The sequence below is a fragment of the Bufo bufo genome, chromosome 2 (assembly GCF_905171765.1).
Source record: "Bufo bufo chromosome 2, aBufBuf1.1, whole genome shotgun sequence".
Taxonomy (NCBI): domain Eukaryota; kingdom Metazoa; phylum Chordata; class Amphibia; order Anura; family Bufonidae; genus Bufo; species Bufo bufo.
Genome location: NC_053390.1, coordinates 359,439,119 through 359,511,207, shown reverse-complemented (window position 1 = coordinate 359,511,207; position 72,089 = coordinate 359,439,119). Strand labels below are relative to the sequence as shown.

Below are 72,089 nucleotides of genomic sequence, written 5' to 3'. Positions count from 1 at the left end.
TGGTCTGGACGGGATGGGCAATGGAAGTAGAGATCTGGAAGGTTGAGTATGTGTCACCTTAGCTCGTGCACAAGTGCTAAAGGCTGACACATAGTCCTCAACACTTACGCAACCTCGGCCACCAAAATCTACGAGAAATTAGGTCAGCAATGGATCTGCTCCCAGGGTTTCCCGTAAGAACCGTACAGTGATGTTCCTAAAACACCTTGTGACGCAATTCAGATGGAACAATTTCCCAGAAGGACAAGAATCCGGTGTGTCTCCCTGAGCCTCTAACACTTTCACCTCTAGGTCAGGGTATAGAGCGGATATCACCACCCCTTCCGACAGTATCGGACTTGGACTTTCAAAATCAGCACCTCCAGGAAAACTACGTGACAAGGCATCTGCCTTAATGTTCTTAACCCCAGGATGATAAGTGACATCAAAATTAAGGTTATTCACTTTAGAAAAAAGACGACTGAGGGGAGATCTAATTACTACACATCTCACATGGTTAGCACTCCTTTTTTCTGAGATTTCTGAGTTTGGTTATCTAATCTAAGCAAACACCTTCAATTGCTTTTCAATGGCTTTTGTCTCAAGATAATGAAATGAGTTAAGAAATTTGAGTTAACAGCGGGAGTGCTAACCATGGTACATCTGTATGTATAAATATATCAGGGGTCAGTACAGAGATCTATCCCATCATCTATTTATCCCCAGGACTGTGACTGTGACAAGGGGACATCCTCTGCGTCTGGAGGAAAGAAGGTTTGTACACAAACATAGAAGAGGATTCTTTACGGTAAGAGCAGTGAGATTATGGAACTCTCTACCTGAGGAGGTGGTGATGGTGAATACAATAAAGGAATTCAAGAGGGGCCTGGATGTATTTCTGGAGTGTAATAATATTATAGGCTATAGCTACTAGAGAGGGGTCGTTGATCCAGGGAGTTATTCTGATTGCCTGATTGGAGTCGAGAAGGAATTTTTTATTCCCCTAAATTGGGGAAAATTGGCTTCTACCTCACAGTTTTTTTTTTTGCCTTCCTCCGGATCAACTTGCAGGATGACAGGCCGAACTGGATGCACAAATATCTTTTTTCGGCCTTATATACAGTCGTGGCCAAAAGTTTTGAGAATGACACAAATATTAGTTTTCACAAAGTTTGCTGCTAAACTGCTTTTAGATCTTTGTTTCAGTTGTTTCTGTGATGTAGTGAAATATAATTACACGCACTTCATACGTTTCAAAGGCTTTTATCGACAATTACATTACATTTATGCAAAGAGTCAGTATTTGCAGTGTTGGCCCTTCTTTTTCAGGACCTCTGCATTTCGACTGGGCATGCTCTCAATCAACTTCTGGGCCAATTCCTGATAGCAACCCATTCTTTCATAATCACTTCTTGGAGTTTGTCAGAATTAGTGGGTTTTTGTTTGTCCACCCGCCTCTTGAGGATTGACCACAAGTTCTCAATGGGATTAAGATCTGGGGAGTTTCCAGGCCATGGACCCAAAATGTCAAAGTTTTGGTCCCCGCGCCACTTAGTTATCACTTTTGCCTTATGGCACGGTGCTCCATCGTGCTGGAAAATGCATTGTTCTTCACCAAACTGTTGTTGGATTGTTGGAAGAAGTTGCTGTTGGAGGGTGTTTTGGTACCATTCTTTATTCATGGCTGTGTTTTTGGGCAAAATTGTGAGTGAGCCCACTCCCTTGGAGGAGAAGCAACCCCAAACATGAATGGTCTGAGGATGCTTTATTGTTGGCATGACACAGGACTGATGGTAGCGCTCACCTTTTCTTCTCCGGACAAGCCTTTTTCCAGATGCCCCAAACAATCGGAAAGTGGCTTCATCGGAGAATATGACTTTGCCCCAGTCCTCAGCAGTCCATTCACCATACTTTCTGCAGAAGATCAATCTGTCCCTGATGTTTTTTTTGGAGAGAAGTGGCTTCTTTGCTGCCCTTCTTGACACCAGGCCATCTTCCAAAAGTCTTCGCCTCACTGTGCGTGCAGATGCGCTCACACCTGCCTGCTGCCATTCCTGAGCAAGCTCTGCACTGGTGGCACTCCGATCCCGCAGCTGAATCCTCTTTAGGAGACGATCCTGGCGCTTGCTGGACTTTCTTGGACGCCCTGAAGCCTTCTTAACAAGAATTGAACCTCTTTCCTTAAAGTTCTTGATGATCCTATAAATTGTTGATTGAGGTGCAATCTTAGTAGCCACAATATCCTTGCCTGTGAAGCCATTTTTATGCAACGCAATGATAGCTCCACTCGTTTCTTTGCAGGTCACCATGGTTAACAATGGAAGAACAATGATTTCAAGCATCTCCCTCCTTTTAACATGTCAAGTCTGCCATTTTAACCCAATCAGCCTGACATAATGATCTCCAGCCTTGTGCTCGTCAACATTCTCACCTGAGTTAACAAGACGATTACTGAAATGATCTCAGCAGGTCCTTTAATGACAGCAATGAAATGCAGTGGAAAGGTTTTTTGGGGATTAAGTTAATTTTCATGGCAAAGAAGGACTATGCAATTCATCTGATCACTGTTCATAACATTCTGGAGTATATGCAAATTGCTATTATAAAAACTTAAAGGGGTTATCCCACTTTGCGTTTTTATACTTACCTGCTGCCACCGCGCGTTCACTTCCTGGATTCTGGCTGGGGGCGGGCTTCATCTTGATTGAAGTCTTCTCCCGGCCGGGCCGCGCACTGGACTGAACGCGCACGCCGCTGCGCATGCGCCATGTGACTTATTTCTGGCCAGTATAGTACAGAGCCGGCGTGCGCGTTCGCAGCTCTGTACTATTCTGGCCGGGAAGAAGTCACCGTCGCGCATGCGCGGCAGCGTGCGCGTTCAGGACAGCGAGTGGCCCGGCCGGGAGAAAAGAAGGAGTCTTCTGGGCAAGCGCGACCATCGGGATTTTGCAGAAGAGCGGTGGTCGTAACCAGGGGAGACCGAGTCACAACAATAAGGTAAGTGGGGATGAATTTTATCCTAATCGGTGGGAATTTGTTAATAAAGTATATTTACAAAAATGATCACTGTCAAATCATTAACAGATTTAACAGTAATCATTATGATGGGATAACCCCTTTAAGCAGCAACTTTTCCAATTTCCAATATTTATGTCATTCTCAAAACTTTTGGCCACGACTGTACTATGTATGTTACAATGAAATTGAATTTGGTGAAAAACAAAGACCATCTGGCTTGCCTCGGGTTCAGTCGTTTAGCCGATTTCAGGTAAGCCAGATTTTTGTGATCTATGAACACTGTGATCGGATGAATCGCCCCTTCTAACCAATCACGCCACTCCTCTAAAGCCAACTTAATGGCCAGCAACTCTCTGTTATCCACATTGTAATTTCTCTCTGTGGCTGAGAGTTTTTTAGAGAAAAATGCACATGGGCGCCATTTATCAGGTGACAGGCCCTGTGATAAAACTGCTCCTACCCCCACCTCGGATGTATCAACCTCCACAATGAAAGGCTGTGACACATCCAGCTGCACCAATATAAGGGCAGAAGCGAAACACTCCTTAACTGCAGAAAAGGCTCGCAATGCCAAATCGGACCACACTGAGACATCCGTCTCTTTCTTAGTCATGTCAGTTAATGCTCTCACCACTGTCGAATAGTTCTTACATTATTACAATACATTTTCGGTAATAGTTGGTGAACCCCAAAAACCAGATTTTCGGGTCAATCCCAGTCAAATACAGCACTGATTTTTTCTGGATCCATTCGAAAACCCGAAGATGACAACAGGTAGCCCAAGAACTGCACCTCCTGTACAGCAAAAACACACTTCTCCAATTTTGCATACAATTTATTATGTCTTAGGATCTGTAACACCTGTCTAACGTGATCCTGATGAGTCTTTATGTTTGGAGAATAAATTAGTATGTCATCCAAATACATGTCAACAAACCTAACCACCAGGTGTTGAAAAATGTAATTCACAAAATGCTGGAAAACCGCAGGAGCATTGGTCAACCCAAATGGCATGACCAGGTTCTCAAAGTGCCCCTTTGGGGTATTAAAAGCCGTCTTCCATTCATCCCCTTCCTTGATATGCCCCCCTTGATATGCCCCCCTTAAGTCTGACTTGGAGAATACCTTGGCACCAACAATCTGGTTGAACAAATCAGGAATCAAAGCAAAGGGGGTAAGGTTCACGGACACTAATATGATTGAGCTCACGGAAATCCAGACATGGCCCAAGGGTTCCGTCCTTTTTGTAACAAAGAAAAACCCTGCTGCCACAGGAGATTTGGAAGGTCTTATGTGTCCTTTAGCCAAACTCTCAGTAATATACTCTCTCGTGTTGTTTCGGGTCCAGAAAGGTTATACAACCTAGATTTTGGCAATTTAGCTCCGGGAATAAGGTTGATAGGACAATCATATTTCCGATGCGGAGGTAAATCCTGGCATCCACTTTCAGAAAATACGTTGGAAAAATCTAATAAAAGAGGGTAATGTTTTAGTAGTCAAAGCAGAAAAAGACATATTCAGACAATAATCACCCCAATCCAGAATCTGTCTAGTTTGCCAATCTATGGTTGGATTATGCTTGCTTAACCACGGTAAACCCAGAACCAACGGAGCAGGGAGACCTTCCATCACAAAACACGAGATGAACTCCTGATGAAAGACACCCACTCTTAATCGGATGTCATGCACCATCAGAGACAAACCCTTCTGAGAAAAAGGTGCAGAATCAATGGCAAAAACGGAAATGTTTTTCTCTAATGCACTCGGTGACAACCCGTGCATACGGACGAACTGACCATCAATCAGATTCACCCCTGCCCCACTGACGATAAACCCCTCAATCCCCACAGTCTTGGACTCTAGCACCAACTTGGCAGTCAGGAGAAATCGGGTACTACCAGTCAAAGACAAATGCACGTTCTCTGACTCCCCTCTGGCTCTTACCCCTTCAAGAGTCAGATGGGAATTAGAAGTCCCCTTTCCTTTTTGACGCTGAATGCATGGACATTTCTTTGTTAAAATATCCCTTTTGTCCGCAGAAAAAACACACACCCTTCCTATGACTAATACTCATGAAAGCAGATCCAGGAGTAGCTCCCCCTAATTGCATGGGTTCGTCCCCCGACCTAAACTCAGGAGTATCTTCAACCAAATTGGCTGCAGGGGTGACATGCTCCCCTCGCGTCACAGCAAATGGTGATGATTTTGCTACGATTCATGCATTGCATTGCAAGGTGAAATCTGCAGCATAAATCGACATGCTCAAATTTTAAAATCCACACTAAAGGTCAATTTACACAGCATATTTCGTTTCACAGCACGTGGGTGAGATTTTTTAAAAGGTCATCTACTTTGTTCTGTAAAAGTACTGTAAAACTCTGATATTCCACACACAAGTGCAGCATTTATGCCATGTGTCGCTGCACCCTTACAATTTTTTTCCTGGCTTTAGCTAAATAAATAGTGGTAGGTTGTGGTGGCTCACTAGCAAGTAGTTAAGGTATGGTGCTGCAAGCTCATATAGAGGGAATCACCCCACCCTCTCATGAAGGCAAATCCGAATAATTGTATCAAACTCTAGGATTCCTATGAAACTTTCAAGATTCCTCCCATTTATTATTTATTGTTTTATATTCTTATATTGATATTTTAATCTTGAAAATTTGTTTAATAATATTTTATTATAAAAAGTCATTTTATAAGTGTTGGCAATCAGATATCAAGTTTATATTTCACATAATGATATATCACACCAATTGGGACATCTGGGCCAAAAAACGCATGTGTCCCCAAAAAAACGCATAAAAAACGCATGGAAACTGCAAGAGGGAAAAAAAAAAAAATTTCTTTTTTTTTTTTTAAAATCAAGGCTGTATAGAATTATCCCTTGATTATGTGGGAGGATTCCCTTGCAAACTGGGAGTAGCATGAACAACAGGTGTCCGAGATTTGGGAAGCAATCAAAGGAATGGATAAAAATGGAGGCAGAGCAGGCAGACACTTGACCACTGAGGAAGGGAGAGTGAATCTACCCGTAACGCGTATGGTGAAACAAGTGATGTACCTGCATTGAAAAGCCTCCGATAATACTGTATGGCCATACAGAAGAAAATCTCTACAGTAAAGGATTAACTATTCTTATCGTCGAAAGCTGCACCAAAGGAAATTGCGGAACAGAGTGGCAACTCCCGCGATCTTTGGAACTCCCGCGAAATTTAAACCAGCTTGCTGTATGGAGCGACTGAATAAGCCGGCAAATATTTAAAGCTCCATTGAAGCAATAGGGAGACAGCAGACGCTAGACGGTAAGCCAAATATCGATTTAAAGTTTTCTTCAATCCAAAGCTCATATCGACCATAAAAGGATATGCTATAAGAGACTTTTCACATTATCAGGATTCCTGTGGACACTTTATGAACATGTTGCGCTCCCAGTGAATACACCTACAACATTTTCAGTGACATTCAGTTTCCCAAATTGGGATAGAGCGCTAGAAGATAATACCCCCTCTTTCCCAAATAACAGCATATACTTGAAGTTTCTTGGTGTGATATATATTATTGAATTTATCGACACTATTGAGTCATATGAATATAGTGTTGATCATATCTACCACAATATATGTGATTGTAATGTTGTATATTATTGCTACATTGTTCTTATAAATTTTATTACTTGTATTTTATGGGGATATAATAAATATTTTCTGCACATGTCAATTTGGTTGCCAAGTGTATGAGTGCTCGCTCATTACTCTATTACTACATTTAGCTAAATAAAACTTTAGTAATAAATGCATGTGTGCATCCAGTCTAAGGCCTTTTTCACACGACCGTATGGCTTTTCCAGTGTTTTGCGGTCCGCAAAAAATACGGATGACATCCGTGTGCATTCCATTTTTAACGAAATGGAACATCTGGCTCCTAATAGAACAGTACTATCCTTATCCGTTATGCGGACAATAATAGGACATGTTCTATCTTGGAACGGAAATATGGAAACGGAATGCATACAGAGTACATTCAGGGTTTTTTTACGGACCCATTGAAATGAATGGTTACGTATGCGGACCGTATACGGAACGCAAAAAAAAATGGAACGAGGCCTAATAGTCTATATCATTGGGGGTTTTTTGTAGAGAGAAAGAGGGATATACTTTTTGCTCTTATATTTTGATAGTGTTTTTTGTCTTTATCCTGTAATGAAATTCTCTCAATGCGATCGATGAATTTGAAATGTTAAACTTTGCCAGTGAAATTTTTTCATGCACATTTCTGTAATCACTTTATGAGATGATACAAAAATATCTTACTAAAATCATGAGAGGTCTTGTCTTTATCCTCTGCAGCATATTTTTGGGGATTCTGCGTTTTCATTTTCAGTCTATTTTCTTACTATTAGCTGTCATAGCCTCCAAACAACCGCCTTTTCTCTGCCAGCAAGAATGTTATCTGTCACACTCAGGGTTAAGTGTGTGTGTTGAGATAGAACAAGTCACTAAAAGTTAAACTCCTGAGTGTTTTTTTTTTTTTAAAAACATGTTTTATGTTATTTGCGCTTGCTGTGAATTAACCCTTTAACTTTTGAAGCTTTTTTGTGGCTCCTGCAGGATTCAATACATCTGAGTATATTTAGAGGAAATAAAATAAATGCATGAACCACTGGTATATTTACAGTATACTATTGAGTATTAATAGATCCAATTTACAATTTTCTTTTTTCTGTAGTCCAAAGAGAGTGGTGAACAGAAACAACAATGACATCTAAGAACAGTAATAATGTGTATATTGTAGGGATCGACCGATTATCGGTTTGGCCGATATTGAGGATTTTGAACGTTATCGGTATCGGCATCTATTTTGCCGATATACCGATAACGTATGGGGAACACAGAACGCGCTGCTCTCAGCGCGTTCTGTGTTCCCTCCGCAGCACAGGGGAGAAGAAAGCAGTGTCTCCTCCCCCTGTGCTGCTGCTGCCGCTGCCGCCAATGACAGAAGACAAGAGGAGGGGAGGGGCTGTGGCCGCTGCGCCACCAATGAAGATAAGCCTTTCATTCATTCATATACAGGAGGCGGGAGCTGGCTGCAGAATCACATAGCCGGCTCCCGGCCTCTATGAGCGATAGCTGCGATCCGCGGTAGTTAACTCCTCAGGTGCCGCGGATCGCAGCTACCGCTCAAAGAGGTCGGGAGCTGGCTATGTGATTCTGCAGCCAGCTCCTGCCTCCTGTATATGAATGATTGAGAGACTTATCTTCATTGGTGGCGCAGTGCGCCCCCAAGCCCCCCAGTATTAATCATTGGTGGCGCAGTGCGCCCCCACCCCAATCCCGGCCAATAGTAAAAACATTGGTGGCGCAGTGCGCCCCCCCCCCCCCCCCCCCCACCCAGTATTACTCATTGGTGGCAGTGGCCACAGGATCCCCTCTCCCCTGCTCCTCCGATCGGAGCCCCAGCTGTGTAAGCCTGGGGCTCCGATCGGTTACCATGGCAGCCAGGACGCTATTGAAGCCCTGGCTGCCATGGTAAGCTCCATGCTGCTGTGTGCACAAAGCACAGAGCAGCAGGGACAGTGTGAGATCCTATTCACCCTGATAGAGATCTATCAGGGGGAATAGGACAAGGGTTCTAGTCCCTAAGGGGGCTAAAAGTTAGTAAAAAAAAAATATTAAGTATAAATGAAAAAGACTTATAAAAAAAAAATACACATTAACAATAAACAAAAAAATACACATTAACAATAAACATATTAATTTTCAGCAGATTTGTGTAGGAATTTTTTTTTTTTCTCAAAAATGAAAATTCCCAGAATATCGGTATAAATTTTCGTCTATCGGCCTGAAAGTTCACAAATTATCGGTATCGGCCCTAAAAAATCAATATCGGTCGATCCCTAGTATATTGTAAGCATTAATTTTGTAGAAAGTTGGAAAAAATGTAGGAGAAATGTAATGGGAGACTATAACAGAACACAGAAAAACAAGTTGGGTTTTTATAAAAATGAGAATAAACCTATAGCAGTTGTATGTGGTAAAGCTACTCATAATGTGAAGTACTTCTTAGTCACCATTTTCCTAAATAATCGCATAAGTGTCTGAGGCAGATTATAGAATAGAATGTCTGCTTTGATGGCTAAACTTTGTAAACTGTGCAGTGATCTATGGTGCTAGGAAATCTCACTAATAATCATTTCAATAGCTGTTTGATTATCCCTAGCCATATTCAAGTAGCCATGCAGTATGACTTTCAAATGGGATGACTCCAGGGATACTCACCAAAAACAACACAAAAATGAAAAAGGGAAGACATCCGAATGCCAGGATGTGTAGATTGTTATTCTTCAGAGGTTTTTTTCACATGCGTGAAAAATGCATACAATCTGGACAGAAAAAAACCCCGCATACACACTGAGTGCAATCGCAGACTGAGGGCAGGTGATACAACCAATGAACTTATGTGATTTTATATGCAATTTGTGATTTCTATTTTGTAAGTATATTAAAACAAGCGTGAATTATACCAGTCTGGCGGTGCTTCACTAAGTCAAGTTTTCTTGAATAACATCTAGGAAAAAAGAGAACCCTTGACTGTGGGAAAAGCCCGTACCTTGGATCCAGTGATCGACTATATTGAAGGAACTTTCTCTGCATACCTTTTTCATCACCATCTTTCCTATGGATGGCTAGGAGCTGCGCGGTCTCTTCTATGAAATTCAAAACTGATTGAACTTGAGTGCAAAACCATCAGGTTTTACCTGAACAGATCCTGAAACAATCTGTATCGCTCGTGTGGAACAAGGCCTAAGTACCAGTATGGGGACAAACAAATTTTTTTCAAAGCCACTGAATACCTCACATTCCAAGATGCTACTAGCTGAGGAAGGCTACTAAGATATCGGTAACAATCCTGAAGCTTTTATACATCAGTTCCGTTCATCTGAATGCCCCCCCCCCCCCCCCCCCCCAAGCCACGTTCAGCAGAATAGAACCGATTTTCAGTTGCAGAAATTGTCTGCAACAAAATCTACCATGTAAATGTAAAGTGGGTGAGAAGAAAAACTATATATTATAGTACAAAAATACAAAAGTACAAGTAGGCGAAGTGGGAGGTCTCCCAGGGGCATAGTCCAACATTCAAAGCAATTAGGTTAGACTTCAGATAAGGCACATTTATGGCCTAATCTGAAGACTGGGGCCAACTATGGCCTTGATATCCTCACCCAGGGCAAGGTGAAACCAATTATTTGTAGTTCATCCGTATGACTAACCAATTTCATTATTAAATGTACTGTGGAATTTCGCTCTGGTAGACAGGATTAGCGGACGCAGTATAGAGGCAACAACAAGTTATTTGGATCAAACAGTTAAGTGTTTTATTCACACTTTAGGCAAGTGACAAAACAAGCATTCATAATCAAACAAAAAGTCTCCTTGCGGTGTTGGTGTTAATTCACACCATGCAGCAATTCTGCCTCAAAGAGTCCTTGACCATAGCAGCACCAACCGGTTTTCACGCCAAACACAGATAGCAAGCCTTCATCCAGACACAAGGCTCCCAGATCCCAACACAGAGACCTCGCTTCTGAGCCCAGCTGCTTATTTAAGGACAGCCAGGTGCTGCCAAAACCCGGACTGGCACTTAAAATCCGGTCCAGTATTTGACCACACCTGAGTGTAAATCAGCCCAGCAGCACATGCTGGGAGAAAAATACCTGTTTTCCCAGACAAAACCTCTCACTGTGTCACATACCCCCTTCCTTTGTTCAACCCTGAGGGGGTGAACACACGCTAGACAGTGTACCCGGGACAGGGCATCCGTGTTTCCCTGTAACCGGCCTGCCCTGTGTTCCACCGAAAATGGAAAGTTCTGTAGGGAGAGAAACCATCGGGTGACCCGGGCATTTCTCTCCTTGGCCTGACTCATCCACTTGAGAGGGGAGTGGTCAGTCACCAGGCAGAATTTTCTCCCCAATAAATAATAGCGGAGAGATTCTAATTCCCACTTGATAGGCACTCTCTCTCTACTATACTATACCGGGTCTCGGCTGGGGTGAGCTTACGGCTGAGGTAGACAACGGGATGCTCCTCCCCGTTGACTTCCTGAGACAGTGCAGCATCAGGGCCTACTTCGGATGCATCGGTCTGTACTATAAACTCCCTTTTGGAGTCGGGCGACACCAAAACCGGGGATCCGCACAGGGCCGACTTCAAAGCGGAGAAACCCTCTTCCGCCCGATCATCCCAGAGAACCATCATTGACTTGTGTCCTTTCAAGAGACCTGTCAAGGGCGTGGCTAGAGTAGCAAGGTGGGAACAAACCTCATGTAATAGCCCACCATTCCCAGGAATGACTTTATTTGCCTAGTGGTGACAGGTCGGGGCCAATTCCGTATTGCCTCTATTTTGTTCACTTGGGGTTTGATGACTCCACGCCCAATGACATACCCCAGGTACTTAGTCTCTTCTAACCCTATCGCACATTTTTTGGGGTTAGCGGTTAGGCCAGCTTTATGAAGGGAGTCCACTACAGCCTGCACTTTGGGAAGGTTTCTTTCCCAGTCGGTACTGTGGATGACAATATCGTCCAGGTAAGCCGAAGCGTACCGACTATGTGGACGAAGCACGATGTCCATTAGTCGCTGAAAAGTGGCGCGGGCGCCATGCAGACCAAAGAGTACAGTCGTGGCCAAAAGTTTTGAGAATGACATAAATATTCGTTTTCACAAAGTTTGCTGCTAAACTGCTTTTAGATCTTTGTTTCAGTTGTTTCTGTGATGTAGTGAAATATAATTACACGCACTTCATACGTTTCAAAGGCTTTTATCGACAATTACATGACATTTATGCAAAGAGTCAGTATTTGCAGTGTTGGCCCTTCTTTTTCAGGACCTCTGCAATTCGACTGGGCATGCTCTCAATCAACTTCTGGGCCGATTCCTGACTGATAGCAACCCATTCTTTCATAATCACTTCTTGGAGTTTGTCAGAATTAGTGGGTTTTTGTTTGTCCACCCGCCTCTTGAGGATTGACCACAAGTTCTCAATGGGATTAAGATCTGGGGAGTTTCCAGGCCATGGACCCAAAATGTCAACGTTTTGGTCCCCGAGCCACTTAGTTAAAACTTTTGCTTTATGGCACGGTGCTCCATCGTGCTGGAAAATGCATTGTTCTTCACCAAACTGTTGTTGGATTGTTGGAAGAAGTTGCTGTTGGAGGGTGTTTTGGTACCATTTGTTCTGTCCCCACATGAAGGCGATTGAAGGTGTAACTGATAATGACTTTGTGACTGGCCTACCTTCGTATCCAAGCAGTGGAGCAGACCGGACCGGCAGATGCTCAGGTTAGATGGATCCAGACGTAGACATGAGGATGCAATCAAACGGGGGTTTATTTGATCCAGAGCAGTGACATACAGTGGTGTAATACAGGAATACAGTAGATGCTGTGGTGTGGATGTCTTTTCTGAGGCTAACTGCTGAGGCAACTGCTGGTCAAAAACTGATGCCTTCACAAGCCGAGGTGTGTGTCTCCAGTCACAAAGGAATGCAGCACTGAAAAAGGCTACAGGAAGTGACCAGGCCCAAGGCTGCTAAAACCACGCCCAGACATAAAACTTTATAGACAACGAACGAAGCGTGCAGCATACAAATTCCGGCCAGCAGATGGCAGCAGAGAACAATAGATTTAAACAACATAGGTAAAACAAGAAATAATAATACAGTGCAGAAATTCAATATGAAAGGAACAGCACACTCCCCGTCTGAAATTCACTTTGGGGATTTCACTATGACGAATGTCCATAAAATATAAACAACCTGTAAAAAGAACATGTTAGAATGCAAACATAGATTAGTCCTGTTTTCCAACTTGGAATGGAGAAGATCTGCGAAACTAGATACAGTCCTGTTCACCCATCAGGGACGTTCTCGATGGGTCTCATCCAACTGGAGAAACGTTCAAAGCGCTGACAACTGAAGCTGGCGGTTTGCTTTGTTCCAGTGACTAATGCACTAACTTCAGCGCGGATTTCTGGATCATTATCCGGATCCTGAATGCTGAAAACTTCCTGTACACATTCGTCCGCCTCTCCGAGCAGAAACTCTGGACGAAAGACGAATCCAACGGGATTTTGGTTGTTGGGTTCTGTCACCTTCAGATAGGCAACCGCTGCGATGGCCTCCGTGGAGGCATCCGAGAACACGTGGAGTTCTTTCTTTATGCTAGAGGAAAGTGAGGTTTTAATATAGCATCTCGGGATGTGGATCTCATCCAAGGCACACAAAGATCGCTTCCAGGCTTCCCATTTTTGCTCTTTCTCGGAGGGAAGTGGGGTATCCCAATCCTTGACTGTTTCAGAAAACTGTCTCAGTAGAGATTTACCTTGTATGGTGATGGGCGCTACAAATCCCAGCGGATCAAATAGGCTGTTTACCACTGATAGGACGCCTCGCTTTGTGAATGGCTTGTCTGCACAACTTATCTGAAAACCGAAGGAGTCAGCCGAGAGATCCCATCTGAGGCCCAAGCTCCTCTGCACAGGTGGACTGTCCAGTCCCAAGTTAATGTCCTTGAATCCTGGTGCATGATCGCCTGATTCGAAGGCCCTCATAACGGCCAGGCTGTTTGAAGCAATTTTGTGTAGTCTAAGTTTAGCTTGGTACAACATACTTTGAGTCCTTTTGAGCAGATCGATAGCCGCTTCTTCAGTGGGTAGTGATTTGAGTCCATCGTCTACGTAGAAGTCCTTTTCTACAAAGTCTCTGGCGTCTTTACCGTACTCGGATTCTCCCTCTAATGCAGTGCGCCGAAGGCCGTAAGTTGCCACGGCAGGTGAAGGGCTGTTTCCAAATACGTGTACCCTCATACGATATTCTGCCATCTCTGCGTTGGTGTCGTTATTCTTGTACCACAGAAACCTGAGGAAATTCCGGTGGTCCTCCCTGACTACGAAACAGTGGAACATCTGTTCAATGTCGGCGGTGATGGCAACGAGCTCTTTTCTGAACCTCATCAGCACTCTAACTAGGTTATTCGTCAGATTAGGACCTGTGAGAAGGACATCATTAAGAGATACACCTTGATGTTTGGCACTTGAGTCGAAAACGACCCTAATTTGATTAGGTTTCCGTGGGTGATACACTCCAAATGAAGGCAAGTACCAGCACTCGTCATTCTTCTTTAAGGATGGAGCTGGTTCTGCATGGTTGTTGCGGAATATTTTGTCGATAAAGGCAACGATGTGTTCTCTCATCTCAGGCTTACTGTTCATGGTACGCTGAAGAGAGTTAAATCTAGACAGAGCTTGTTCCCTATTGTTCGGGAGTCTCACCCTGGTAGCTCGGAAGGGTAATGGAGAAACCCAGTGATTGGTTTCGTCTTTAAGGAACTCATTGTCCATTATCTTGATAAATTCTCTGTCCTCTACTGACAAAGCTACTTTATCATCGTCCTCGCTTGTGTGAAAGACTAATCTTCCCAAGTTGTCAGCAAAGGGAGGAATGTCGTCAGGTGGTTGTATGAGGTCTGGAGGCTTCTCTTTCACCTCATAGTGATGAGGGCAAGGCTTAATGCAAGTCGTGCGTCCATCTCCACGCACATACGTTTTGAATGAGCGGATTTTTGGTTGATCCAAGCATACATTTCCTATGACTACCCATCCCAAGTCCAGTCTCTGGGCATATGGTGCATAGTCGGGACCATTACACTGTTGACGCACCTTGTGTACCCTTAGATTGTCTCTGCCAAGCAGGAGTAGAATCTCGGCGTTGTTGTCCATAGGTGGGATAACGTTGGCTAGGTGCCTTAGGTGTGGATGGTGAAATGCAGCTTCCGGGGTAGGAATTTCATCCCTATGGTTGGGTATTTGATCGCATTCGATCAGCGTCGGTAGAGGTATTTCTGTATTTCCACTGACGGAACAAGCGATGAATCCTTGTGCCCTCCTGCCGCTAGTCTCTATGCGACCCGAGCAGGTGTTTAAGATGTAGGGTTCTGACGGTCCCTTTATTCCAAAGGCTTCAAAGAATTTAGGTCCTGCTAGGGAGCGGTTGCTTTGGTCGTCAATGATGGCATACATTTTTACTGCCTTTTCTGGTAGCCCCTCCGGGTAGACCTTGATTAGGCATATGCGGGCACAACATTTCTCACTCTGGCCCTCCCCACATACGTCCGAGCATGAGCAGGAAACAGCAGTGGCTGTGTTAGCGTGGTTCTGGGGCTCCCCGCCATGACTTGGAGCAGGACTGGTGGTGACAGCAGCAGGTGAATCCCTTGTGAGTGGAGTTGGGTGCATAGCTGAGGCATGTCTTTCACTATGACACTCCTCACACTTGATAATGGATTTACAGTCCTTAGCCATGTGCTCCAATGAAGCGCAGCACTTGAAACATACCCCAAGCTCGGTCAGGACTTTCCTGCGCTCCTGTATTGTTTTGGATCTAAATCCTCTGCATTTGTTCAGTGAGTGTGGTTTTTTATGAATGGGACATTCACGATTGAAGGCCTTGTCTCCTGATGAGGTAGTGTACTGTCTACCAGTGGGTACTGCAGATGATGGTAGGTTAGTCTTTCTAACATTCACGCTGCTCTTAAAGTCTCTGTGTTTATGTACAATACTTTCATACCTTGATGATGGTGTCACTGAGGCTGTAGTATTGAACTCCAGGAAGTCGAGGCTGGGGTCATTCCTCATCTGGGACTGTTCATCGATGAATCTACAGAAATGAATAAATGGGGGAAAGGTGACGTCATGCACTCTTTTGTACCTTGAGACTGATGCCGCCCACTTCTCTTGCAGGCTGTATGGTAACTTCACGACAATTGGGTTCACCCCATGGGCTGTATCCAGGTAGCACAGCCCGGACAGACGAGGGTCTCTTTTGGCAAGCTCCAGTTCCATGAGCAAATCACTTAAATCCTGAAGCTTATGGACATCCTTGAGACTGATCTTGGGGACGTTCTGCAGTCTCCTGAATAGTGCCTTCTCTATTGCTTCTGCGCTGCCAAAGGTGCGTTCGAGTCTCTGCCAGGCTGCAGCGAGACCTGCTTCTGCTTGTCCCACATAGACAGTTCTAAGGCTCTTGATGCGATTTGTGGAGCCTGGGCCCAGCCAGTTGATCAAGAGGTCGAGCTCCTGCTCTGCAGTTAGGTTGAGGTTGGCGATGGCGGCTATGAAGGTTGCCTTCCAGGCTCTATAGCTCTCCGCACGGTCATCAAATTTTGAGAGACTGGTGTTAATTAGCTCTCTGCTCACCATAAACCTGGCAAACTCAGACATATCTGATTTCTCACTGCTTGTTGCCATGACAACTTGTGATGCCCCTGGGGCGTATAGGCTGCGTGGCGTGAAAGGGTGAGATGCTTCCGGGTAGAATGATGTTGCTGCAGGGTTGAGCTGTGGTCTAGCCTCTGTAGATTCTGATGACTGCTGCTTGAGCTGTGGAGGTAGGCCAGGAAACACCTGGTAGCCATCTTGCTGTAATAACTGTCCTTGAGAGGGTGCGTCTGGGCGACTGTTATTGGATTGCTCAGGTGCTGTGGGTGTCACTGGCACTGCAGGTAGAGCTGACTTGGAGGTTTCAGTGTTGTTGGCTTGGACAGTACTGCACACTGGGGGTGGTGCAGGTAACTGTTTCAGTACGTAGTCGCTGGTGCGATCAGCTGGATCGTCTATCTCCTCTGGTGGTAAGCAGACTGAATCAGGGCCTTGGCTCAATGCTTGCTCAAGTAGTCTTACTCTTGCTAATGCGATTTCCTCTTCCCTCTCTGATTCAAGGATCTTTATTCGAGCTTCTGCTTCTGCCCTCTTGGCTTTTGCCTCCGCTTCTGCTTCTGCCCTCTTGGCTTTTGCCTCCGCTTCTGCCCTCTTGGCTTCTGCCCTCTTGGCTTCTGCCTCCGCTTCTGCCCTCTTGGCTTCTGCCTCCGCTTCTGCCCTCTTGGCTTCTGCCTCCGCTTCTGCCCTCTTGGCTTCTGCTTCAGCCCTCGCAAGGACTTCTTTTTCGGTGAAGGAACGCCTCACTTTGGATTGCTCTGCATTTATGCGGGCCTCTAGTAATCTGTCGCTCAGGGTGGAGCTTCTAGAGCATGATGATCTGTAGGACCGCGAGGAATGTTTGGATGAATGCGATCTGTGTGATCTAGTTTCTTGCAAATGAGAGATACGGAGTTCCACTTTATCTTTAGCATCCAGCACCATGGCGTCTCTTTGTCTGTCTATTGATTCTGCCTTGCACAATTCTGACGGGGCTTCTTCAATATTAGAGTCTTTTAGAAAGGTTATATACCTTGTGGACAGTCTCTTGTATCTTTCATGGGCTGCGTTCAGCCGCCCGACGGCAACTTGTAAACTGGTGGCATCGCCTGAGGAGGACTTAAATCCTGATATGAGGGAGGAAACTCGTTCCCATAGCTCTTCCAGGTTGTCACATAGCTCATCTTTCCTGGTGTGATAATTTTCTGTGATCTTTATAGTTGGTTTGAGAGAGCGCGTTGGTCGCGTGACTTGGTCTGCTGGAAGTGTGGTTTCTACCTCGAGCTCTTCATAATGATCAGTATCAGGTAGCATTTGTTTTGTTTCATCACTGGGGAACTGTACGAGGTCCTTTTCGGCCATTTTTTTTTAAGGTGCGCTGTCTCTTTAAGAAAATGAACTTTTGAATTGGGGGCTGAAAATTGCTGTGCGGCTCAGATGAGGCACCCCGATGAGTTTCCCAAGGTGTTTTAAGTGGATAGCAGGGTTTTGGTTTGAGGGAGGCCCCGCGTGTGTGAACAGTCCTTATATCGTGCGAGCAAGGGTTAATATAGGATGTAGAAAGTGGCTTGGCGAGTAGTGGAGGACTTCCAGGCGAGAGTATATCTACTGCGGACACGCCGTGCTTCCCCTTGGGCTTATGGGACGTGCACTGTTGCCGGGCAGATTTGCTGGGAGTGGGCCTGTTGCAGGGGAGGTTCCTGAGTGTGGCCCTGGGCTCTGAGGGAACCTGTAGCCGGGCATTGGACATTCAGACGGGTATTGACTGGGGTATAAGGCTTTAAGGCAGTTTTTGACTGTTCTGTCCCCACATGAAGGCGATTGAAGGTGTAACTGATAATGACTTTGTGACTGGCCTACCTTCGTATCCAAGCAGTGGAGCAGACCGGACCGGCAGATGCTCAGGTTAGATGGATCCAGACGTAGACATGAGGATGCAATCAAACGGGGGTTTATTTGATCCAGAGCAGTGACATACAGTGGTGTAATACAGGAATACAGTAGATGCTGTGGTGTGGATGTCTTTTCTGAGGCTAACTGCTGAGGCAACTGCTGGTCAAAAACTGATGCCTTCACAAGCCGAGGTGTGTGTCTCCAGTCACAAAGGAATGCAGCACTGAAAAAGGCTACAGGAAGTGACCAGGCCCAAGGCTGCTAAAACCACGCCCAGACATAAAACTTTATAGACAACGAACGAAGCGTGCAGCATACAAATTCCGGCCAGCAGATGGCAGCAGAGAACAATAGATTTAAACAACATAGGTAAAACAAGAAATAATAATACAGTGCAGAAATTCAATATGAAAGGAACAGCACACCATTCTTTATTCATGGCTGTGTTTTTGGGCAAAATTGTGAGTGAGCCCACTCCCTTGGATGAGAAGCAACCCCACACATGAATGGTTTTAGGATGCTTTACTGTTGGCATGACACAGGACTGATGGTAGCGCTCACCTTTTCTTCTCCGGACAAGCCTTTTTCCAGATGCCCCAAACAATCGGAAAGAGGCTTCATCGGAGAATATGACTTTGCCCCAGTCCTCAGCAGTCCATTCACCATACTTTCTGCAGAAGATCAATCTGTCCCTGATGTTTTTTTTGGAGAGAAGTGGCTTCTTTGCTGCCCTTCTTGACACCAGGCCATCTTCCAAAAGTCTTTGCCTCACTGTGCGTGCAGATGCGCTCACACCTGCCTGCTGCCATTCCTGAGCAAGCTCTGCACTGGTGGCACTCCGATCCCGTAGCTGAATCCTCTTTAGGAGACGATCCTGGCGCTTGCTGGACTTTCTTGGACGCCCTGAAGCCTTCTTAACAAGAATTGAACCTCTTTCCTTGAAGTTCTTGATGATCCTATAAATTGTTGATTGAGGTGCAATCTTAGTAGCCACAATATCCTTGCCTGTGAAGCCATTTTTATGCAACGCAATGATAGCTGCACTCGTTTCTTTGCAGGTCACCATGGTTAACAATGGAAGAACAATGATTTCAAGCATCTCCCTCCTTTTAACATGTCAAGTCTGCCATTTTAACCCAATCAGCCTGACATAATGATCTCCAGCCTTGTGCTCGTCAACATTCTCACCTGAGTTAACAAGACGATTACTGAAATGATCTCAGCAGGTCCTTTAATGACAGCAATGAAATGCAGTGGAAAGGTTTTTTGGGGATTAAGTTAATTTTCATGGCAAAGAAGGACTATGCAATTCATCTGATCACTCTTCATAACATTCTGGAGTATATGCAAATTGCTATTATAAAAACTTAAGCAGCAACTTTTCCAATTTCCAATATTTATGTCATTCTCAAAACTTTTGGCCACGACTGTAAGACCTTATATTGATACAGCCCCTGAGGCATGATGAAGGCAGTTTTCTCTTTGGCAGCCTCCGTTAAGGGCACCTGCCAGTACCCAGTACCCTGTACCCTTTTGTGAGGTCCAAAACAGAAAAATACCGGGCTTGTCCTAACCTCTCGATGAGCTCATCCACCTGTGGCATGGGATACGCATCGAATTTGGAAACCTTGTTAAGTTTTCGAAAGTCGTTACAAAACCTCAAAGTCCCGTCCGGCTTGGGTATCAATACTATAGGACGGGCCCACTCACTTTTTGACTCCTCAGTTATGTCTAGCTGCAACATTAGCTGCACCTCCTCCGATATGGCTTGACTCGGTATGGTTTTAATCAGACTTTTGCCTGAGGCTCAGTGACAATGTCATGCTGGATTATGGAAGTGCGTCCAGGGAGGTCCAAGAACAAATCCGTGTTCCGACTAACGAACTCCCTGGCCTCAGAGAGGCCGGTACCTCTTCTCCTACTCTTCTGTACAGGTTTCCCTATGCTTCCACGGTTTGAGTAAATTCACATGGTAAACCTGCTCTGGCTTTCGCCGCCCTGGCTGGTGTACCTTGTAGTTTACATCTCCAATTTTCTCGAGTACCTCGTAGGGCCCCTGCCACCTAACCATGAACTTACTGTCCACGGTTGGCACCAGAACCAAAACCCGATCACCCGGGTTAAAGATCCGGACCCGAGCCTGCCGATTATAGACCAGACTCTGAGCTCGCTGAGCTGCCTCCATATGCTCCCTAACAAAAGGCAACACTGTCTCTATCCGATCTTGCATCTGGGTAACATACTCAATGACACTTTTATGTGAAGTGGGTTGTTGTTCCCATGCCTCTTTGGCCACGTACAAGAAACCACGAGGGTGTCTGCCATATAGCAGTTCGAAGGGCGAGAATCCAGAGGCCTGGGGTACCTCTCGCACTGTGAACATGAGATAGGGCAGAAGGAGGTCCCAGTCCTTCCCATCTTTAGCCACCACCCTTTTCAACATATTTTTTAATGTTTGGTTAAACCTTTCTACCATACTGTCCGTTTGCGGATGGTAAACGGACGTCCGTAGCTGTTGGTCGGTCAGAACCTCTTTAGGTAGTCCTACTCGGAAAAACATCTCCATTAATTCCTTAGCTATGAGTTTGGCCGAGGTATGTAGCAGTGGCACGGCCTCCGGGTACCGAGTGGCGTAGTCTAGAATGACTAAGATGTGTTGATGCCCTCTGGCGGACTTCGGTACTGGGCATATGAGGTCCATAGCTATTAGGTCAAACAGTACTTCAATAATCGGGAGAGGTACTAGGAGACTACGGAAATGTGGCTAGTTATCTGGCAAGTCGGGCAAGACTTACAAAACTCTTCCACTTTTTTGAATATGCTGGGCCAGTGAAACTGCTGTAGAATACGATTCTTAGTTTTCTGCAGCCCCAGGTGACCCTTGAGAACGTGTTGGTGGGCTAGATCTAACACAAGCTTGCGATAAGCCTTGGGGACCACCAACTGTTCAGTAGGCTCACTCCGTCTACTATTAACACATTTTCCCAGGCGCGGGATAGGGTTGGGTCCCGACGTTGGGGCGGTACCAAAATTACCCCCGGAGACATTGACGTCTGCCAATTCAGGACCCGGCGGCACGGTTCTCCACGTCTCCCACCATCACACTTAGAGGGGTTGTCTCCCCCTCTTCCACCGAAGTGGCGGTCACCCCTACCGCTGGCCCTTCGGTCTCAGGTTCCCAGGGTTCTGGTCTCCCCCCTGAGCTGGGCCACTCTGCTAGGGTTACCCCTGTCTCATGGGTATCAGTCACTCTCATAGCAGGCCACAGTGCCAGGAAGTCTCTCCCTATTATGAGTTCATAATGTACATTTGTGGCGACAGCCACCTCGTGAGTCCATCTACCGGCCACCATAGTTAGAGACACCAGCGCGGTGGGGTAGTCTTTTAAGTCTCCGTGGATGCACATCACCCCGACTTTCCAGCCAGTATACTCAGGGGACAGGACCAGGGTAGCCCTTACTAGGGTCACCAGACTCCCTGAGTCCAGCAGAGCCTTCGCCGGAGTGTCTCCCACTTCCACCTGGCACAAATGATATAGAGACTCTGGGGTACCTGTTGCACACAGCCTCCTGACATATAGCGACTGACGGTAGCCATAGTTAATGTCCATGGGCTCAACCCGATGGGGACAGTCAGCCCTTACATGGCCGGGCTCCTGACACCGCCAGCAAACTATCGGAGCCAGGTCTGCCATGGGTACATCCCGGGCGGGTTTTATTGGCTCAAATCTGGGTGGAGATTTCCAGGGTTTTCCAGGAGACAACTGACCGGTCCAGTGCTGGAGAGGGTATGGCAAAGCCCTCCAGAACATATCGGCTAACATACGATCCAGCATAGCAGTGGAACTCAGCATGTCAGGCTGTAGCCATTTTTGCAAGAGGGGAAGTAAGTTATAATACTGGGGTCTTGCAGGCTCAGCCGTGTTGAACCTCCACTGATGCACCCGCTGGGCCCGGACCATCACATTCACCCCCAGTCTTGCCAGAATCTCATCCTTGACTTTCTGGTAATCGGCCGCTTGATCGTCCGGCAAGTCTAAATAAGCCCGCTGGGAATCGGATACCAGGAACGGAGCGACGACCTCAGCCCACTGGTCACGTGGTAGCTTTTCCCTGATGGCCACTTTCTTGTACATCACCAGGTAGGTTTCCACCTACCCACCCCCATGCTTCACAGTAGGTATGGTGTTCTTTGGATGCAACTCAGCATTCTTTCTCCTCCTGTCATGCCCTGCTCGGACGGTGTGCGGAGGTCTGTCAGATTGGCAGCACGTGTCTAACCATTTGTTTTGCTTTGTTTTGGAATCATGCTGGATCCGCCTTCCTTCAGGTGCTCTGGGTGGGGTCATTGGCTTAAATTGCCTTCTCTCCCAGAGGGCCGCGTGGGTTATAGAATTCAGTCTGGCCTTGGATTCAAGGAAGGAAGGATTGTCTGTTCCAGCTCAGATAAGTTTGGTTTCTGTTTTTGTTATTTGCGGTCTAGGCTGTTTGTGTGTCTTCTGCCCCTTCTCCCCTTTCACCATCTCAGGGATTCTAGGGTGTTTGCAGTCCAGGCACGAGGACACATTATTCCTACCATCTAGGTCTGAATGTGGGCTTAGCAGCGTAGGGACAGAAGTCAGGGATATGCTAGGAGGTGACCATTCCCCAGCATCTCGCCTAGACACTTGTTTATTTGGTTGTCTGTATATCTGAGATACTGTCCGCCGTGACACCTCCAAACACGAAGAGTTGAGTTTTTACCAAAAAGTTCTACTTTGGTTTCATCTGACCATATGACATTCTCCCAATTCTCTTCTGGATCATCCAAATGCTCTCTAGCAAACTTCAGACGGGCCTGGACATGTACTGGCTTAAGCAGGGGGACATGTCTGGCACTGCAGGATTTGAGTCCCTGGCGGGATAGTGTGTTACTGATGGTAGCCTTTGTTATTTTGGTCCCAGCTCTCGTGTGGTTCTGGGATTTTTGCTCACCGTTCTTGTGATCATTTTGACCCCACAGGGTGAGATCTCGCGTGGAGCCCCAGATCGAGGGAGATTATCAGTGGTCTTGTATGTCTTCCATTTTTTAATAAGTTGATTTCTTCACACCAAGCTGCTTGCCCATTGCAGATTCAGTCTTCCCATCCTGGTGCAGGTCTACAATTTTGTTTCTGGTCTCCTTCGACAGCTCTTTGGTCTTGGCCATAGTGGAGTTTGGAGTGTGACTGTTTTAGGTTGTGGACAGGTGTCTTTTATACTGATAACAAGTTCAAACAGGTGCCATTAACTCCTTAAGGACTGGGCTCATTTTTACCTTAAAGGGCTTCTGTCAGCCCACTAAACCGTTTTTTTTTTTTTTTTGTTTAATAATAATCCCTACACTGCGATCTCTGCATACATAAGTAAAATAATAATTTACGTTCAGTAGAATTTGATAAAACGCTATTTTTATAATATGTAAATTACCTTGCTACCAGCAAGTAGGACGGCTACTTCAATATCTGGCGCCTGCACCGCGGCCGTACCAATCTTCAATCTGCGCAGGCGCACTGAGAGGCGGCCACTCACTCGGCCGCTCCATCCTCAATGCGCCTGCGCCGATGACGTCACATCTACACCCGGTGCAGGCGCATTGAGGAGCGAGCGGCCGAGTGAGTGGCCGCCTCTCAGTGCGCCTGCGCAGATTGAAGATAGGTACGGCCCCGGCGCAGGCACCAGATATTGAATGAAAACAGGCAGGGCCAGCAGAGAACAATTCCGTTCCCTGGCCCTGTCAATCACAATGCGGAGGGGGCGTCATTAGGCTCGGAGGATGCGGCTGCTACCAGCAAGTAGCCGCCCTACTTGCTGGTAGCAAGGTAATTTACATATTATAAAAATAGCGTTTTATCAAATTCTACTGAACGAAAATTATTATTTTACTTATGTATGCAGAGATCGCAGTGTAGGGATTATTATTGAACAAAAAAAAAAAAACGGTTTAGTGGGCTGACAGAAGCCCTTGAAGGACCAGGCCAATTTTTGCAAATCTGACCAGTGTCACTTTATGTGGTGATAACTTAAAAACGCTTTGACTTATCCAGGCCATTCTGAGATTGTTATCTCGTCACGTATTGTACTTCATGACACTGGTAAAATGGTGTAAAAAAAAAAATCATTTTTATTTATAAAAAAAATACCAAATTTACCAAAAAATGCACATTTACAAGTTTCAATTTCTCCACTTCTATAATACATAGTAATACCTACAAAAATAGTTATTACTTTACATTCCCCATATGTCTACTTCAGGTTTGGATCATTTTGGGAATGACATTTTATTTTTTGGGGATGTTACAAGGCTTAGAAGTTTAGAAGCAAATCTTGAAATTTTTCTGAAATTTTCAAAAACCCACTTTTTAAGGACCAGTTCAGGTCTGAAGTCACTTTGTGAGGCTTACTTAATAGAAACCACCCAAAAATGACCCCATTCTAGAAACTACACCCCTCAAGGTAGTCAAAACAGTTTTTACAAACTTTGTTAACCCTTAGGTGTTCCACAAGAATTAATGGAAAATAGAGATAACATTTCAAAATTGCACTTTTTTGGCAGATTTTCCATTTTAATATTTTTTTTCCAGTTACAAAGCAAGGGTTAACAGCCAAACAAAACTCAATATTTATGGCCCTGATTCTGTAGTTTACAGAAACGCCCCATATGTGGTCGTAAACTGCTGTACGGGCACACGGCAGGGTGCAGAAGGAAAGGAATGCCATACGGTTTTTGGAAGGCAGATTTTGCTGGACTGGTTTTTTGAAACCATGTCCCATTTGAAGCCCCCCTGATGCACCCCTAGAGTAGAAACTCCAAAAAAGTTACCCCATTTTAGAAACTACAGGATAGGGTGGCAGCTTTGTTGGTATTAGTTTAGGGTACATATGATTTTTGGTTGCTCTATATTACACTTTTTGTGAGGCAAGGTAACAAGAAATAGCTGTTTTGGCACCGTTTTCATTTTTTGTTATTTACAACATTCATCTGACAGGTTAGATCATGTGGTATTTTTATAGAGCAGGTTGTCACGGACGCGACAATACCAAATATGACAACTTTTTTTGGTTGTTTGTTTCAGTTTTACATAACATTTTTATTTTTAGTGTCTCCACATTCTTAAAGCCATAGTTTTATTTACTTTTTGGGCGACTGTCTTTGTAGGGGCTAATTTTTTTCGGGATGAGATGACGGTTGGATTGGCAATATTTTGGGGTGCGTATGACTTTTTTATCGCTTGGTATTACACTTTTTGTGATGTAAGGTGGCAAAAAATGGCTTTTTTTACACCGTTTTTTTTTTTTTTTTTTTACAGTATTCACCTGAGAGGTTAGTTCATGTGATATTTCTATAGAGCAGGTTATTACAGATGCAGCGATACCTAATATGTATACTTTTTTTTTTTGTGTAAGTTTTACACAATAATATCATAAAATCATGTTTTAGTGTCTCCATATCCTGAGAGTCATAGTTTTTTCAGTTTTTCGGGATTATCTTAGGTAGGGTCTCATATTTTGTAGGATGAGATGATGGTTTGATTGGCACTATTTTGGGGTGCATATGACTTTTTGATCGCTTGCTATTACACTTTTTGTGATGTGGCTTTTTTTACACCGTTTTTTTTTTTTTTACGTTCACCTGAGGGGTTAGGTCATGTGATATTTTTATAGAGCAAGTTATTACGGACACGGCAATACCTAATATGTATACTTTTTTTATTTACTTACGTTTTACACAATAACAGCTTTTTTAAAACAAAAAAAATGATGTTTTAGTGTCTCCATATTCTGAGCCATTTTTTTTGGCGATTGTCTTAGGTAGGGGCTCATTTTTGGCAGGATGAGGTGACAGATTGGTACTATTTTGGTGGGCATACGCCTTTTTGATCGCTTGCTGTTGTACTTTTAGTGATGTAAGGTGACAATTTTTTTTTATTTAGCACAGTTTTTATTTTTTATTTTTTACGGTGTTCATCTGAGGGGTTAGGTCATGTGATATGTTTATAGAGCCAGTCGATGTGGACGCGGCGATACCTAATTACTTTATTTTTTCCCTTTTTTTTTACTTTATTTGGAAAAAATTACATTTTTGTTTTTTTTTTACTTGAAACTTTAAATTTTTGGGGGGGAAAACTTTATTTTTTTAACAATTTTTCTCACTTTATTTTTTGTCCCACTTTGGGACTTCAACTTTTGGGGGTCTGATCCCCTTTACAATGCATTCCAATACTTCTGTATTGGAATGCATTGGCTGTATGAGTAATACAGTGTGTATTACTCATACAGCTTCCTGCCTGTGAGATCCAGGGGGCTGGATCTCACAGGTTCTTCACCGGAAGGCAGCCCCATTCCCTAAGGAAAGCATCGCGCTGCCTTCTCTGCTATAGGGTCCCCGTCACAGCAGCACGGGGACCCGATAGCCACTGCACTTGCCGCCCGAACCACCCGGAAACACTGCAAATCGCAGGTCTGAATTGATCACAGGACCCCCCCCCCCCCCTGTGCATTGTCCGTCATGTGTCCCCAAGAGGTTAATACAGGTAATGAGTGGAGGACAGAGGAGCCAGACATCTTGCTTGTTTGTAGGTGACCAAATACTTATTTTACCAAGGAATTTACCAATTAATTTATTCGAAATCCTACAATGTGATTTCATGTATTCTTTCCCCCATTCTGTCTCACTGCTCATGCACGCATTCTCCACCAATTGTGGGGTTTCACTCTGGTAGACACGATTAGCGGATGCAGTATAGAGGCAACAACAAGTTCTTTGGATCAAACAGTTCAGTGTTTTATTCACACTTTTAGGCAAGTGATAAAACAAGCAGTCATAATCAAACAAAAAGTCACTTTGTGGTGTTGGTGTTAATTCACACCATGCGGCAATTCTGCCTCAAAGAGTCCTTGACCATAGCAGCACCAACCTGTTTTCACGCCAAACAGGTAGCAAGCCTTCATCCAGATACAAGGCTCCCAGATCCCAACACAGAGACCTCGCTTCTGAGCCCAGCTGCCTATTTAAGGACAGCCAGGTGCTGCCAAAACGCAGACCAGCACTTAAAGGGTTTCTGTCACCCCCATTTTTGGTATTAAACAGGCTGACATTATAGATGTGAAAATGTCACCTGAATTTAACTCTGCATTACTTTTATTTAAGTATGTCCCCGTTTTCGTGTAATTTTAACTTTTATTATATGCAAATGAGCCTCTAGGAGCAGGGGGGGCGTTGCACCTGCTCCTAGAGGCTCCGTTTGACCACCTCATTTCTACGCCCTTCTGTCCTGATTGACAGGGCCAGGACAGCGTCTGCCGTGTAAATCTCGCACCTGCGCCGTCCCGTTCAGTATTCGGCGCAGGCGCAGTGAGATATTGGCCTCTGTTGTGCTCCAAGGATTTTTTTAAAACGTCTCTCAATAACTTTCTTATGTTTACAAAGAAACTGTTAAAAAAAAATATATATATTTATTCCATGTGAAGAAACTGTCCAGTGGGAATCCTTCTAACCAGAGGCTTCAGATGTTGACTTTGGGCTAACAGAATTCCATTATGGATTCCGCTACCACGGACAGAACTTTGTTTTCCATCCAGCATAACAGAAACCAGACGGATCTGTTATACTTGCCCATATACTTCTATTATGACAGATCAAAACGGAATGCCTCTAAAGGTTTCCGTTTTGATTTCCATCTTATGGATTCCGTTATTTTCTGTTATAACCATCTTATAACGGAAAGCCATAACGGAATACAAAACATTGATGTGAACAAGCCCTTACAAAGCTCTTAGAATTGGTTGTTTACAAAGTTTTTTTTATTTCGAAAAGGTGACTGTATCCAACCAGGAGGCAATGAAAGGTTCTGTTTCTTCCTATCAAGTGTTTTGCTCACCACTAAGCTCTTATTCTTTATTAATAACAAATTTAAAAAATGTAGATGTAAAATATTGCAACATTTGTAAATCACGTATTTTTTTTCTTAAACTTTCTTTACATTATTTGCAACAGTGTCATCTTCTGGTTAACAAAGGGAACTACATAATCTACACTTACACATTTCTAAGTAAGTTGGCCTGCCTACAGGATGACATATACTGGAAATAATGTATGGGATATTGATATACAATAGTTCACTGCTATCTTCAACCAAAAACAGCATGGTCTAGTAATAGCTTCAAGCATTTTGTAAGTATGTTAATTGATTAACCACCTCCGGACCGCCTAACGCAGGATCGCGTTCCGGAGGTGGCAGCGCTGCGCACAGTCACGCATATACGCGTCATCTCGCGAGACGCGAGATTTCCTGTGAACGCGCGCACACAGGCGCGCGCGCTCACAGGAACGGAAGGTAAGAGAGTTGATCTCCAGCCTGCCAGCGGCGATCGTTCGCTGGCAGGCTGGAGATGTGTTTTTTTTAACCCCTAACAGGTATATTAGACGCTGTTTTGATAACAGCGTCTAATATACCTGCTACCTGGTCCTCTGGTGGTCCCCTTTGTTTGGATCGACCACCAGAGGACACAGGTAGCTCAGTAAAGTAGCACCAAGCACCACTACACTACACTACACCCCCCCCCCCATCACTTATTAACCCCTTATTAGCCCCTGATCACCCCTAATCACCCCTGATCACCCCATATAGACTCCCTGATCACCCCCCTGTCATTGATTACCCCCCTGTCATTGATCAACCCCCTGTAAAGCTCCATTCAGACGTCCGCATGATTTTTACGGATCCACTGATAGATGGATCGGATCCGCAAAACGCATCCGGACGTCTGAATGAAGCCTTACAGGGGCATGATCAATGACTGTGGTGATCACCCCATATAGACTCCCTGATCACCCCCCTGTCATTGATTACCCCCCTGTCATTGATTACCCCCCTGTAAAGCTCCATTCAGATGTCCGCATGATTTTTACGGATGCACTGATACATGGATCGGATCCGCAAAACGCATCCGGTCGTCTGAATGAAGCCTTACAGGGGCATGATCAATGACTGTGGTGATCACCCCCCTGTCATTGATTACCCCCCTGTAAAGCTCCATTCAGATGTCCGCATGATTTTTACGGATGCACTGATAGATGGATCGGATCCGCAAAACGCATCCGGACGTCTGAATGAAGCCTTACAGGGGCATGATCAATGACTGTGGTGATCACCCCATATAGACTCCCTGATCACCCCCCTGTCATTGATCACCCCCCTGTCATTGATTACCCCCCTGTAAAGCTCCATTCAGATGTCCGCATGATTTTTACGGATGCACTGATAGATGGATCGGATCCGCAAAACGCATCCGGACGTCTGAATGAAGCCTTACAGGGGCATGATCAATGACTGTGGTGATCACCCCATATAGACTCCCTGATCACCCCCCTGTAAAGCTCCATTCAGATGTCCGCATGATTTTTACGGATGCACTGATACATGGATCGGATCCGCAAAACGCATCCGGTCGTCTGAATGAAGCCTTACAGGGGCATGATCAATGACTGTGGTGATCACCCCCCTGTCATTGATTACCCCCCTGTAAAGCTCCATTCAGATGTCCGCATGATTTTTACGGATGCACTGATAGATGGATCCGATCCGCAAAACGCATCCGGACGTCTGAATGAAGCCTTACAGGGGCATGATCAATGACTGTGGTGATCACCCCATATAGACTCCCTGATCACCCCCCTGTCATTGATCACCCCCCTGTCATTGATTACCCCCCTGTAAAGCTCCATTCAGATGTCCGCATGATTTTTACGGATGCACTGATAGATGGATCGGATCCGCAAAACGCATCCGGACGTCTGAATGAAGCCTTACACGGGCGTGATCAATGACTGTGGTTATCACCCCATATAGACTCCCTGATCACCCCCCTGTCATTGATTACCCCCCTGTCATTGATCACCCCCCTGTCATTGATCACCCCCCTGTCATTGATCACCCCCCTGTCATTTATCACCCCCCTGTCATTTAGCACCCCTCTGTAAGGCTCCATTCAGATATTTTTTTGGCCCAAGTTAGCAGAATTTTTTTTTTTTTTTCTTACAAAGTCTCATATTCCACTAACTTGTGTCAAAAAATAAAATCTCACATGAACTCACCATACCCCTCACGGAATCCAAATGCGTAAAATTTTTTAGACATTTATATTCCAGACTTCTTCTCACGCTTTAGGGCCCCTAGAATGCCAGGGCAGTATAAATACCCCACATGTGACCCCATTTCGGAAAGAAGACACCCCCAGGTATTCCGTGAGGGGCATATTGAGTCCATAAAAGATTGAAATTTTTGTCCCAAGTTAGCGGAACGGGAGACTTTGTGAGAAAAAAATTAAAAATATCAATTTCCGCTAACTTGTGCCAAAAAAAAAAAATTTCTATGAACTCGCCATGCCCCTCATTGAATACCTTGGGGTGTCTTCTTTCCAAAATGGGGTCACATGTGGGGTATTTATACTGCCCTGGCATTCTAGGGGCCCCAAAGCGTGAGAAGAAGTCTGGTATCCAAATGTCTAAAAATGCCCTCCTAAAAGGAATTTGGGCACCTTTGCGCATCTAGGCTGCAAAAAAGTGTCACACATCTGGTATCGCCGTACTCAGGAGAAGTTGGGGAATGTGTTTTGGGGTGTCATTTTACATATACCCATGCTGGGTGAGAGAAATATCTTGGTCAAATGCCAACTTTGTATAAAATAATGGGAAAAGTTGTCTTTTGCCAAGATATTTCTCTCACCCAGCATGGGTATATGTAAAATGACACCCCAAAACACATTCCCCAACTTCTCCTGAATACGGCGATACCACATGTGTGACACTTTTTTGCAGCCTAGGTGGGCAAAGGGGCCCATATTCCAAAGAGCACCTTTAGGATTTCACAGGTCATTTACCTACTTACCACACATTAGGGCCCCTGGAAAATGCCAGGGCAGTATAACTACCCCACAAGTGACCCCATTTTGGAAAGAAGACACCCCAAGGTTTTCCGTGGGGGGCATGGCGAGTTCCTAGAATTTTTTATTTTTTGTCACAAGTTAGTGGAAAATGATGATTTTTTTTTTTTTTTTTTTTTTTCATACAAAGTCTCATATTCCACAAACTTGTGACAAAAAATAAAAACTTCCATGAACTCACTATGCCCATCAGCGAATACCTTGGGGTCTCTTCTTTCCAAAATGGGGTCACTTGTGGGGTAGTTATACTGCCCTGGCATTCTAGGGGCCCAAATGTGTGGTAAGGAGTTTGAAATCAAATTCTGTAAAAAATGACCTGTGAAATCCGAAAGGTGCTCTTTGGAATATGGGCCCCTTTGCCCACCTAGGCTGCAAAAAAGTGTCACACATCTGGTATCTCCGTAATCGGGAGAAGTTGGGGAATGTGTTTTGGGGTGTCATTTTACATATACCCATGCTGGGTGAGAGAAATATCTTGGCAAAAGACAACTTTTCCCATTTTTTTATACAAAGTTGGCATTTGACCAAGATATTTATCTCACCCAGCATGGGTATATGTAAAAAGACACCCCAAAACACATTCCTCAACTTCTCCTGAATACAGAGATACCAGATGTGTGACACTTTTTTGCAGCCTAGGTGGGCAAAGGGGCCCACATTCCAAAGAGCACCTTTCGGATTTCACAGGTCATTTACCTACTTACCACACATTTGGGCCCCTAGAATGCCAGGGCAGTATAACTACCCCACAAGTGACCCCATTTTGGAAAGAAGAGACCCCAACGTATTCGCTGATGGGCATAGTGAGTTCATGGAAGTTTTTATTTTTTGTCACAAGTTTGTGGAATATGAGACTTTGTATGAAAAAAAAAAAAAAAAAAAAATCATCATTTTCCACTAACTTGTGACAAAAAATAAAAAATTCTAGGAACTCGCCATGCCCCTCACGGAATACCTTGGGGTGTCTTCTTTCCAAAATGGGGTCACTTGTGGGGTAGTTATACTGCCCTGGTATTCTAGGGGCCCAAATGTGTGGTAAGGAGTTTGAAATCAAATTCAGGAAAAAATGAGGAGTGAAATCCGAAAGGTGCTCTTTGGAATATGGGCCCCTTTGCCCACCTAGGCTGCAAAAAAGTGTCACACATCTGGTATCCCCGTACTCAGGAGAAGTTGAGGAATGTGTTTTGGGGTGTCTTTTTACATATACCCATGCTGGGTGAGATAAATATCTTGGTCAAATGACAACTTTGTATAAAAAAATGGGAAAAGTTGTCTTTTGCCAAGATATTTCTCTCACCCAGCATGGGTATATATAAAATGACACCCCAAAACACATTCCCCACCTTCTCCTGAGTACGGAGATACCAGATGTGTGACACTTTTTTGCAGCCTAGGTGGGCAAAGGGGCCCATATTCCAAAGAGCACCTTTCGGATTTCACAGGTCATTTTTTACAGAATTTGATTTCAAACTCCTTACCACACATTTGGGCCCCTAGAATGCCAGGGCAGTATAACTACCCCACAAGTGACCCCATTTTGGAAAGAAGAGACCCCAAGGTATTCGCTGATGGGCATAGTGAGTTCATAGAAGTTTTTATTTTTTGTCACAAGTTAGTGGAATATGAGACTTTGTAAGGAAAAAAAAAAAAAAAAAAAAATCATCATTTTCCGCTAACTTGTGACAAAAAATAAAAAGTTCTATGAACTCACTATGCCCATCAGCGAATACCTTAGGGTGTGTACTTTCAGAAATGGGGTCATTTGTGGGGTGTTTGTACTGTCTGGGCATTGTAGAACCTCAGGAAACATGACAGGTGCTCAGAAAGTCAGAGCTGCTTCAAAAAGCGGAAATTCACATTTTTGTACCATAGTTTGTAAACGCTATAACTTTTACCCAAACCATTTTTTTTTTACCCAAACATTTTTTTTTTATCAAAGACATGTAGAACTATAAATTTAGAGCAAAATTTCTATATGGATGTCGTTTTTTTTTGCAAAATTTTACAACTGAAAGTGAAAAATGTCATTTTTTTGCAAAAAAATCGTTAAATTTCGATTAATAACAAAAAAAGTAAAAATGTCAGCAGCAATGAAATACCACCAAATGAAAGCTCTATTAGTGAGAAGAAAAGGAGGTAAAATTCATTTGGGTGGTAAGTTGCATGACCGAGCAATAAACGGTGAAAGTAGTGTAGGTCAGAAGTGTAAAAAGTGGCCTGGTCTTTCAGGGTGTTTAAGCACTGGGGGCTGAGGTGGTTAAAGCCTCATTCACACGTCAGTGTTTTGGTCAGTGATTTCCATCAGTGATTGTGAGCCAAAATCAGTATTGGAGCCTATACATATATGAGGTATAAGCAGTGGCGTTGCTAGGGCTGGTGTCACCCCCCAAAATAAATAATTTTTTTAGCCATATATGGGGGCTATGGGGGTGCTACTGCCGTAGGGGGGCATCCGTTAACTCAGCCCCAGCACCCCTTTTCCCCCCTGCTGGCAGCATATCATCTAGGTCAGGTGCACCCCACTTTTGCTGGCTGGCTGACCGAGACACCAAATGCTGTTCAATTTATTTTGGTGACCGCTTCTTCGTGTGGTCATCGTGTTCTGACCTGTGCGGATGAGTCACGTAGGGGACGTCCATCAAGCTCCACCCTGCCGCCGCTGCACCGCTGACGTCCCTTCACGTCCTTCACTGAGCCTGCCGACCGGCCCAAGTGGTAACGGGGGAAGTTGGATAGTAAATAGACCGCTGACTTGGGGGGGGGGGGGGGGGGCGCTAAGCAGACAGATCGCCGACAGGTGGGGTTGGGGGTGCTAACAGACAGATCGCCGATGGGGGGGGGAGTTGGGGTTGGGGGTGCTAGAAGTCAGATCGCTTACCGGGCAGTGGCGGATCCAGAGCCTGGTCTCGGGAGGGGCACTTCCAGATTATTTTCTATCCGCCACCACAAAACAATGGTGCTTATAGAACAGACTACACAGTGTAGAGGTATACTGTATATTGTGTGGCACAGTGTATGCTATATATTTATAACAAACATATTTCACATGAAAACTTACAATTACTTGGCTTGGCCCTTGGGGATCTCGGACACCACTTCAGCACTTTGGCTGGGGGGCTCGGTGGAGCTGATGTGTTTTATCCTAATGAGAAAGATTTCATAATAAGGATTTGGAGAAGGGGCAATGGGGTCACAGAGCAGGCTGGTTCTGCTACTAGGGGGCTCATACCATGGGGGAGTAATAAAGCCCACCATAATGCCCCCCCCAGTAAAAATAATTCTCCTTATAATGTGACAGTGCAAAAAATACCCCCATGTTATGCCCCCAGTTGAGCTAATGTCCCCATAGTGCCCCCATAATGTGCCAGCATAAAATGCCCCATATATAGTGCCCCAGTAGATGCCCTCAGTGTCCCCCATGATTTGCAAGTATAAAATACCCCTTCTTAGTGCCCCCCGTAGATGACCCCATAGTACTCCTCTCCCCTCTTCCCCATAGTACCCACTATAATGTGTCCCAGTATAAAATGCTACTGTTCAGAGCACCCCATATAAAATACACCTTCTTTGTGGCCTCAGTAGATGCCCCTATAGTTCCCACATAGATGCCTTGCAATCATGTGGCAGGAACAAGAGCCCCCCCATTATGTGCCAGTAAGAAAAGCACCCCCCCATCATGTGCCAGTAAGAACAGCACCCCCCCATCATGTGCCAGTAATAGGAGCACCCCCCATCATGTGCCAGTAATAAGAGCTCCCCATCATGTGCCAGTAACAAGAGCCCCCCTCATGTGCCAGTAAAAGTATTGTAAATATAAAAATAAAAGTTATACTTACCTCAATGTCAGCGATGCGATGCAGGCCTCTTCCAGCCTGTGTCCCACACTGTACTCCTTCCCCTGCCCCGCCGCAGCTTCCATCTGTATCGCTGTCTTGAGGACGGCGATACAGATGACTATGGAGATGAGCACTTCCACAATGGAAGCGCTCATCTCCCTGTGCCCTGCCGCTGCCGCCATCAGACTGGTGTCACCCCATCACTGGTGTCACCCGGTGCGGCCCGCACCCGCCGCACCCCCCTCGCAACGCCACTGGGTATAAGGGAAAGATCTGCACCTGTTCTGTGTTTAGAGACGCACCTGGTTTTGGCTTACAATCACTGATGGAAATCACTGACCAAACACTGACTTGTGACTTAGCCATAAGGAAAAAAATAATAAAGATGGATACGATGTCTAATTAAACTGGTGAATACTAGCCTGAAAAGAAATTATTGAAATAAATTGTTTATTGATAACTGTTTGAAAAAAAGGAGTCACTGACCAAAATAATCACTGGTCAAAGAAACAGGCTATCTATAGGGACTGTGTGTGAAATGGTAGAAAGCCAGCCCACTATTTAGCATTCTACTGTGTATTGTTACTTTTTTTCTTAAATGATATTCATTGTATTACAGAAATATGCGTGAAATAAAACTATGTAAACTCACTTCAGCTGCCACACCTCTTGAAACGAATGCACTCTTATTCACAAAAGGGGTCGCGCCTACCACTGACCACAATTGCAAATGGTTGAGTTTGAATATTGGTATTAGTTTTTTATACTCTGGTCTGGACACAGTTATTACAATTTATTCCTGGAACTATTTGTAGCTACGTTGTTTACAGGGTACTATCCCAGTGGGTGTAGTCCAGACCCTTCATTATAATATATACACCTTTCCATTTTCATCCCCATTTGTAAATTATGTGGTCTCTCGAGGATGATTTTTCTGCCAGTAGTTTTTAGACCCATAGACTTCACTGGACATGTTTGGTCTGCATCATGGACCAAAGTGGTGCATGTCCGTGGTTTTTCCACTGACCCGTGATCAGTGGAAAATCACTGATGTGTAAACAAGTATAAAAAAAAGTTAATGGGTCTATGTGTCGTCCTTGGAGAACATGGACAGCACACTATGACTCAATGATTTGTGAAAGAGGCCTAAGGGCCAGTTCACATGGCTGATTTCTAAAATACGTGTTAAAAATCAGTGCTAAATCCAAGCAGATTTTTCTGCCTCAAAATTAGTCGCATTTTTAAATGTGTATTTTTCTGCTTCCCACTAATTACAATTGGAAAATCAGCACTGATTCTGGCCCAAGATAGGGCATGTTGCTGCTTTTTTGCACGTGTAAAAAAGAAGCAACTGCTAACTCCCATTGAAATGAATGAGAGGCAGTTTACAGGTGTAATAAGCATCAAAATACTCGCCAAAAACTGACCCTGAGGGCACTTTCACACGAGAGGATCCCGTGTGTGGAATCCACTGCATGAAAGAGTGCCAAGCCCCGCTCCGGACAGCAGAGACACGGAGCATTAACATGATTGATAATGCTCTTTGCTCTCTGCTACCTTTTTACGACAAAATCACGGTGACAACTTTATCTCATGGTGATTTTGTAGTAAAAAGGTCACAGAGAGGAACGGGGCATTATCAATCATGTTAATGCTCCGTGTCTCTGCTGTCCGGAACGGGACTTTGCACTCTTTCACGCAGCAGATTACCTGCATGGCATCCGCTCGTGTGAAAGACCCCTAAAGAGGCAAATATTGTAAGGTAACCAAACTCAAAGTCTTGTGGAATTGTTAAGGTAAAGCAAGGATGATACTGCCTCTATCTTAAGTCTGAGAGACCCACTCTTCTATGCTTCAGTTTTTGTGGCGCCATGAAAAGACATGTAAAAATGTCTGCAGTCTGAACCATTTCAGTTGAACTTCTAAAATGGTGTTGTTTTGTACAAGTGTTTTTTAGGGTGTGTTTTAATAACTTCATGCACATTGGTGTAACTGTCACGGGGGTGTAGAGTGGGCTCACAAACTGAGCCTGCTCCATATGCGGCTGGTGCTGGCTGTGTAATACAGCCGACACCAGCCAGCAGTGATCAGGATTGGAGACAACGTTGATCCTGCTAAATTACCCCTAGAGGCATGGTCTGTAGTGACCCCAGCATCTGAGAGATTAGTTAGAGGAAGGGGCTCCCAAACAGTTGCTATGGCAACCTGGGGCCCTGTGAAGGCTCCCAGGCCTGCCATTCTAAACTGTCTGTTAAACCATGCCTGTGCCAGGGCTTAATAGGAAGTACAGAGAATTCCCAATTTATTGCAGTCAATGATATGTAATGTTTTGTATTAATAAAAAAAACTATTAAACATGCAAACCACCCAGTTCCCAAATATAAATATTTAAATAAACAACAAAAAAATAAACATAATTGGTATCAATGCATGTGAAAATGTACAAACTGTTACAATATAAAAGTATTTATCCTGCATGGTGAGTGCTGTAACATTTCTGATCACCTCACACCCTGAATAAAAACTGAGTAAATACAAACAAGACCACTCAGCGCTGTAGACAGAAATATCAAAAAATTATGGGTGTCAGAATATGGTGAAACAAAAACATTAAAAACAAATTTAAGATTTTTTAAAGTAGTAAAATATAAGAAATATATACATATGGTATTGCTGTAATTGTAATGACCGACAGAGGTCAGGTTGTCATGTTAATTTTTTTGCTATTGTTCAATACAAAATATAATAAATTTTATTGTGACAGTAAAAAAAAGCAGGAAAAAATAAATGAAAGTGAAAAAAAAAGTTAGCATGTCCCTGAGGGGATTAAATTATTTGCTGACCACTAGAAAAAATATACAGTATTTTTTGCCCCATAAGACGCATTTTTTCCCCCAAGAGTGGGGGGGGGGAATGTCCCTGCATTTTATGGGGTGAATACTAATGAGTGTTTCCTTTATGAAAGCGCTCATTAGTACCGGAGGTCTAGTAGGTCACAGCACAGCCGACGGCAGGAGGAAGAAGATCGCGCTGGAGGAGCGGCGGCGTCCGGAGCAGGAGAGGTAAGTATTTTTTTATTTTATGTTCGCTGTGGCATGGGGGGCTGATGAGAGGCTGCTGGGGACTGATAAGAGGCATGGGGACTGATATTAGCCAATGGGGGCTGATGAGAGGCATGGGGCTATTATCTGAGGTCTGATTGGGGGTCATTCACATTGGGGTCTGAGCTAAGGTCTGATTGGGGGTCTGATCTGAGGTCTTAACATTGGGAGACTTATTGGGGCTGTCAACTGAGGTTTGATTGACATTGGGGGTTTGATTGGTGGTCTGACCTGAGGTCAAATGACATTTTTTTTTTTTCTTATTGTCCTCTAAAACCTAGCTGCGTCTTATGGGTCGGTGCGTCTTTTATGGGGCGAAAAATACGGTACTATATCCACAGCATGCTACATTTTAAAAACCACATCAAACCCGAAAAGTCATCATAATGGAAATCCGTTTTGTATGTAAACATAGTCATAATTTATTATAAACTACTATCAAAAATAGTAACAGCTTTTATGTAATCCTTGCATTTTTTTCACAGTTTTCACCATTTGCTTTTAAAACCTTTTTACATTTTTCATTCCATTTATTTCTGCCCAATCAAGCAATGTTTGAGGAACCTTGTAATGTTGTATGTGATTTTCTGTCCAATATTAGGGTAGAACTTATGGGTATTTTGTAGGCTGAAAAAAAATAAAAATCAAGCAGAATCTGCTCCTGGATTCTGTGCATTTTTTATGCATTTTTTTCTAGGATGTGTTTTTTTATGTAGGCACAACCTTGTTTTTGGAAGAAAAATTGTAGTGAATGGGAGACGGATGGAAACGTACTGTAAAATAATACGTATCTGTCTTTATCCAGATAATTCCTACTTCCTTTGATATACTTCAAACCTTTATTTAACCTCTTAAGGACCCTGGGATTTTCCATTTTTGCGTTTTCATTTTTCACTCCCTGCCTTCCCATAGTACTGTTTTATTTTTCCATTCACATAGTCTTATGAGGGCTTATTTTTTGCGGGACAAGTTGTACTTTCTAATGGCACCATTTATGGTTGCATACCATGTAGTAGGGAGCTGGAAAAAAATTCCAAATGGGGTAGAAATGGGAAAAACGCAATTCAGATTTTTTTGTTTTTACACTGTACACTATGCGGTAAAATTGACCAGTTATCTTCATTCTCCAGGTCAGTACGGTTCCAACGATACAACACTTATATAATTTTTCTTGCGTTGTAATACTTAAAAAGTACCTTTGAGGGAAAAAAAAATATTTTTTTAAGGCCTCATGCACACGGCAGTTGGGCGGCCCGCAAACGGCGGGTCGGCAATCCAAGGCCGCCGGCCGTGTGCACCACTTGAATGGGTCCACAATTCCGGAGATGCGGAACGGAGTCACGGAACGGAACACCGGAAGCACTACGGAGTGTTTTTTTGCGGTGGGACAGACCACGGACCCATTCAAGTTGCTTCTCTCCCCCCTTCCCCATAGTACCCACCATAATGTGTCCCAGTATAAAATGCCCCTATACAGAGCCCCCCATATAAAATACCCCTTCTTTTTAGCCTAAGTAGATGCCCCTATAGTGCCACTCAATAATGTGCCAGTAATAAGTGCCCCAATTAGATGCCCCCCAATCATGTGCCAGTAAGATGTGCCCCTATAGATGCCCCCAATCATGTGCCAGTAATAAGAGCCCCCATAGATGCCCCCCAATCATGTGCCAGTAATAAGAACCCCCCACCATCATGTGCCAGTAGCCAGAGTGCCCCCCTATCATGTGCCAGTAGCCCCCTTATGTGCCAGTCACCCCCCCATCATGTGCCAGTAGCTCCCCTATCAAGTGCCAGTAGTCCCCCTTATGTGCCAGTAGCCCCCCTTATGTGCCAGTAGTCCCCCTTATGTGCCAGTAGCCTCCTATTATGTGCCAATAGCCCCCCTTATGTGCCAGTAGCCCCCCTTATGTGCCAGTAGCCTCCTATCATGGGCCAGTAGCTCCCCTTATGTGCCAGTAGCCCCCCTTATGGGCCAGTAGCCTCCTATCATGTGCCAATAGCCCCCCTTATGTGCCAGTAGCCCCCCTTATGTGCCAGTAGCCTCCTATCATGGGCCAGTAGCTCCCCTTATGTGCCAGTAGCCCCCCTTATGTGCCAGTAGCCCCCCTTATGTGCCAGTAGCCCCCCTTATGGGCCAGTAGCCCCCCCTTATGGGCCAGTAGCCCCCCTTATGGGCCAGTAGCCTCCTATCATGTGCCAATAGCCCCCTTATGTGCCAGTAGCTTCCCTTATGTGCCAGTAGTCCCCCTTATGTGCCAGTAGCCTCCTATCATGTGCCAGTAGCCCCCCAATGTGCCAGTATCAAGTGCCTCTCTCCTTCCCACCCGCCTCCCCATGTGCCAGTATCATAGTGCCATCCCCCCCCCCAATGTGCCAGTATTAAGTGCCTCTCTCCTCCCCCCCATATGTGCCAGTATCATAGTGCCATCTCCCCCCTCCCAATGTGCCAGTATCAAGTGCCTCTCTCCTTCCCCCTCATGTGCCAGTATCATAGTGCCAACCCCCCCATGTGCCAGTATCAGGTGCCAACCCCCTCCCCATGTGCCAGTATCAAGTGCCTCCCGCTCCCCTCATGTGGCAGTAACAGTCGGGTATTTAAAAAAAAAAAAGAACATTTCTACTTACCTCCATGTCAGCAATGCGATGCAGCCTCTTCCGGCCTGTGTCCCGCGCTGTATGTCCATATATGGAGTCAGTGCTTGTGTATTTCAGAAAAGTTTCTGCTGGGACTCGAACCCATGACCGTCTGTATCATAGGCAAGGCATTACCCACACAGCTATAAGAGCTGCATAGCCACCGGCTGAAAAAATATGAGACTTCTACTGTAGACTCTGTTATAGCTGTTATAGCCAGTGTACATCTATACACATGACAGCTGCCCCAACACACCCAGCACTGCTATATCTCTATATGACAGCTGCCCCAGCACACTCAGCTCTGCTATATCTACATATCTCTAAGTATTACTATACAGTAGATAGGGGCATATCACTATATGACAGCTGCCCCAGCACACTTAGCTCTGCTATATCTCTATATATCTATCTACTGTATAGTAATACTTAGAGATATATAGATATAGCAGAGCTAAGTGTGCAGTATCATAGTGCCATAGCACACTCAGCTCTATAGTACTGGACGTCTGCTACTAAGCTCCGTCACAGACTTTTCTCTACAGAGCTAACGCAAGCGAATCCAGCCTGAAAATGGTCAAAATTCGACACCCTAAGTCCGGGGATTCCTCCCACCATCACAAACCTCAAGTAGGTAGCGGAGAAATGGACAAATTTTTTAAAAAAGCGGCGGCAGTCTGTGCTGCCAAAGAAGCTAAAATGGCGGCCGCAGCTCAGAACAAGGCCGGGGAGACCCTGGAGGGTGACAGCGACTCAGATGACGCAGGGAGCCATCACAGCCTCCCGATCTGTAGGAGGTACCTAAATTCAGCTTTATCTAAGGCCCTGGAGCCGGTACTAGGCGAATTGTCCTCCCTCCGCCAGGACATGAAGCATGTAGGGGGAAGGGTAGAAGCACTGTAAAACACGCAGACTGCAATGATAGAGTTCCAAAGCATGACATTAGTCAGCCTCCAAAAGTGCCAATCCCACCTCAATGAAGTATACAATGCCTTGGAAGACCAGGAGAACCAAGGAAGGAGGAACGCTAAGATTTCAAGGTATTCCAGAATTAATCACGGCTCCTGAGATACCTGACTTAATTAAGTCTATTTGCTCAGATATACTGGGTGCAGACTACCCGTCACCGATACTCCTAGAGAGGGCTCATCGTGCGCTTCGTCCACGACCAACCACATCAGACCCTCCAAGGGACATAATTTGCAGTTTTCTTAATTATCAAGACAAAGAAGCAGTCTTATCTAAATCCCGCAACCTAGCTGAAGTGCTATTTAAGGGAGAAAAAAATCTATATTTACCAGGACCTGGCTCCAACTACTCTCAAAAACCCCAGAGCCGTCAAACCTCTCACAGATTGGCTCAGACAACATAGAGTATTGTATCAATAAACCTTTCCATTCGGCCTTTCTTTCTCATACAATGGCCGTCGCAGCACAATCTGAGCTCATACAGACCTTGGGCCGATTTACGATTTACTGGAGATCCCGCCATTGGAAATCGAAGATTGGGATCTTATCCTCCCTTCCTGAAGTTCCCAAGAGCACACCCAGTGGACTTCAAAACTCAATGCCAGAGGAAGAAGACCTCGTCCTTAACCCCAAGATGCATCGCTATGGATACCTTTTAAAGAGACTCCCTATGTTATTCATACTATAGACTCATTCTTCCACCAGAAATACACTGGCGATGTCTTCTAAAGATTATGGTTTATTGGGACTCCTTATTGCCCACTTAAATGTTTACAGTCTATAGTCGCCCTCAGATTACATGGAAAATAATGTTTTCCTCATCTACCTTGTGGTTACATCCCTTACTACCCCATCTTCCTTTGAGTTCCCCTATCTATATCACCTCACCGGTTCCCCCCCTCCCTTCCCACTCCCTCCTTCCCCCACTTCCCCTCTGATTCCCCCCCCCCCCCCCCCCCCAATATATCCTTAACCACATCTTCTTGATATTAATCCCTGGAGTCTTTATCTTCATTTAAACTCTGAACAAATCAGATCCTATTTTACGCTCCCTGTTCTCTCTTCATTATTTCTTTTTTGCTTTGTTATCACATAACCTGTTTCCTTTGTTTGTCCTCAACTATTTCTGCACACCCGGGTTCCCGGGGTCTGGGGCTGGAGCGTTTTGACCTCTGTTCCTAACTCTGGGCCTAATATCTTGCCTAATTACTAAGTAGAGAAGCAGTCCAATAAGGGTAACACACCCATCCCCCCCCCCCCTATGCTTGTGCAATTTCACTGCCTATATATTTTATTTTTTATTTCTTATGTGTGTTCTGTTGTTTTCATTGTTCAAAGGTTACTTAAGCATCTTCTGGAGCGGGTCACGGATGGCAAGGATCGATTCGTAAAGTTCCAGCATCTCCGTCTGAAGGATGAGTGCCCTTCTTGGGACATACATTATGTTGTATTCAGCACACATATTATAACACTTACTGTCTCTTTTGACAAACCCAATGGCGGATCTTAGGGTAGCCTCCTATAATGTACATGGCTTTAATTCGCCCTCCATGAGATGCCAAATATTTGGGGTTCTGAAGAAAGACAGAGCTAATGTGTTGTTCCTACAAGAAACACATCTAAAACAGAATCATTTCCCTAACCTCACATACTCACATTTTTCGCAGTGGTATCATTGCGGATCTCCTTCCTCTAACTCTAAGGGAGTTAGTATAGGTTTTCAGAAAATAATCCCCTTCCTTCTAGCTGACCAGATTATAGATACTGAAGGTAGATACATAATAAATTAAAGGAAAGATAGGCCAACAGCTCTATACCTTCATAAATGTATATGCCCCTAACTCCAAACAAATCCTATGGCTAAAAGAGGTCTTGGATGTGGCAGAACCCTTTAGGGAGGGGGTGACGCTATTTGGATGGGACCTTACTTGGTGATAAACCCTTTACTAGACTCCTCATCATGCAGATCCGCTCACTCCCAAAAAGCACTGCGTTCTCTTACTACCAGGTTGTGGAGGGCCCATTTAATAGATGCTTTGCGCGCTCTGCACCCAGATATTGAGGACTACACTTTTTTAAGAGTTATCCAAAAGACTATTAGTGTGCTGAGTGTTCAACAAAAGTTTGCCAATAAGAAAGGAGAAATTTGCATTGTCCGGATCCGGGATAACCGGCCGGTAATTCTGCCTCCAAATTCCCAGATCATCCTGTGGTGCCGTGCGGTGTTGGGGATCCAGGGCCAGGACTATCAAGCCCTAGTGGAACCTATTCCTTTTGAAAATCATCCCTTCGTACGGACAGCCAAGAGCATGGTGACTGTGTCTCAAGGTAAAGTGCCTGTCCGTTTAATTAACTTTGGTGATCATCCCGTTACTCTCCTTAAACACTGCCCCGTTGCTCAGCTTTTCCAGGTGTCTTTCCAGGATGTAATCCGTCTGCCTGCCACGGAGGCGTTCCAGACCACACAGAGCAGCAGCACCCCTACGACATCCTGGTGGGAAGAACTACATGTGGGGGACGAATCCACCCCAAAAGAACAGATAGAGGGAGTCCTGAAGCTGGTGAAGGAGCACCACCAGGCTTTTAGCAAGCACTCCACGGACTACGGAGAGGTCAGTGTAATCAAACACATCATACCCACTGGCTCTCATCCTCCTATTAAGGAGAGGCACAGACCCATACCACCTACTACCTATCAGTCTGTGAAAGAGATGATAAAAGAGATGAAAGACTCTAATATAATCCGGGACAGCCATAGTCCCTGGGCTGCGCCCCTAGTACTTGTCCGGAAAAAAGATGGCAGCATAAGGTTCTGCGTGGATTACAGAAAAATTAATCAAATCACCCACAAAGACGCATATCCATTGCCACGCATTGAAGAGTCCTTGACTGCTCTGGGGTCATCAGCCTATTTCTCCACCTTGGACTTAACCAGCCGGTACTGGCAAGTACCCATGGCCCCAGAAGATCGAGAAAAGACTGCTTTCACTACACCTATGGGCCTGTTTGAATTCAATTATATGCCGTTTGGACTGTGTAACGCTCCAGGAACGTTCCAGAGGCTGATGGAACGTTGTTTAGGCCATAGGAATTTTGAGACTGTACTCTTATATCTGGATGACGTCATTGTATACTCCAAGACGTATGAGGACCATTTAAAGCACCTGGGTGAGGTGTTTCAAGTTCTTGCTAAATATGGCCTCAAGATCAAACCATCCAAGTGCCACCTGCTGAAACCCGCGGTCAAATACCTTGGGCACGTTGTCAGCGCCGACGGAATACAGCCTGATCCTGATAAACTTGCTGCTGTCCGCAACTGGCCTACTCCAACGACCGTGAAAGAGGTGAGAAGCTTTCTCAGTTTTGCAGGGTACTACAGGCGTTTCATCCCGCACTTCGCACAAATTGCGGATCCCATCCAGGAACTGTTGAGGGGGCATCCAAAGAAGAGCCCGAAAACCCCTATTCCTGTTGAATGGAACCAAGAACGAGAAATTGCCTTTCAACTCCTAAAGAAGAAGTTGACTGAACCCCCTGTTCTGGGTTACCCAGATTATCAGAAGCCGTTCCTCCTCTACACAGATGCCAGTAAAAGAGGCCTGGGGGCCGTGTTGGTTCAAGTGCAAGACAACAAAGAAAGGGTAATTGCCTACGCCAGCAGATCCCTGAAGGGAGCACTGGAGCAAAGATGGGCCTCCCGCCTTGCCAACTATGACTTTTCTGTGAAGTACCGGGCAGGCCGCTCCAATGATAATGCTGATGCCCTGTCGCGGCTTCCCACTACAGAGGCCCCAGATGAGCTAAAAGATGCCTGAGAAGAAGTGGAAATGCCTGCGTTCTACAATAAATTCGCCCAGCAGGATAACATCCATACTGAAAATCTCCCTGCTGCTGATCCTCCCTCATCAGATGATCCTGAGTCCAGAGGCGATCAAGAAAGATGGATTAAGCTCCAGTCCGAAAGTAGAGTCCTCGGTGAACTGCTCGACTTCCATACCAGTGGAAAAATCCCTGAGAGAATCCGCAGGAAGAGTGCAGACCCAGAACTAGTAAGACTGTGGAGACATCGCCACCAACTATTCCTTCAAAGAGGCCTGTTGCTCAGAAGTAGTCTGGATCCAGTGTCCTGTGATAGAGTCTACCAGATTCTCCTGCCACGTCGGGATGCCAGCCTGGTACTGGACATGTACCACAACCAGTCCGGACACTTCGGTGTGCAAAAGACTGAGGCCACTATACGGAGGAGATTCTATTGGATTGGGATGAGAGAGGATATCGAGAAATGGTGCCGAGAATGCACTGCCTGTGCTGTGGGGCGGACTGAACGCCATGACCAGAGGGCGCCACTCCATCCTATTGTAAGTACAGCTCCTCTAGAACTGGTCGCGATTGATCATGTGAAGTTGGAACCGAGTCGCTCTGGGTATACATATGCCATGACTATAATTGACCACTTCACCAAGTTTGTCGTAGCAGTGCCTGTGAAAGACCTGACGGCCAAGACTACAGCGGAGGCGTTCTGGAAACATTTCCTTCTGCCCTACGGCTGTCCAGAAAGGATCCTCACCGATCAAGGGTCTGCGTTTGAGTCACAGCTGTTCCATGAGATGTGCCTGCTGCACAACTGCCAGAAAGTCCGGACCACCGCCTATCATCCGCAAGGTAACGGACTCTGTGAAAAGATGAATAAGACTCTCATTGAAATGCTGAGAGCAGTACCCCCTGATACGAGGGGTGATTGGCCTACTCTGTTGCCACAACTGATGTACACTTATAACAACACCATCCATTGTTCCACCGGTTACACCCCGTTCTATCTGATGTTTGGGCGACAAGGGAGATTACCTGCGGATCACTCCCTGGGGGTACAAGTGCCGGATGTGATCAACCCACTGCCCAGGACTGATTGGGTAGTGGAGCACCAGAGGCGTCTTCTTAATGCCAAGGAGATTGTGCAGGAACGCATGGAGAATGTCCGGGAACGCCAGCAAAAAGACTACGACCAGACTGCCCATGCGGGACCCCTGGCTCTTGGAGACAAGGTTTGGTTGAAAAACAACCACCGGACCAGCAAGTTGGACAGCAAATGGGAAAGGATTCCCTACCTTGTTACTGCCATACCTAATGCTGCAGCCCACATTTACCAGGTCTCCAGAGAAGGAAAAGGTCCCCAAGTTGTTCACAGGAACCGCCTCAAACCCTGTATCGAAGGAGAACCAGCGGCGGAGGAGATGGAGCTTGAGCCTTCTGAGGAGGAATTGCCGGCTCCACCTATAGACCCTATGCAGGCTGTGGAGAACTTGATCCATGATAAAGAGCCGCTCCACTGGGCCCTCACGCCTTGGCTGAATTTGTTGGTTCCTGCTCCTGTTCCTGTTGGTCTCCCGTCTCAGGAGACTTCACCTCCAAGAGCTCCTGAAGAAGTTCCAGATGCAGTGAGCTCCCTTGACCTTCCTGAGTCCAGGCAGGAAGGATCTCCGCCACTAAGGAGGTCTACACGTTCTACCAGGGGACACCCACCTGTGAGGTTTGAGGACTACATCATGGGCCCAGGTAGCCCCTCACGGGAAACCCCTGTTTAACCCTGTTACAAGCCTGGGTACGGACTCATATTTGCTCCTTGAGCCTCCAAGAACTTTACATCGTTTTATATTGTTCTACTGTTATATTATGGACAATTTGCATTTATGGACTATCCTGGTTTATTAATACGCTGCACCAGGTCAGCGCCCCTGTTCCCTTCCATTATCCTGAGAGAAGAGAACGACGCCCCTTTTCACCATTCCTGCCGTTACAATGTTTGTTGCTGTGATATTTGCCATGTATGCCGGTTCTCATTTTGTCTTTCAGGCTGCAGTATCCAGCCGGGCGGGGCCCCTCCATGTTGCGCCGAGGACGGGCAACGTTATAGCGTGGTGGTATGTAGTGTCCCACTAGGTAAAGGTGGGCACTGCACAGAAGGGGTTAATGTGTTTTTATTACCTGTAATGTTATGTGTATGCATTTCCCTGTATTAGCTGGGTGTCAGGCCTGTCAGGGTGTAGTTTAGCCTCCCAGACGTTAGAGGGAGCTAGAGAGCCCTAGATATATATAGGAAGGCCCAGACAGGGGAGTGGTAGTTCATTCCAGGGGACTAGAGGAGTTACTTCGTCCACCTGAAGCTCCTGAGGCTAGGATTAGCTCAGTAGAGACACCCCAGTTGCAGGACAGCACCTCCTGGGAGAAACCTGCAGTTACCCACAAGCCGAGTAAGGACAATACCAGGTCAGATAAGTACCCTGATGGGCAGAGGTTCTATAAAGTACAGCAAGCGCCAATACTGGAGGAAGGATTTACATACCAAGGATTAAAGCCAGCATTTAGGCATCCGGGCCTTGGGATCCAGCCAGCTAGAATAGCTGAAGGGGATAGAGCAGCATTGCACTGCAAAGTATTAACCGTTGTGCCCTCCAAGTATCTTGCATGATTTATACCTGCCACTATTTAAAGTCTACCTGCTTGTGAAGTATTGTTCAAGGGACTGCATTATCATCACTATCAACTGTAACTGTATGTACAAAGTTGGACTGTGTTCACCAAGTAAAGCAACGTTTGGTTTATCCACTGAGTACTCAGTTATTCCTCCTATAAATCGGTGTGCCACCGTTACAGGCACTGGCGTCACGAATCCAACAGGGACCTTGCCCCAGGCACTAAAAATACCTGTAACATCCAGGGCACCTCATCCACCATCAGGCCTGGTCCCTATATACAGAGTGTGCCCCAGAGGAACTGTGTCTACCTCTCCTTCACTGCCGCATGCCTGCCCAGGGTTCTCCAATACAGTGAGCAACCCTCGATTGCCTATAACCGTGACCTCACTTCGCTATACCCTGCAGGTCTGGCGTGCTGCAGATCCATAGGGATCAAGTAGGTTTTATTAAAGAAAGGGAGGGGAAAGATAATACGGCAAGAGTACTCAACATACTACACTTTGTAAAACTGAAAATCCCTGCCCCTGGTCCTTCTCGGCACAGATGCTGAGAAGGCTTTCGATAGGGTTAAGTGGTCTTTTATGAAACAGGTCCTATCGACATTAAAATTTCCAGACCCTTTCATATTTGCAATTGATGCCATGTATTCCAATGCCTCAGCTTCCATTTCAGTCAACAGTAGCATTTCAGACTCTTTTAGAATCCTAAATGGTACCCGGCAAGGCGGCCCACTGCCCCCCCCCCCCCCCCTTTTTGTCTTGACCCTGGAGCCATTGCTGCAAACAATCAGATCAGACAGGGGGATCAGAGGTATCACATTAGGTGATCAAGAACACAAAACTGCTACTTTTGCGGATGATTTGCTAATTATGACTAGCAACCCAGACGTAGCCCTACCTAAGATCTACCGTCATTTAGAGAACTACGGTTTACATTCCAACTTTAAAGTAAACCACAACAACTCTTTGATAATTAGCTCAGGTCTTTCAGTAGCCCATAAACAACACTTAGAACAATCCTCCGCCTTTAATTGTTCCTCTCCACATCTAACTTATCTAGTGGTAAAGATTAGTGCTGACCCCACTCAAATGTATTCCTTTAAAGGGATTCTGTCACCTCCTTTTACGATTTTAAGCTGGCACCATTGCTATGTTGACTAAGGCTACTTTCACACTAGCGTTCTGCTGTCCGCTCGTGAGCTCCGTTTGAAGGGGCTCACGAGCGGAGCAGAACGCTTCCGTCCAGCCCTGATGCAGTCTGAATGGATGCGGATCCGCTCAGACAGCATCATTCTGGCGGCGTTCAGCCTCCGCTCCGCTCGCCTCCGCACGGCCAGGCGGACAGCTGAACGCTGCTTGTAACGTTCGAGTGTCCGCCTGGCCGTGCGGAGGCGAGCGGATCCTTCCACACTTACAATGTAAGTCAATGGGGACGGATCCGCTTGAAGATGACACAATGTGGCTCAATCTTCAAGCGGATCCGTTCCCCATTGACTTTCAATGTAAAGTCTGAACGGATCCGCTCAGGCTACTTTCACACTTAGAAAATTTTCTAAGTTTTAATGCAGACGGATCCGTTCTGAACGGATGCGAACGTCTGCATTATCGGAGCGGATCCGTCTGATGAAACATCAGACGGATCCGCTCCGAACGCTAGTGTGAAAGTAGCCTAAAGTAGCTTATTTCCAGGACTCTTCTTTTTACTTTATTTCGTTTAGTAGTTTTGATGTAAAAGCGATTTTTAGGTTATGCTAATTAGGGTCCAAGGTGCCCAGAGGGGCGTTTTTTTCACTCTCCGGAGCCCAGTGACGCCCCCCTGCAGTGCCCAAGACAGCCTCCTGATCATCAAAACACCTCCCACAGCCCGGCAAACGGTTCCGCCCCCTCCGCACGTCATAATCTACCTTATAGATATGCCCCGTCCTTCTTCCTGTCTGCAGCCAGAAAACTCGCGCAGGCGCAGTACCGCCTGCGGCCTGCGCGATCATCAACGTCCTGAGGGCAACAGCGCTCAGGTCACATCACTGGGCTCGGCGCATGCCCAGTGAGACTTTTGAGGCTGTTGCCCTCAGGACGTTGATGATCGCGCAGGCCGCAGGCGGTACTGCGCCTGCGTGAGTTTTCTGGCCACAGACAGGAAGGAGGACGGGGCATATCTATAAGGTAGATTATGACGTGGGGAGGGGGCGGAACCGTTTGCCGGGCTGTGGGAGGTGTTTTGATTATCAGGAGGCTGTCTTGGGCACTGCAGGGGGGCGTCACTGTGCACCGGAGAGTGAGAAAAACGCCCCTCTGGGCACCTTGGACCCTAATTAGCATAACATAAAAATCGCTTTTACGTCAAAACTACTAAACGAAATAAAGTGAAAAGAGTCCTGGAAATAAGCTACTTTAGTCAACATAGCGATGGTGCCAGCTTAAAATCGTAAAAGGAGGTGACAGAATCCCTTTAATTATAGACACCTTATGAAAATTATCTTAGACACTCTCACCAATTTGGACTTACCAATTTTATCTTGGTTTGGTAGGAAAAATACCCTCATGTCACTCGTGTTATCTAAATTAACATATTTACAACAAGTACTTCCCATTCCAGTACCGTCCTCCTATTATGCGGCTCTGAGGACCCTTTTCAGAACATTCATTTGGAACAAAAAGAACGCTCGTCTTTCCTATAAATCTTTAACTCGATACAAGAGGCTGGGTGGAATTGCCCTCCCAGATCCAGAACTTTATGGGAAAGCAGTACTTCTTTCCAGAGTAGTTGATTGGCTGAGGGCCCCGCAACATAAATCCTGGGTCCCAATGGAGCAATCGATCCTGGGTTCCACTTTTAGAACTTTCCTTCTGGGGCACAGTTCTCTCCGGCCTCTCCTCCCAGTACCTCCCCCATAATAAAAGCTACTTTCTCCGCCTGGATGTGGCTACAAGGTACCCAATATGCAACCCCCTATCCCTCCCTACTATTACAAACTAGGGAAATATTCCAATTATCTCCTAAAGCTCTTCTTGAAAGCTTACTAACCCACATTAGAAATTCTAATATCCAGCTTTCAGAACTTTTCAAAGACACTCACATACTCACTCTCGAGGATATGAGACTCAGACTTGGAGCTAACCACTTAAACTCCACATCTTTCTATTTTCTTTGAGCATATGTACAACAACACATTAAGCTATGAGACCTGCATCGTCCACAGGTCTGGTTTGAAAGCCTGATTAGTACCAGTTCGTGTCCCACCAAAATTATATCTCAATTATATAACAGATTGCGAATTCCAGCTTTTGTCACTACCTCAGCATTCATCAGATTTTGGGAAAAGTACTTAAACCGTTCACTCTCTGTATCGGACATAGACATCATTCTCATATCCCCTCATAAATCGTCATTACAAGATGGTATAAGACTCCCGACAAAACATTCATGTACTCTATGTCCGCCTCTGACGCATGCTGGAGGTGCAGGAAAGAAAGAGGATCTTACCTCCATATTTGGTGGGATTGTCCTTTACTCCTACAGTGGTGGAAACAAGTCTTCCACTTATTTAACCAAATCTGTGGTGAGGCACTACAACCCTCTGTTGAAGTGGCACTCCTAAACCTTTATCCCCGTTCCTGTCTAGACCTCTATAGGCAACTGATAAATGCGGCTAGATTTCTTATCCTGAAATATTGGTTATCAACGGAAGATCCCTCAATCGAACAATGGGCCATTAAAGTGGATTAGATTTATAGATTCGAGGAAATCTCCTCATGGGAGATGCAGAAGATCCATAGATTTACAAAACTTTGGCAAGCTAGGAGAGTCCACAGAGGACTTGGAGATGAGGTGGGGAATAGCGATTCCAATAACCCAACACTCTCTCATTAATCAACAAAACAGAGGGACGGAACTCGGAAGAGTTCCTGAAAACTCTTCCTTCTTTCACTCTCCATACAGTTGACCCGCTCCAGAAGTGACCAAGGACCAATAAAAATAACTTCGGATTTAAAAGCGGATTAATCTTTTCTAATGAGACCTGTGATTTAGACGTGACCATGTTATTGTGTCTTGTTGACTACATACCTTTATGGAGGATTGTTTAGCTCCTCTGCTGTTCTGTACTTTACTTTTACTTAATAAAGTGCTTGGAAAATTAAAAAAAAACTAAACAATCCTCACAAAAATTAAAAACTGTTAAAAAATATATTAAAAAAATATAAAAGTTTAAATCACCCCCCTTTCCGTATAATAAAAATATAAATACCTAAAATAACAAGAAATATAAACATCATAGATATCACCATTACCGAAAACACCCGTACTATTAAAATATAAAAATATTTTTCCAATACGGTGAATGGGCAAAAATGGCCAATTTGCTATTTTTTTTATTGCTTCTCTTACCCCAATTTTTTTTATAAAATATGATCAAAAAGTCACAAACACTCCAAAATGGTATCAATAAAAAATTACAGATTGTCCCACAAAAGATGAGCCTAGACACAGTACATATAACTATAAAAAAAAGTTATAGGGGTCAGAATATGGTGATCTAAATATATATATATTTTTTTTAAGTTTACATTTATTTTTACACTATTTCGACATAAAAAAAACCTATACATATGGGGTATCGTTGTAATCGCACTGACCCAGAGAATGAAGGGCATGGGTCAATTTAGCCGCGAATGGAACGCCATGCGAACAAAACCTGTAAAACGGTGGAGGAATTGTGTTTATTTTCCCATTCCACCCCATTTGGAATTTTTTACCGCTTCCCACTACATTGTATGCCATAATTAATGGTGGCCCTCATACAGTTATGTAAATGGAAATATAAAAAAGTTATGGCTCAAGGAAGATGGGGAAGAAAATTGAAAACGCAAAAACCTCTGGTATCCTAAGGGTTAAATGAGACAGAAAATCACAAGTCTCTTCAGTCTTTCTGTTTGTGCTAGTGTGCAAAAGACCTCTATGCAGGGGCGTTGCTAGGGTCTAAACAGATCCGGGACTCAAGCTCCAATGAATGTGGCCCAGTTCTCTAAGTCACCCCTCCCCCCCCCACACACACACACACCGCATTTTGCTATACAGCTATACAGCAGCACATACCTGTCACATCCAGTGCCTCAAGGTGACATCTCCTCTGATGTAGATCTTCTCTGTCATCATCTTCTCCATTTGGCCCATACAACTTCTTCCTGCCATGTCTCGTCTCTGCAGAGTGTGACACACAGACATCTTAGCTTCCTCACTTTTCTATCATCCCCCAACCTGGAGTCCCCACAGTGTTATCCTGCTGCTCGCTGTGCTCTCTAATACCCCCAAATACTATCCTGAAGAAAATTTTGTGCCCCCATAGTGCTTCTCATAGTCCCACCAATAGTAATTCCCTTCTACAATGCCCTCATTAGTAATACTGCCACCTACAGTGCCCCCAACCGTGATAACGCTCCCCAAGAGTGCCCCCATTAGTAGAAGAGCCCTCCAGTATTAATAATACTTTCACAGACTCCTCAGTAGTAATAAGGCCCCCATTAAGGCGGATCTATAAGTCACTCCTATAGAGCCCCCAGTAGTAATAAGAACGCCTATGATGTCCGATGGATTTATAATACCCCTACAGTGCCCCCAGCATTTATACTGCCCCCTACTGTTATAATGCTCACCCTGAAGTACCCCCAGTATTTAAAAATGCCCCTTGTAGTTATATTCCTCCCTGCACCATACAGTTTCATGTAAATAACATCACACCATCTCTCCTGCCCCCCCCCCCAAAATACAGTCCTATGTAAATAACATCACTTCCCTCCCTTCAGCCCCTCCGCCATAGAGTCCCATGTAAATAACATCACACCATCTTTCCAGACCCTTCCAATATACAGTCCCATGTAAATAACATATCTCTTTCCCAGCCACCTCCAACATGCAATCCCGTGTAAACATCGCCCCCTCAACATTCAGTCCCATGTAAATAACATCATTCCCCCTCACCAGACACCTTCAAAATACAGTCCCATGTAAATAACATAACTACCTCCCTCAGACCCCTGTAACATTCAGTCCCATGTAAATAACATCACTCCCTCCCACAGCAGCCATCAACATATAATCCCATGTAAATAACATCACTGCCTCCCCCAGCCCTCTCCAACATACAGCCCCCATGTAAATAACATAATCCCCTCCCACAGCCACCATCAACATACTGTCCCATGTAAATAACATTACCCTGTCTCAGCCCCCTCCAACATTCAGTCCCATGTCAGTAACATCACTCCCTCCTTCAGCCACCATCAATATACAGTCCCATGTAAATAACATGACCCCTTCCCCAGCCTCCTCCAACACTCAGTTCCATATAAATAACATCCCTCCCTTCAGCCCTAACATACAGTCCCAGTTAAATAACCACAACTCCCAGCATTGCTCTGCCTCTCCCTCCACCTACCTCTCCTCATGTACAGAAATCACCACAGCTTCTTCTTCTCTTTACTGTTGTCCTCTCCTGCACTGGTCACATGATGGTGACAATATAATAATAGCAAAGACAGGTGCACTCTGCGGTCTTACTAAACCCTCAAACTGATGTTAAAATGAGAGATTAGCCAACATATCCTACTATGGAGGACATGTCTGAGCCCGAGCACCGTGCCAAGGTTTCTCAAGTAGCTTGGGTCCTAAAACTCACCTACCTAAGCCGTATGGGCAATACCAGGGGCCAGTGGGCAAATTACAGGAGCGTGAGGTCCGACTCACAGACAACTCACCAGTTACCTCCAGCATGTAACCATGCTAGCAATGGGAGGAGGGAGGAGTCTGCGAGTCCCACTCAAGACTGGCTGATATGGCCCAGGCCTCACAGGTGCACCTAAATGTAGCCTGTGGATGGAAAACAGGCTCATTTAAATTGGAGTTTATACACCTCCAGGCATCTCTATGTACAAGCAAACTGAAAAAAAATGGCGTGGTGTTAAACATGTAAATAACATCACCCAGCGTGAGCATGATCACTGGCTTGCGTTCTCCAGCGCCTGAAGCCAGTGATTACGCTCACGCTAAAGACAAGAAGCGATGGAACTGAACGGCGCATGCGCAGTCTGCAAAATGTAGGCGGTGAGTGAGGGAGCCGGAGTCGGAATTGCGCTGCAACAGGCAGCGGACTGCGCATGCGCAAGAAGAGCGTGGTCTCGGCATCACAACAAGATGTCCATCACAATGTAGAGAGGAGGGGTAAAGGGCGGACTTATCATGCCTTGAAGCAAGGAGTCCGCTGCCCCCTTGACTTCAAGCCTGACTTGGAGAAGGAGCCAACAGACATTAAAACTGCGATTTTAACAAATATGAGGAGACAGAATAAGGAAAGAAAATCATGATTAGCAACACACTGGGGAAAACTTTAAGGTACTGTGGTTGGTTTAATATGTGTTTTCCAGGTGACAGGTTCCCTTTAATGCTAGTTAATGCTGTCTTCTGTAATGGATAAAGATTGGCAGTCTGACTTAAAAAAAATACAGAAGTAAAAGTACAGATTACAAAAAAATTTGCCCTCAACCAGCTCCATAAACGTAACTATAAAACTGTTATAGGGGTCAGAACATGGCAATAAAAAATATTTTTTTACAAAGTGTTTTTTACAGTAAAAGACAAGAAAAACTATACAAATGTGGTATCGTTGTAATTGTACTGACATAGAGAAAGAAGGTAACAGGTCAGTTTTACCTCATTGGGAACATATGACAAAACCCATAAAACTGTGGCAGAATTGCGTGTTTTTTTTTTTTATTTCATCCCAGTTGGAATTTTTTCCAGCTCCCCCCTACATCATATGCCATATTAAATGGTGCCATTAAAAAGTACAGCTTGTCTCCAAAAAAAAAAAAGCCCTCATACTGCTATGTGAACGGAAAAATAAAAAAGTTATGGCTCTAGGAAAGCAGGGAGAAAAAAAACAAAAATAGAAAATCAACGGGTCCCCTAGGGGTTGAAGGGTCTTGGCAAGACTCCCTTAATCTACCCACTAGGTCATGTGAAAGGAGGATGGCTATTCATAGGCAATTAAACACAGTTCAAGACATAATCCTGGCCTATATGATATTTTTTACATAGGAAACTACCTAACAAGAGGTTAGGCATATAAAAAACAAATATGAAAAATTAAGAAATTGAGCCAATATTCAATTCTGTGAGTTCCCAAGGCTAAAAATATCAGCGTTTGAGACCAGAGAAGCAGCTGAGTTCACAATCCCAATCTGAGTTCCCCATACTCCAGAATTCTGGCTTTATAAAGTCACAAAATAGGGCTTTGCGTCTTTTTGGACTTATTTGCTCAAGAATTTAGAGACAATTTTCATTTTTACACAACTCATTGCAGTTTTGAAAAATGGGTGGGGAAGTGTGTGTGGTTAGGCTGTCGAGCTGGTTTAAGTCAAATTCATCAACTGCAAAGTTTTAAAAATTTGCATCAAATTTCTTAAACATCATGTGACGTTTGCTAAGTTTAGTGCAAATTACTGTAATACAGACTCCTATAAAAACTAACATTAAAAACATGGACAAGATCATGAGAGCTGGAGGTTTTACATGCCAGTCACCTTTATCCATAATGTTTAATAAATTGGGTTGTACGGAGTACAAGCTGTACTCTGGCATGCATCATCCTCTTGGAGTACAGTAAGGGCTAAACAGGTGTTTTGACGGACGGATGTCTCACATGTATATATTTCAGTTCATAAGTTTATAAGTCACAGCTGTCATTTTCTGCTACGAAACCCAGACAAGATGCCAACTGCTGTTTCATTCTGTTCCTGGCAACCTGACCACAGTATACAGTATTCAAAGACATTGCTGTGTGCTGTTTCCTCCTTCCAGAGGGAAATTTTGTGACGTCACTGTTACCCATGTGTAGTGTAATGGATCTGACTAGCAGAAATAAAAGTCCAGTACTAGTACTCTAGCAATAAAAGTTAGTAAACTCTATGTACACCTATAATCTCCTTTTCACACCATTAAATGGGCTTCTGTTGAAAATTATTTTTTAACAAGTTCCCATAGCATGGGCCCTAAAACAGAAGATTCATACTTACTTGCTCCATGCCGCTCCGGTGGTCAGCGCTGCCTCCATCTTCCGGTCCCGGCACTGTTTACATCTGGCTGAATAAGGGCATTTTCACATGCGCTGTTTCAGCCAATGACTGGTTTCAGCAGTGAGGTGGTCACCAACAGCATGTTACCCCCGAAACCCATCATTGGCTTGTGCGGTGAATGTGACCATGCACATAGCCAGCCAAATGTAAACAGTGCCGGGACTAAGTGGCGTTGCGAGGCGGGTGCGGGCCGCATCGGGTGACACCAGTCTGATGGGGTGAGTCACCCGCTGGACCCGGTGGCGGATTATATTAGGGGCATTCAGGTCGGTAGCCCTGGGCTCCAGACAGAGTTCATACTGGTGGAGATGTCCAACTTGTAATGCTTGATAAATGTTCCTAGGCGATGATCACGTAGCTGCTCTGCAAACCTGGTCAAAAGAAACGTTGGCTAGCTCTACCCACGACGTAGAAGCAGCACTCTATTGTAGACCTTGATAGTAGATGGTCTTCTAGCAGCCGATAGAATCTGGATCACATCTTCTGAGATGCCTAATCTCTCAAGCGAACACCTGTCAGCTTCCAGGCTGTCAGATGGAACATTCCCGGGTTCGGGTGAAAGAAACTCTCTTGTTCGAGCATGTCTGAATGGACTGGAATCTCCCAGAAGACTCCGCTTGATAGGCTCAGAGCCAGAGGAAACCAGGACCGGCCAGGCCAGAATGGAAGAATTGCAATGATTGAAGCCTGATCTTCCATTACTTTTAACAGAGCTCTCATTATCAAGTGTAGAGGTGGAAAAACATAGACCTTCAGTTGGTTCCATGAGAGGGACAGACCGTCCTCCCTGAATAGTGAACAGAACCTGCACGTCTTCCTGTTGAACCTGGTTGCCATAGCATCCATTTCTGGGAACCCTAAGCGATTCGCCACTTGCAGGAATAGATCCTGATGTAGACTCCATTCTGGGAGCTGAAGGAGATTCCTGCTGAGCCAATCTGCTTTTTGATTGGATGACCCTTTTTATGTGGACTGCTCTGACCTCCTGAATCCACTTCTCTGCCCAAGACACAACCAACTTGCATTCTCTGGCCAGCTGCAGGGATTTTGTTATCCCTTGCTTGTTTATATAAAAAATGGAAACAAGGATGTCAGATTGACCCAGCACTCTGTGCCTCTTGCGCAGCTGTTGTAAATGTTGAAGGGCAAGACGGATAGCTCTCAGCTCCCTGCAATTAGAGGAAGAATTGTACTCTCTGCAAGACCAGTAATGTTGAACCCAATTATTTTGGATATGAGCTCCCCAGCCTTGATTGGAGGCATTTGTGGTCAACAGAAGACGAGGGGATAGAAGAAGGCTACTGCCTCTGCAGATCATGTCTTCTTTGAGCCACCAATTGAGGTCCACAAGAGTAGTCAAGGAAATGGTCATCAGATTGCCGAGGCCCAATTGAGACCTGTTCCACTGGCTCAAGATGTCTGACTGGAGACTTCTGATATGAGATCTGTCCCACGGGACCACAGTCAACGTCAAGGTCATCCGACCCAGAACTGTCATGTCTGAATAGGGACACAGCGGGCGACAAGAAGAGACCTTACATCCCTTAGGAAAAGATGAATCCTTTGAGAAGACAATTGGAGGGTCATTGCCTCTGAATTGATAATGAATCCTAGGAAGCTGCATGTTGTGGATGGACAGAGGTGAGACTTCTGGGTATTCAGAAGGAACCCATGCTGTTGAAGGAAATCGACTGCCTTAACAATCTGATGACGAAGAATCCCTTCTGAAGGTGCTTTCAGAAGCCAGTCGTCCAGATAGGGAATGACATACATCCCCTCATCCTCAGGGCTGCTGCGATAATCACTGACAGTTTCGTAAAAACTCTCGGGGCACTGGATAGCCCAAAAGGGAGACAGGTGAACTGTTAGTGGTGAATGGTTCTCCCGTAAGAGATTGCTATTCGCAGAAAATGTCTGTGTGACTTCAGAATTGGCACATGGAGATGTGTCTCTGAGGTCGATTGTGGCCATGAAGTCCCCTTTTTAAAGTAGAGCAATGACCGAGGAAATTGTCTCCATCCGGAACCTTTTCTTGGCTACGAATTTGTTCAGAAAGGTGAGATCTATCACCAGATGCCACTTGTTTTCTTTCTTTGGAACAGCAAAGACTCTGGAGTACACACCGTGACCCCGTTGATGAAGGGGGACTCTTTCTAGGGCACCTTTGTGTAGAAATTAGAGAACTAGAGAAGATATTCTTTTGTTTCCATGGGGAAAAAGAAAAACAGTTGGGGGAATCTGCAGGAGCTCGAGAGTGAGACCTTTCTGGATGGTGGACAGGGCCCAAGCATCTGAGGTGGTGTTTTGCCAGGCTGGAAAGAAAACGAGATAGCCTCGCACCCACACTTGACTGAATGACACTGGCGTCAAAGGCTAGGGTTTTTGGGACCCTCTGAGAAAGACTTTTTCTGAGCGGACGAAGGGCCATGCCTTCTAGGATTGGTCCCACAATGTTTATCAAAAAACCTTAAACACCAAAAGCAAGACACACATATAATATAATAACATATTTTATTACAAGAATTTCACAATACACATAAAGCAAATATAAAAATTAGCAGCAATGTTAGAGGTGTTATTACACTAGATGTTCCCACTAAATCCACAGGGTCAAAAATGACACAAGAGGGACATATGTCGTCACAAATTACCGGTTTGTGACGACATATTTCCCTCTTGTGTCATTTTTAACCTCGTGGATTCAGTGGGAACATCTAGTGTAATAACTCCTCTAACATTGCTGCTAGTTTTTATATTTGCTTTATGTGTATTGTGAAATTCTTGTAATAAAATATGTTATTATATTATGTGTGTGTCTTGCTTTTGGTGTTTATTGATTTAGTGTCACACATATCCAATCATTATTCATTGTTTATTTGTATTGGAGTTATCAAAAAACCTATTGCCACCATTGCGTCTAGGAAAGCTTCTATATTGCCTTCGGAAAGGTCTGAATCTAGGTCTCTTTCTTTGCTGAGGAAACATAACCCCTTTCTTCTCTAAAATTTGGTCCCCCCATCCTGGAGTTCTTTAGAGAGCTCAGAAAGCCATATTCTCAAGGCTCGGGCTACAGGAATAGTCGCCAAGGCGGCCTTACAGGATAAGGCTGCCGCCGAGTAAACTCTCTTTAGGGATGCTTCTGCCATAGCATCCCTGAGGAGAGATGATTCCTCAAAGGGAAACATGGATCTTTTAGAAAGCTTCGCCACAGGGAGTTCAACCTTGGGGGGAGACTTCAAATCAGCAGTAGCTTCGGGGTCCAAATTATACATAGATTTTAAATCTGGAGCCTGAATCAGTTTTTTTCTCAGGCTTGCTCCAATCAGATAGAATAAAGTCATTGAGTAAGGGCTGATCTGGTAGATAATGATGAGGCGATTTTGGAAAATAATATAGTGCTTCCTTTCTTGGAACGTTTTCGCCAACGGATTCTCCCTCTACCATTCTCTTGACTTTCTTAATAAGAGAGGAAGGTTTTTCTTTTGGTAGAAGATAAAAACTTTCTGGGTCCCCCCTAACACTGGAACTGGGTTCTGAATCCAGCTCTCCTTCAGAACGGACCTGATTATTTGACTCATCTGTAGACATCGTTGGTGGTATGGGGGAGCCTCGTCTAGGACGTTTGCTCGGCAGTGATTAGATTTAAACTCTTCAAAAACCTCTGAAAGCTTATTTTGGAACCAGCCTAAAAACTGATGCGTTCTAGGGCCAAAGAAAGCTTCCTCCGAAGTAGAGCACTGATCACAGACGTCTGCAGGGTGGTCGACTGAAAGAGGTTGGGAGCACTGCAGACACATCCTGTGTCTCTCTTTCCTCCTCCTTTTGGCTGATTCTCTGGAACATGACATCTAAAATAAAAACACATGGAGCTGAGAAAAGCACCTCTCACCTTCTGTACCAGCTGAACTCCGCTGCCTGGCTGGACGCCAAACGACGGACGCCATGGCAGCATTATATGACGAGGACCCCACCCCAGCGGTGACACAGAGCCAGGAACCTGCGCCCAGCCAACTACACCAGGGAGGAGAAACAAATATGGCGTGCGTGCCTCCTTAACCTACGGTGCATACACCCTGAAACCTGGGAAGCGACCCCAGCTGGAAACAAAAGTTTTTGCCAAACAAAAAAGATAAGGAAAAAAACAGCAGGGTCCCCCTTAGGTAATGGACAGAGCAACCCCTGCCCTACCTGGCCGCCAAACAAAAAAAATGGGGGTGGGCTGAGCCTAGGAAATCCTAGGTATGCCACATTTAACCCTCCACTATACTAGAGGAGACAGAAGAAAAAAAAAAACACAAGTGCGGGTTGTCCTATTGTGGTTCTTATAGTATCCACCTCGGGGCGGTTCTGTTTAATTTAAATATTGTTGTCTTTTTTTCTTCTGTACTAGTAGGGAGAAAGTAGGATTAACCCTTTAGTGTGCTGCTGAGGGACAATTTGGAATGAAGCAACCATTGTAATTTTATGTGGATTTAGATGTTATTGTGCCTTTGCTCGGCCCACTTATAATCTGATATCTCTTTTTCTGAAGACACGCCGCTGTCATAGGATTGTACCTGCACATACAGTGACGCCTCGGCATTTATGTGAAAACATATGTCACTAACGAGAAGATGAGAATAATGAAATCATAATTAAAATCATGCTTCTAAAAATGATAGTTAATTACATGAAATTATATTGTCAAGGTTTCGATAAAAACTCAATATACAGGTAGAACAATAAATTAGTAGAGTGTCTGTGAAATGCAAAAGTCCAGGAGAAATTAAACACATCTGTTATAACCTGAAGGATATTATGTTTCAGTTCCTAATTCCATTTCAGGGTACAAAAATAAAAGGTATTACATAATGATCACTGCCACATGGGGCACTATTTCTTATTAAGGATGCTTAAGCAGGTACTCAGGGGGACATTCAGGGGCGGATTGGGAACTAAAAGTGGCCCTAGAAAAAAATCTTAAAAGTTGTAGGCAGGTCCAAACTGACAGAAGGCAGGGCAACATAATTAGGCAGGGCCAACAGAAGAAGGCAGGACCAGCAATACCATAGTACAGAGCAATATACTGCACCAGCTGAACCAAATACCCTATTGCAGCACAAAATACTGCCACCTGTTGAACAGCATTCAACTGTATCGCTGTCCTGAGGACATAGATACAGTTGAATTGTCACGGAAGGTGAGGGAAGGGAAGCAAACCAAACACAACAAAATTACACAAAACAACATGCTAGGCCCCATAGCTAGGGAACAGGGAAAGGTCACCTCCTGACAATCCCTGAGCCTTCCCCTGACTGCTACCAACAAATCTCGATGGTAGAAGTGTTCATGCATTCGAACCTAAGCCCTGCTGCAACTGATACAAACCCTCAGCTAGGGAGTGAAGGGTTAAATAGAATAAGCTATATGATCTGTATGACTGACAGGATGTTGGGTGACATCATACTAGAGCAGGCATGCTCAACCTGCGGCCCTCCAGCTGTTGCAAAACTACAACTCCCAGCATGCCCAAACAGCCTACAGCTATCAGCCTACAGCAGGGCATTGTGGGAGTTGTAGTTTTACAACAGCTGGAGGGCCGCAGGTTGAGCATGCCTGTACTATTTACATTAGCCTTATTTCCATATAAGGAATTGTTTCTACTCAGGACCATTGTATATGTGAGCCACATTTGTTTCCTATATGGATGTAGGTATAAGAAGCTGTAATTGTCAAAATAAAATCAGAGCTGTTTCAGAGACCATACTGTGTGTGTGTGTCATTGAGATATAGCTCTCCAGGCGCCTGTCATTGGGATGAAGGAAGAATCAGGGTGCAAACAGAAGCAGAACACTTTCAGCTGGGGGCTCCGTCCGGGATAGAACACACAGGAATTCGGTAAGAACGGAAAATCCCTGCCTTTAAGGACTGGGGAGATTCCGATGCTTTCCAAAAACTCTGTTGTTTCTATCTTTAATCCACTTCAGACACACTGAAAGGAATAGTATCTATCTTTAGGCAAGATAGACTATAAATAGACTACTGGCCAAGTCTAAAAGATAAATTCTTTAGGGAAGGATTTAAAAGAGGAATTCTTTTGGGAAGAATTCAAATATTGTCAGCACCCTGGTTTCTCTTGTCAGCCAATTTCTATCGCTTCTTATCTGTCGCTTTCTTATGCTCTCTTTTATGTTATGATGTTATGAAGCATTAAGTAATTTTATTTTATGCTGAAGGTAAACAGCAAATGATACTGTGAAAACTGTACTAACTTTATTGTGTGTGTCCTCTGGCGAGGGGAAACCCGCTAACCCAGAAACTGGTGAACGCAAGTGATGGTTTTAAGGGATAATACTAACAGACAGTTGAGAAGGAAGTTGAGCATAGACATAAGTCCTCTCTACCCAGTTGACAGGAAATGCCAGAGCTTTTATGGTTCAGTACAACCAGTCCTGGAGAGAGTTTTGCTCTGCCTCCGTCTCAATTAAGTTATAAGAAATGGGCGCAAAGCAAGGAAAGGTCTCTCCACCCCCTCCGTATGTAGGAGAAACATGTAAGGATTATGTAGCCCGGGTCTATGGGACTGATTATTATTTAGTTACTCCCTGGGTGGATAATATGGCAGGATGGACAGAGGGGATGAAGAGTATAAATTCGTTCCCTCGGGAAGGGGCTAATGACACCTTCCATATGGACATGGTAAAAGGGTTATGTTTGGGTGACACTGAAGCTTACCCATATTATGGTCCAGACCCCCAGTGGGACATGCAGTATATGAAGTTGGGAGGGGAAAATTGGCTTACTTATGCACCATATTGGTATGACAGACCAAATAAAAAGGTTAAGAAACAGAAGGCAGAGAACCAGGAGGGATATAAAAAGAAACATGAGTTAGAAAAAGAATTGACAAGGGGTTCACTTCAGAAGCCCCCTCCTCCCTATTTAGGAAATATCCCACAGATATATCCATCCCTTTCAAAAGATGACTTAGATTTACTGGCTGGATATACTGCTACCAACATCCAACCACCTACAGCTCCCCAGCTCCCGCAGCCACCTCCGCAGTTGCCCCAACCTATGCCTGATCGGAGTGGTCAGGATCCAGCGGCTGGTGCTGTTGGTGATGGGGATGTCATAGCTCCCATGCGCCTTAGATCACAAAAGTATTTTTCCAAACCTGAACATATACAGCCAGGTCCATAAATATTGGGACATCAACACAATTCTAACATTTTTGGCTCTATACACCACCACAATGGATTTGAAATGAAACGAACAAGATGTGCTTTAACTGCAGACTGTCAGCTTTAATTTTAGGGTATTCACATCCAAATCAGGTGAACAGTGTAGGAATTACAACAGTTTGCATATGTGCCCCCCCCCCCCTTGTTAAGGTACCAAAAGTAATGGGACAGAATAATAATCATAAATCAAACTTTCACTTTTTAATACTTGGTTGCAAATCCTTTGCAGTCAATTACAGCCTGAAGTCTGGAACGCATAGACATTACTAGACGCTGGGTTTCATCCCTGGTGATGCTCTGCCAGGCCTCTACTACAACTGTCTTCAGTTTCTGCTTGTTCTTGGGGCATTTTCCCTTCAGTTTTGTCTTCAGCAAGTGAAATGCATGCTCAATCGGATTCAGGTCAGGTGATTGACTTGGCCATTGCATAACATTCCACTTCTTTCCCTTAAAAAACTCTTTGGTTGCTTTTGCAGTATGCTTTGGGTCATTGTCCATCTGCACTGTGAAGCGCCGTCCAATGAGTTCTGAAGCATTTGGCTGAATATGAGCAGATAATGTTGCCCGAAACACTTCAGAATTCATCCTGCTGCTTTTGTCAGCAGTCACATCATCTATAAATACAAGAGAACCAGTTCCATTGGCAGCTATACATGCCCATGCCATGACACTACCACCACCATGCTTCACTGATGAGGTGGTATGCTTAGGATCATGAGCAGTTACTTTCCTTCTCCATACTCTTCTCTTTCCATCAATCAGGTACAAGTTTATCTTGGTCTCATCTGTCCATAAGATGTTGTTCCAGAACTGTGAAGGCTTTTTTAGATGTCGTTTGGCAAACTCTAATCTGGCCTTCCTGTTTTTGAGGCTCACCAATGGTTTACATCTTGTGGTAAACCCTCTGTATTCACTCTGGTGAAGTCTTCTCTTGATTGTTGACTTTGACACACATACACCTACCTCCTGGAGAGTGTTCTTGATCTGGCCAAATGTTGTGAAGGGTGTTTTCTTCACCAGGGAAAGAATTCTTTGGTCATCCACCACAGTTGTTTTCCGTGGTCTTCCAGGTCTTTTGTTGTTGTTGAGCTCACCGATGTGTTTCTTCTTTTTAAGAATGTTCCAAACAGTTGTTTTGGCCACGCCTAATGTTTTTGCTATCTCTCTGATGGCTTTGTTTTTTTTTTTTTCAGCCTAATGATAGTTTGCTTCACTGATAGTGACAGCTCTTTGGATCTCATCTTGACAGTTGACAGCAACAGATTCCAAATTCAAATAACACACTTGAAATTAACTCTGGACCTTTTATCTGCTCATTGTAATTGGGATAATGAGGGAGTAACACACACCTGGCCATGGAACAGCTGAGAAGCCAATTGTCCCATTACTTTTGGTTCCTTAACAAGTGGGAGGCACATATGCAAACTGTTGTAATTCCTACACCGTTCAGCTGATTTGGATGTAAATACCCTCAAATTAAAGCTGACAGTCTGCAGTTAAAGTACATATTGTTTGTTTCATTCCAAATCCATTGTGGTGGTGTATAGAGCCAAAAATGTTAGAATTATGTCGATGTCCCATTATTTATGGACCTGACTGTACCTCATCGTGATGAGGACAGTGACCTTGAGGAACTGTTCCCTTTTATGACTGTAGGGGACACCTTGTTAAAGAAACCTATTGAAGTAGATGATATTAATAAGATTGTTAAACACTGCCCTAAACCCTCTTCATCTTCATCTGGGACATTTCATTATTTGAAGAGAGCTTGTAAAGGGAGATGTTTGACTCAGGAGGATATGCGCCTTATAATAGATGGGATAGTTGGGCACAGTTCCCCCTGGGATTGGAGTAAGGTCCCCTCTATAAGCACTGTAGAGCCCTTGAATACGCCGGCTGGAAATTATAAATTAAATACTGAGTTAGGCATAGACACAATGTGGGAAGAAATTAAGTGTGAAATGGAGAGGTGTTTTTAGACTAGGTCCTCGTTGCCGACTGCTGTAGCCTGTAAACAAAAATAAGGAGAGTCTGTTATAGACTTTTGGAAGAGGTTTAATGAAGTTTGGACTCTGGAGGCAGGAATGAGTATTCAGGATAATATGCATTCTATGCTCATTCAGACTTTCCTTACCAATCTACAGCCACATCTCCAGCTTACTGTTAAACAAATGATCTCCGAATAGCCTAGTCTTAATAAAGATCAATTCCAAAATAAGTTAATGGAGAAAGATGCGGCAGGTTGTTTTGAAATGGTAAGACCTAAAGAGACCCATTACCAAACTCAGGATAGGAATTGTCCCTCGAATCAGCCCAATAGGGGAAGTGGCAGAAGAAGGGGTAGAGGGCCATGCTCTGGGAAAGGGGGGAATAATAGAAATCGTCCTGCAGGTTGCTTTAATTGTGGTAAGACTGACCACTGGATCAGTCGATGCCCTTACCCACTCAGGCAACATGCCCTAAATGATACCCAAGCTCAAGGCACCCAACCATATCCACAAGCTCAGATCCGAGATCTTCCCCCACCACTGCCACAGAATAATACCCCTCTTTTTCCCGTAGCCTGGGGGCAGCAGACATCACAATGAGGATGCCCGGGGGACAGTATCCCAGCATTCACTCTCATCACAAACCACTATAAGGAATCACCACTGATTGTGTTAACCATAGAGGGACGTCCTCTCCCTTTTCTTCTGGATTCTGGTGCTACTAGTAGTACTATATGTGAGGATTATTATAGTGGTCCAAGAGAGAATGCTGAGCCCTCTGTGGGAATTAATGGGATACTGACCAGATCTTATAAAACTCCTACCCTCTCGATCCAACATCCATTCAAGCAGCAGTCAATGTTCACACACAGTTTTAGGATCATTCCAAATTGTCCTGTGAATTTATTAGGGAGAGATCTGTTTGTTCTGTTAAGGTTGCAGTTGGGGATTAGCAAGACGGGACACCTACATGTCACATCCTCAGTTATGCCCATTCATGTACCAAAGGGTAATTGTTTTTTATATTTGGAATGCCAACCTCAGGATCCGCTACTTGATCCTGTTCCTCCTGAGGTTTGGGCAAATACTGGCCAAGATGTTGGCCTTATCTCTTGTACACCATACACTGCGTGCAGAATTATTAAGCAAATGAGTATTTTGACCACATCATCCTCTTTATGCATGTTGTCTTACTCCAAGCTGTATAGGCTCGAAAGCCTACTACCAATTAAGCATATTAGGTGATGTGCATCTCTGTAATGAGAAGGGGTGTGGTCTAATGACATTAACACCCTATATTAGGTCTGCATAATTATTAGGCAACTTCCTTTCCTTTGGAAAAAGGGGTCAAAAGAAGGACTTGACAGGCTCAGAAAAGTCAAAAATAGTGAGATATCTTGCAGAGGGATGCAGCACTCTTAAAATTGCAAAGCTTCTGAAGCGTGATCATCGAACAATCAAGCGTTTCATTCAAAATAGTCAACAGGGTCGCAAGAAGCGTGTGGAAAAACCAAGGCGCAAAATAACTGCCCATGAACTGAGAAAAGTCAAGCGTGCAGCTGCCAAGATGCCACTTGCCACCAGTTTGGCCATATTTCAGAGCTGCAACATCACTGGAGTGCCCAAAAGCACAAGGTGTGCAATACTCAGAGACATGGCCAAGGTAAGAAAGGCTGAAAGACGACCACCACTGAACAAGACACACAAGCTGAAACGTCAAGACTGGGCCAAGAAATATCTCAAGACTGATTTTTCTAAGGTTTTATGGACTGATGAAATGAGAGTGAGTCTTGATGGGCCAGATGGATGGGCCCGTGGCTGGATTGGTAAAGGGCAGAGAGCTCCAGTCCGACTCATACGCCAGCAAGGTGGAGGTGGAGTACTGGTTTGGGCTGGTATCATCAAAGATGAGCTTGTGGGGCCTTTTCGGGTTGAGGATGGAGTCAAGCTCAACTCCCAGTCATACTGCCAGTTTCTGAAAGACACCTTCTTCAAGCAGTGGTACAGGAAGAAGTCTGCATCCTTCAAGAAAAACATGATTTTCATGCAGGACAATGCTCTATCACACGCGTCCAAGTACTCCACAGCGTGGCTGGCAAGAAAGGGTATAAAAGAAGAAAATCTAATGACATGGCCTCCTTGTTCACCTGATCTGAACCCTATTGAGAACCTGTGGTCCATCATCAAATGTGAGATTTACAAGGAGGGAAAACAGTACACCTCTCTGAACAGTGTCTGGGAGGCTGTGGTTGCTGCTGCACGCAATGTTGATGGTGAACAGATCAAAACACTGACAGAATCCATATTAATGAGTTTTTTGGGTTCATTGAGAACATGGTTGTTGTTCAATAATAAAATTAATCCTCAAAAATACAACTTGCCTAATAATTCTGCACTCCCTGTATAAGGCAATGCTTAAGCCCGGTGCTGCACCTGTTTATATTAAACAATACCTCCCTCCAGAAAAAGAAAAGGGGATTGAGATGTTGATGGCATTCCTAGAGGCAGGGGTTATTGAGGAAATTATTTCCCCCTATAATACACCTATCAACCTAGTGAGAAAGGCTGATAATACCTTTAGGTTTGTCCAGGATCTTAGAGCGGTAAATGCACAGATCATACCCATAGCCCCTGTGGTTCCAGACGTACCATCTCTGCTACCGGCTATTCCTGCCCATGCAGAGTTTTTCTCTGTTATTGATTTAAAGAACGCATTTTTTTCTGTCCCAGTTGACAAGGAGACACGGACACTTTTTGCCTTCACATTTAAATTTCGCCAGTATACTTGGTGTAGAATGCCTCAGGGTTATGTAGACTCCCTAGTAGTCCACTCCATTGTCCTCCAAGTTACACTGCGCCCTTGGACTGCCCCTCATGGTTCTGTCCTTCTACAATATGTGGACGATCTCCTCATATGTAGTTCTACTCGGGAGTCCTGCCAGGCAGACTGTGTTAGTTTATTACTGTGGTTATGTGAATGTGGTCACAAAGTTTCTAGGAAGAAATTACAATGGTGTATGGAAAGTGTTGAGTATTTGGGCTTTGTTCTCAGTAAAGGTGAGAGGAAAATCAGCCATGCCAGAATTACCACCGTACTGGGTCTGCCCCGCCCACAAACCAAGAAAGACATGTTGACCTTTCTTGGCATGATTGGTTACTGCCGCCAATAGATTGCTGATTGTTCCTACTATGATAATATTCTGAGACAAGCCACTAATACTGATATGCCTGACTTCATTAAATGGTCTGATGAAATATTACAAGCTTTTAGTCATTTGAAATGTGCAATGGTTTCAAGTCCTGGTTTGGGCCTACCCGACTATGGCGTGATGTTTGACTTATTTGCCAGAGACAATTGTAAAACCATGGCGGGAGTCCTGGCGCAAGATCATGGAGGCAAATTCCGCCCTGTTGCTTTTTTCTCAAAAGTGGTTCCCGTACAGGTTCAGGGCATGCCTGCGTGTCTCAGGAGTTTGGCAGCCTGTGCTATGGTCGCTGAGATGGCCACGCCTATCACCCTAGGTCATCCCACCACTCTGCATACCTCACACAATGTTCAGGCCCTATTGAAGAACATACATACACAACATATGTCAGCACAAAGACTGAGTGGATATGAAGTTTTGTTACTATCTAATCCTCAACTTTATATCAAATACTCAGCACCCACATTCGGTCCAATGGCCATACTGAATGCCCTACTTGGCTACAAGGGAGAGTAGGATGATTTGCCTCCTCCCCGTGCATGTACTGAACTTATACATGAACATACCTCACCTAGGCCTGACTTACAGTCCACACCCATTTGAAGGAGCACCTGATATTTTTGTGGATGGATCCTGTTCCCGCCCTAATGACAACACTTATCATGCAGGATACGCTGTGGTTCAACTCCCTGATGTTATTCTAGAATCGAATACTATACCTTTTTAGTCAGCCCAAGCAGCTGAACTGATTGCCCTCACTAGAGCTTGTTGTCTTTTTAAACGGAGAGATGTAAATGTATACACCGATTCCAAATATGCCTTTGGGGTTGTACATGATCATGGGGTAATCTGGCAGAGGAGAGGCTTCATAGCTGCAGATGGGAGGCAAATCTCACATTCCACCGTAGTACATAATCTCTGGACGCCATCCAATTACCAAGCAAAGTTGCTATTATCCATTGTAAGGCACATACTGGTCTCCAAATGCACATAGCTAAAGGGAATGCCCTAGCTGATCAGGCAGCAAAAGAGGCTGCTATTAGAACGGCAGCAACAGTTCAAATGCCCTCCCTAGTTCCAGACATTACCCTTACTGACAATCTATTGCTAAGCCTCCAGGATTTGGCTACCAGTAGTGACAAAATAGAATGGCAGTCGGTAGGTGCAGTACAAGACCCTGATATGGGTCTTATCTGCAAAGAGGGGAAACCATGTATTCCAGTTGCAATCGCCATTCACTAACTTACAAATTGACTTCACCCATATCCCAAAGAAAGGAAGACAGTAGGAGTATGCCCTTGTAATTGTGGATATATTCTCTAGATGGCCGGAGGTTTTTCCTACTACCAATGAAACCCACAAATTGTGGTAAAAATTTTGTTACAAGAGATCATCCCCAGATGGGGGTGTCCTGTTCAAATTGACTCAGATAATGGCCCGGCTTTTGCGTCCAGGGTATGTAAGGAGCTTTCCAAAGCCCTTAGGATTGACTGGAAGTTCCACCTCCCTTATCACCCACAGAGTTCCGGGGTAGTAGAAAGGATAAATAGAACAATTAAAGAAAAAATAAGGAAAATTATTGGAGGCACGTTCACTAATTGGAAAAAATTCTTGCCTATAGCCCTAGCAGAAATTAGGATGCAGCCTAATAAGAATACTGGTTACTCACCATTTGAGGTCCTAATGGGAAGACCCTTCCCCACCCCTTGGGGTCCAAAGGCCCCCGTGATAGAAAAAGGGGATCTAGAAGTAGTACAGGCAGAATATGTGAGGAAACTTGTAGAAACTTTAGATCAAATTGAACGAGATGTTGCTCGTGCCTCTCCTTTCTCTCCACAGGAACCTACGCATCCTTTACAACCAGGAGACGTGGTGATAGTCCAGGGCCTGAAAAAAGGACGAAAACAGACTGAGTTCCCGTTTGGACCACCCACCCGAGTGGTAGCAGTCACCAGAACAGCGATTCTCACAGAAGAGGCTCCAATCTGGATTCACGCTAGCAGAGTGAAAAGGGTCCCTGAGGCTTCTTCTCCGGTGACGGACAAAGACAAAGAGGGTAAAGCAGGTGTGAAATCCCTGAACAAAGAGGGGAGCTCAGAAGAAGTTTCCCTGAAAAGTGCCTTGCCACAGGCTGAAGATAATGACTCCACAATATTCTGGGAGATTTGTTTGTCTGCTGATAATTATTAATCTTTGTGTTTTCTTGCCAGTCTTGCTTATTACTACATGTATTTATCACCCAGAGGAGATGAGTTTCTTCTGCGGTGCACCAAATAATCAGTCAGTATATAAAAGAGCTCAGGAGCAAGATCCCTTTGCTCCCGTCCCCTTTTATTCTAAATAGAATAGTATAGTCAGCATGGCAAATGCCCTAAATGTTAGTTCATTGTGCCTTAAAGAGAACCTGTCACCTGGATTTTGGGTATAG

At 44.7% G+C, this 72,089-nt stretch overlaps 1 long non-coding RNA gene across 1 annotated transcript; it reads right to left on the bottom strand.

Moving 5' to 3' along the window:
- Window positions 1–12,196: 12,196 nt before the first annotated feature.
- LOC120991529 lies at window positions 12,197–32,069 on the bottom strand. The gene is made up of 4 exons (XR_005776708.1): window positions 32,060–32,069; window positions 26,710–26,837; window positions 17,501–17,508; window positions 12,197–12,206 (listed from the first exon to the last, which is right to left on the bottom strand). It is a non-coding gene; the product is annotated as an uncharacterized LOC120991529 (long non-coding RNA).
- Window positions 32,070–72,089: the final 40,020 nt, after the last annotated feature.